Source organism: Rhinopithecus roxellana, unplaced genomic scaffold, assembly GCF_007565055.1.
Source record: "Rhinopithecus roxellana isolate Shanxi Qingling unplaced genomic scaffold, ASM756505v1 contig2860, whole genome shotgun sequence".
NCBI lineage: Eukaryota > Metazoa > Chordata > Mammalia > Primates > Cercopithecidae > Rhinopithecus > Rhinopithecus roxellana.
The window spans coordinates 196,815-268,903 of NW_022142253.1; the positions used below are offsets into that span (position 1 = coordinate 196,815).

Below are 72,089 nucleotides of genomic sequence, written 5' to 3' on the forward strand. Positions count from 1 at the left end.
TTGTTTTCTGCCCACAGCAGAAGTCAGATGTTCACTGTCTCAGTCCATGTTCAGACAGACTCTTATGCATAGCTATGGCACGTGCATGAAAGCAAGCTCACCAATCAGATGCTTCTGCATGAGATTTTGATTAGGAAGAGAGCAGGATGAGGAAGCTGGATCAATGTTTCTTACCAGGATGGCAGCAGAGGTCCAATCATTTATTTGTTAAGCAGATTGGGCCCATCCCACATAAAATTCAGTCAGCATGACCCTTGACACACATCACTACAAAACTAGGATCTCTATAGTTTCTTCTATTTCTACCCCACCTATTTCAAACTCGGAGATATGTGAGGGTTGGAATGACCCTGTTTCTGAAAGCTGTGTCTGGTAGAAGGTCTGATAGACCTTATTTCTGAGAGCAGTGTCTAGAAGACCTAGGTCAGTTAGAGGAAGCCCACGGGTGCAAGGGGCTTCCATAGCTCTTCCTTTTAAGTATTTTGCATGGAATTTACAGTTTCGCATAAGAAAGTTATATGTCAAATGGTATCGTGGAAGAACACTGGGGGAAAGGGAGATGTTACTTTATTAATTTTAAATAAACCAATGTGGTTGGAGGGTAGAGAGTTGAGGCAAGAGTATGGTTAAACAAGAGGGACAGGACATGTTATGGTTTTTTAATTTGTTTGTTTTAGAGAGAGGGTCTTGCTTTGCTGCCCAGGCTGGAGGGCGGTGGTGCTATCATAGCTCACTGTCACCTGGAATTCCTAGGCTCAAGCAATCCTCCCACCTCAGCCTCCCAAGTAGCTAGTACTACAGCCGTGCGCCACCACCCCTGGATCGCTTTTACATTTATTTATTTATTTTTTGAGATGGAGTCTTGCTCTGTCACCCAGGCTGGAGTGCAGTGGTTTAATCTCGGCTCACTGCAACCTCTACCTCCCGGGTTCAAGTGATTTTTCTGCCTCAGTCTCCTGAGTAGCTAGGACTACAGGCGTGCACCACCACGCCAGGCTAATTTTTTGTATTTTTAGTAGGAATGGGGCTTCACCATGTTGACCAAGCTGGTCTCAAACTCTTGATCTCAAGAAATCCGCCTGCCTCAGACTCCCAAAGTGCTGGGGTTGCAGGCGTGAGTCACTGCACCCGGCCATTTAAAAATATTTTATAGAAAGGGAGTCTTGGCATCTTACCCAGGTTAGTCTCAAACTCCTGGGCTCAAGTGATCTTCTCACCTCGGCCTCCCAAAGTGTTAGGATTACAAGCATGAGCCAGCACACCTGGCCTCATATTAGATTTTATAAGTCACATACCTCATCCAAGTTTATGAGTTGGGCACCTAGAGGTGAGTACTGGGTTTACTGCGATGGGGAGCCCTGGAGGCAGAGGATTTCAGGAAAGATGTTACTGACTTTGAGGTGCCTTTGAGATATCCTATCAGTGAGGCAGTTGGATATGTGGATCTAGGAGCTCAGGAGACATAGAGTCATAGGCAAATTGTTAACTTGGAAAGGCATAGGGTGGGAGTTTCCTGGGGACTTACCCTGGCTTGGTTCATACATGCTGTATGAGAAGTGCATTGCAAATTTTTCTTTGTAATAGGCAGACCTATTGGTTACAAGAGACAGAAACTGTTTAACCAGCTTGGGTCAAGGAAGAATTGATGAACCAAATCACAGGAAGGACAGAAATGCAGCTGGCCCCAAGGAACAATTGGAAAGACAGACTTTCTATAGCCCCTGTCTTGTCTTCTTTTTTCCTCATGTACCGTTATAAAGCTTCCTATCTTCCTCCTTATGGAAATAAGGAGACACAATTATAGACAGACACAATTGCCAGCTGATTGTGCAGGTAACCAGAGAGAGACTGACTGTCTTTACCGTCCCAGTTCGAAAGTTGTGGGCAAGGAATGATTGGCCTGGCCTGGGTCAGGCCTCCCCTTGAAATAATTACCTGTGGTGGTGATATTAGAGTGGTGGTCATGTTTGCACATGGCAGAGTAGAAATTAAGCATTCTGTATCATGATATTGGCCTGGCTGCCTTGATGGAGATCCAAAATAACAATGGGTTGGCTGGGCATGGTGGCTCATGTTTGTAATCTCAGCACTTGGGAGGCTGAGGTGGGGGGATCACTTGAGGCCAGGAACCAGCCTGAGTAAACATAGCATGACCCTGTCTCCACAAAAAATTAAAAATTTAGCTGGGCATTGTGGCATGTGCCTGCAGTCCCAGCTACTCTGGAGGCTGAGGTAGGAGGATCACTTGAGCTTGGAAGTTCAAGACTCTAGTGAACTGTGATTGCACCACTGCACTCTAGCCTGGGCAACAGAGTGAGACCCTATCACAAACAAACAAAAAACGAAAAAACGAAAAAAGCAAATCAAAATAAAAACCACAGTAGGTTAAACAAGACAGGGGTTCATTTTTCTCAAGTAAATGCCTAGACATAAATACAATACTGAAAATACACTTAACAGGACTGCTACGGGTCAAACCAGGAGTGGATCCAGATTTTGTGGGGCTGAATACAATTTTTGGAACCCTCTTTAAGGAAAACAGTACAAAGTTTCCAGTACAAAATTGGTACAAAAGTAAATGCTTGCTAAAGATGAGAAAAGAAATCAGAACAAATTACTGGAGATTTGGAGTTTCAGGTCCCTTTCTTCTGAGATCTCTTCAGCCACTTTACCAGACACATTTCCTAAACACAATCTGTTTCTCTCCATCTAGAACACTCTGCAATTTCCAGTGATTGGGGGCTCTGAAGCTTTATTAGCTTCACGGTACACCTGCCTTCATGCTGCATAAAAATGACTACGTAAAGAGAGAGAACAGATACACAAGTGGTTAGCCCCTTTCACCTTCTCATTACACATAACCCCAAAGGATATTCTTAGGATTTGTAAGTAAGGGTTTCAGAAGAAATATGTCAGCTTAATATGGAGAGAAACTTTTAAATGCCCTCAATAGATACGATGGACTGCATTAAAATATGTTGAATTCCTTATCCCTGGAGGGGACTGGACTGATAACGATGGATGAAGCTGTCTTAATGAAGACTTGAGCAACAGGTTGGGCAGGGCTTATTTAGAGAGAAGAACTCTGAGATAGAGTGAAATGTAAAGAACCTGGACTTCCAAGTAGAAAAGATCTGGGTTTTAGTTCCCACTCCACATCTAACTGGAAGGATGACATTGGGCAAGAGGTTTTATCTCTCTGAACTTGGACTTCCTCATCTGGAAAATGGGGATAACAAGACAATTTAGGTTTCTGTGCAAATTAAATGTGGATGAATTTCAAACACCCAGGTATGTAATAATACAAGTTATTTGCCTCTTTCCAGATCCTTTGCAGTACCGAGATTCTATGATTTTATGTGGGATCTGAGATAGGTCTTAAAATCTAAATAGGACTTAGGTGGGCACATAGGGAGATGTGCATTCTAGACAAAGGACTTTGATTTTGTCTGCCTCACATCCCCTCTCTTTTTCCAACGACAGTCAAGTAATTTGGAGACATTTTATAAATCACAAAACAATCCTCTTATTACCCAACTTCTCATTGTGTGGCTATATAATCCATATCTTGAATGGCAGAAGTAAGTATTCAAGTAATTCCTTTTAAAAGAGTGGTAGGTATTCTATTTACTGAGCTCTTACATATCTGAGAATACTTTTCTGTCGTCTTCACCCAGGCATGTTCGTTTGGTCAGATATAAAAAACTTTTTTGTAAATCCATTTTATGTCTGGCTTAATAGAAGACAGATGAATTCTCATACGTTTCTGCATTCAATCTGTTATAACACATTGCCTTGGTTGAAACATATGAAGAAAATCTGGCTTCACATGGATGTATACTTGGGAAAGGGAGAAATACTTTAATACTCTTTTCAGATAATTCTGGATATTCTCCTTTGATACTATATCAAAATTCAACAACTGGTAGTTTTTCCTAAAGTTTAGTTGCAATGTGGACTCTAAAAGCGATTCAGTTAGAATCCATTAGTCTATCTTTCACACTGAATGGATCTTTTACCCTAATTTTGTAACATCATGCATTTGGTTATTTGGAAAATAATAGTTCACTGAATTATGCATGTCTTCCAGATGTCAACACATTTCATTAAACAATATTAAAAAAAAGTTATATTCAGCCGGGCGCCGTGGCTCATGCCTGTAATCCCAGCATTCTGGGAGGCCGAGGCGGGCAGATCACAAGATCAGGAGATGGAGACCATCCTGCCTAACACCGTGAAACCCCGTCTCTACTAAAAAATACAAAAATTAGCTGGGTGTGGTGGCGAGCACCTGTGGTCCCAGCTACTGGGGAGGCCGAGGCAGGAGAATGGCATGAACCGGGAGTTGGAGGTTGCAGTGAGCCAAGATCACGCCACTGTACTCCAGACTGGGTGACAGAGCGAGAGATTCCGTCTCAAAAAAAAAAAAAAAAAAAAAAAAGACACATTCATTTGCATTCCCATTAATCTCATCAGAAAAGTCTTTAAGCAACAGAGAACTGAGCTCAAAGGTGGCAGATATGACTTTCCCAATATTGTAATCTTCACTTGAAATCTGACATTTTTTCATTGGCAACAAACACCAGCAATTGCTTCCTTTGAAGTAACAGATTCACTTTGTTCATTTTCAAGTAAAAATGATGATACATGAAAACAACAGCTAGATCAGCTTGCAACTCAGTCACACACGTGCTTTTCCTTGAGACCATCATCACGCTCCACTATGTACCAGAAGGGCTTTATATATACTTCCTATTTGTCACACAGAATATTAAAAAGATGTGTACTTAAGATTCAGGACAACGAAAATTAGTATTTTTTATTGTTTCATCAAGGATACTTTTTTCTTCCTGCAAGTGTGTGGTGGTGAAGAATGTAATAATTTCCAGTATAGTTGGCACCATGGCATTGATTTGTGCTAAACTGCGGTTTTATCCAGCATTGTTTTTGTATCAACAGTGCAAATATCTATGCGGTGAAAAAGGCCGGTAACATCTTAGTATTATTATAAAAATAACTTCGACCTTGCAGACTCTCTGATAAGTTTTCAAAGACCCTGAAGGGTTCATGGACTACCCTTTGAGGACATCTGTTTTAGGACATGTCTTCTGCTGATTAATGACTAACTTATATAAAATTTCCCTAAAAGTTCTGTATCTATTGTTCCCTTGGTTTCTTTATTTAGTATTACAAAAAAAGATTAAAATCAAACATAATTTGTTTTCTTTATAGCTAACCTGTTTAGGTACTTAGGTCAATTTCTTTATTTTTTGTAATTTTTTGCCAGAGTATGTCTATATGGGTCTATTTGACTTTTCTTCAATATGATGATCACTTTTGGTTTTAATGCTTTTACCCAGCTCTAAAAACTTTCAATTTTGACTTTTTTTTTTTTTTTTTTTTTTTGAGACAGCATCTCACTCTGTCGCCCAGGCTGGAGTTCAGTGGCGCGATCTCAACTGATTGCAACCTCCGCCTCTCGGGTTCAAGCGATTCTCCCACCTCAACCTCCTGAGTAGCTGGGATTACAGGTGCATGCCACCACGCCTGGCTAATTTTTGTATTTTTAGTACAGACAGGGTTTCATCATGTTGACCAGGCTGATCTGGAATTCCTGGTCTCAAGTGATCCACCCACCTTAGCCTCCCAAAGTGCTAGGATTACAGGTGTGAGCCACTATGCCTGGCCTCAATTTTGATTTTTTTCCCCCATTTTTCCTCCCTCTCTTAGGAACAGCTGTAATTCTTGAGTTATTGATGAATTTGTTTTGTCTACTATTGCTACCATCTTTTTCTCTTTATTTCATCCTTCCTCATTTTTTTTCCCCACAGTTTAGGAGATTTCCTCATTTTGCCGCCTACATCATTCATTGATTGCATTTTCTATGATGTCCGTGCTCTGCTTTACGGTCTTTGCATCTTTTGGTTGTAATGGTTATTTTGATTTCCTTGCAGTTCTCCCATATCATACCTAACTCCCTTTTTGTTTCTCTCGTGCTGTTTGTATTTCATTCTGCTGTCCTTTTATCTCTCCTATTCCCTCTTTATGCCTTTTGTTGTTGTTGTTGTTGTTGTTGTTGTTGTTGTTGTTGTTGTTGTTGTTGTTGAGACGGAGTCTTGCTCTGTCGCCCGGGCTGGAGTGCAGTGGCCGGATCTCAGCTCACTGCCTCCCGGGTTTACGCCATTCTCCTGCCTCAGCCTCCAGAGTAGCTGGGACTACAGGCGCCCGCCACCTCGCCCGGCTAGTTTTTTTTGTATTTTTAGTAGAGACGGGGTTTCACCGTGTTAGCCAGGATGGTCTCGATCTCCTGACCTCGTGATCCGCCCGTCTCAGCCTCCCAAAGTGCTGGGATTACAGGCTTGAGCCACCGCGCCCGGCTTCTTTATGCCTTTTTATTCCCTGTTTGTGGAGGACATGACATCTTACATCCTAGTGATTATCAAACCCAGTAGAAAAATATAGATTTTCTTTGACTCGATCACTGCTAGTTTTGGGACTACCTGAGCACCTTGTTGGAGCGCTAGCTGTTTGACAAGTTGTGTACAGAGCTTCTAACCCTGTTCTCTAGGTCTGTTACATATTCCCCTAGAGCAGTTTTGACACACTAAGATGAGATCTTCTAACTTCCAATGCATGGTTTTCTGAACCAATAGGTTTGGGGAGAATGTATCTTTCTATCACTTGCTGAATTGGGGAGAGCTTCATTAGCACAACTTTCCTGGTTTCTCTCTACTTCCCCACTCTTAGCTTCCTGGGGAGAGGAGTAAGGGTTACCTGAGTGGTGAGTTTAAGAAAATGGGCCTGGGTAACTTAATCTCTTTCTCCAGGAAGCTGGTATGCCTGTAGAAAGTAGAATCTTCTGATAGTTACCCTCTGTGATTTAAGATATCCAGAGGCAAGCATCGCCTCTATAGTAAGGAGGCTTGCATTTCAGATGTGTAACCTCAAAATCCCAACACCTGAAATGTTGGGCTGTGAACCCTGGTAAGTAAATAGGGGGTTAAATTTTGGATGGCGAAATACACACACAAAAGGGAATTGGGTTACGTAAGGCGTGTAGCTTTGAGCTTTAGACTTCAGAGTGTGTATAACGTGTTTTGACTTTGGCATCTTAAAGAAGTTATATTAAGCCAAGTGGGTTTTTACTGTTTTGTAGATAGCTTTTAACTTCTCAGGAGCCTTTAAGTCTTAAGCCACCTCATATTTTGACCTTAGCAGACAGCAATAGTTTATGTAAGGACATTGCTGCTTGTTCTTTTACAAAAAGGCAAAGCTACACACACTGGACCTTAGTGAAGATGTGGTCCCTAGCAAAACAGCACACCCCTCAACAAGCCTCTTCATAGGCCTCAAGTGGCTTTGTAGTGCACACCGTGATTATATGCTGAAACTTTATGGCACTGGCCTTATTTCACATGTGTGAGCTTCTTGGAAACTTCAGCAGACACTGGTGGATATAGAGGACTTAGTGGGCAGGCAGAGTTAAAGCAAGAATTCAAATTTTCGGGGAAAACAAACAACTATTTCAATATGTAATTATTTTAGGAACTGGTGGCAAAAAATTGTTTACTGCTCTTAAAATCCAAGCCAGTTGAATCCATGTGAGCTACAAAGCATTTGTAAGAATTAAGTTTTAAATTATTACTGCCACAAGGAAGCTTCTCTTTTATGGTAATGTTCTTTATCTTGATCTATGTGCTGGTGACTTGGACGCATTCACTTTGTAAAAGTGTGTTGAGCTGTGCACTTGATTTGTATACCTGCCCATTTGAATGTTTTGCTTCTAAAAAATTTGTATAAAAAACAATTAGCGGCAATCCTATGTAAATAGCATTAGATTCCCTGACCAAAATCCATTCTATATTTTAATTAAGGCTGGACACAATGGCTCATGCCTGTAATCCCAGCACTTTGGGTGGCTGACATGGATGGATCACTTGAGCACAGGAGTTGGAAACCAGCCTGGGCAACATAGCCAGACTCTGTCTCTAAAAAGAAAAATTAGCCCGGCATGGTGGTATGCACCTGTGGTCCCAGCTACTCAGGTAAGGTAGGAGGATTGCTTGAGCCTGGGAGGTTGAGGCTGTGGTAAGCAGTAATAGCACTATGGCACTCCAGCCTGGGAGACAGAGTAAGAGTCCTGTCTCAAAAACAAAAAACAGGCCGGGCGCGGTGGCTCAAGCCTGTAATCCCAGCACTTTGGGAGGCCGAGATGGGCGGATCACGAGGTCAGGAGATCGAGACCATCCTGGCTAACACGGTGAAACCCCGTCTCTACTAAAAATACAAAAACTAGCCGGGCGAGGTGGCGGGCGCCTGTAGTCCCAGCTACTCGGGAGGCTGAGGCAGGAGAATGGCGTAAACCCGGGAGGCGGAGCTTGCAGTGAGCTGAGATCTGGCCACTGCACTCCAGTCCGGGCGACAGAGCGAGACTCCGCCTCAAAAAAAAAAAAAAAAAAAAAAAAAAAAAAAAAAAAAAAAAAAAAACAATTAAAAAAAAAAAACCTCCAAAATTTAAAAATTAATTTAAAAAGTATATTTTAACTAAATGTTTTATTGCAGGCTGGGCATGGTGGCTCACACCTGTAATCCCAGCACTTTGAGAGGCTGAGGCAGCCAGATCACTTGAGGGCAGGAGTTCCAGACCAGCCTGGCCAACATGGTGAAACACCGTCTCTACTAAAAATACAAAAATTAGCTGGGTGTGGTGGTGCGCACCTGTAATCCCAGCTACTTGGGAGGCTGAGGCAGGAGAATTGCTTGAGCCTGGGAGGTGGAGGTTGCAGTGGGCCAAGATCATACCACTGCACTCCAGCCTGGGTGACAGAGCAAGACCCCCTATCAAAAAAAAAAAAAAAAAAGTCTTATTGCTCAACAACTGTTAATCGGATATTCTCTTACATGAAGGCAAATATATCCTAATGCATTGTTCATTTCATCTAAGCTTACTAACATAAAGTTCTTCATAATAGTTTCCTATACTTTAAAACTCTATGCCCCCCTTTCCACTCATTATTTTTATATGTAACTTAATTATTAAGCATTTATTTATTATCAAGCTTGCCATACGTTTGCCTATTTTAATGCCTGTTTTGTTGTTATGCACCCCTCTATGATGTCATTTCTTCTCTATTTCATCAATTTATGTTTTTACTTTTATTATTTCCTTTGTTATGCTTACTGTTAATTTGTTCTGTTTTTTAAGATCGTCTCTTTTCTCATTTGTTGTTAAATTGTGATATGTCTCTGTTGGATTTACTTTTATTCATCCTCTCTAAAGTTTGTTAGGCTTTCTGGATATGAGGATTGGTATCTCTCAACAACCCTGGAAGATTCTCAGCCATTTTATCTTCAAATGTTGCTTCATCTTCGTTCTTTTTTTTTTTTTTTTTTGAGACGGAGTCTCGCTCTGTCGCCCAGGCTGGAGTGCAGTGGCCGGATCTCAGCTCACTGCAAGCTCCGCCTCCCGGGTTCACGCCATTCTCCTGCCTCAGCCTCCCGAGTAGCTGGGACTACAGGCGCCCGCCAGGTCGCCCGGCTAGTTTTTTGTATTTTTAGTAGAGACGGGGTTTCACCATGTTAGCCAGGATGGTCTTGATCTCCTCCTGACCTCGTGATCCGCCCGTCTTGGCCTCCCAAAGCCTGGGATTACAGGCTTGAGCCACCGCGCCCGGCCTTCATCTTCGTTCTTAATGTTATCTCCTTCTGGAGCTCCACTGAGTTATGTTAGACCTTTTAATCCTGTCTTCCATATCTCGTAACCACCTTTCGTTTATATTTTCCATCTTTGAATCCATAGACTGAATCCTGGTAAATTCTTCTTCTTTTTTTTTTTTTAACCCAAATAAAAAATGGTCAATATCTAATAAATTATTTGGGCCTGTTTTTTAGTACACTGGGTCTTTTTTCCACTGTGTCTGATCTACTCTTTAGTCAGTTCGTTGACTAATTTAAAATGATATATTTTTCATTTCTAGAAGTTCTGCTTTGTTCTTTTTAAAATCTACTTGGCTCTTCTTTATAGTTTCTTATTTCCTGCTCATAATTTCTTTTCTCTGCCTTTATTTCCTGAAATACATTAAACATATTCCTTTTAGATTCTATGACTGGGAAAATCTGGCAGAAGGAGCCCTTACATTTCTGCTTCTCCTGTCTATCGGTTCACTGGATCTGACTCATGGTATCTTGCCTTTAGGGATTTTGTGATTCTTCTTTTTTTGAGACGGAGTCTTGCTCTGTCGCCCAGGCCGGAGTGTAGTGGTGCAATCTCGGCTCACTGCAACCTCTGCCTCCTGGGTTAAAGTGATTCTCCTGCCTCAGCGTCCCGAAGAGCTGGGATTACAGGAGCCTGCCACCACGCCCGGCTAATTTTTGTATTTTTAGTAGAGACAGGGTTTTGCCATGTTGGCCAGGCTGGTCTTGAACTCCTGACCTCAGGTGATCCGCTCACCTCGGCCTCCCAAAGTGCTGGGATTACAGACGTGAGCCACCATACCTGGCTGGTATTTTGTGATTCTTAATGTAAACTATTATTTTCCTTGAAATTTATCCTTAGCAATTCATTGAGGCCTGGGCTGAAAATAAGCTCTTCCTAAGACATTTTGTATTTGTTTCTACAGGATGTTAAATTTCCACTTGAATTTTTTCTGATCATGCAGGCAGCATAAGTTCAGACCAAAAACCTTTAGGAGGTCTAGTATATTAAGTTATTCATTACGTAACAAATTACATAAAATTTAGTAGCTTAAAACACAGCTTAGTTATCTTTACACAATCTTTGTAGAAAATGGGTGTAGCTTAGCTGGGTGGTTCTGGCTCAGGGTCTCACCTGAGGTTACATTAAAGATGTCAGTTGGGACTGCAGTCATCTAAAGGCTTACCTTAGGGGCTGGAGGGTACACGTTCAAGGGGGCTCAGTCCCAGGCCTGGCGAGGTAATGCTGGTTGCTAGAAAAAGGCCTCTGTTCCTTGTCTGTCTACAGACCAGCTTGAATGTCTTCATGACATGGCAGCTGATCTCCCCCAGAGAGAGTGTTCCAACAGAGTAAAACCTAGAAGTCTCAATATTTTATATCCTAGCCCTTGGAAGTCACATCTAGTAATTTCTGCAATATTTTATTAGTTGCACAGATCAGCCTTGATCAATGTACAAGGAGAGTGTATGCAAGAAGTGAATGCCAGCAGGCAGAGGTCACTGAAACCATCTTAGATCCTGGGTACCACAGATGGCTTATTGTTGTAAATTACCCATGGAGATTTTCTCCTCATTCTCTCTAGTACTAAGGTCAAATCAGTTGTTACCCGACTTTTTTACAATAGGATTTTATTTTTGTTTACTTTTATACTGGGGTATATTCATTTGGATCCTGACTGTAAGTAGCTATCTCCCATTAAATTCTCCACTGGGGGCGGGGGCGGTGGCTCACACGTGTAATCCCAGCACTTTGGGAGGCCAAGGTGGGTGGATCACCTGAGCTCAGGAGTTCGAGACCAGCCTGACCAACATGGTGAAACTCCGTCTCTACTAAAAATACTAAAAAGTAGATGGGCGTGGTGGCAGGCACCTGTAATCCCAGCTACTCATGAGGCTGAGGTGGGAGAATCACTTGAACCCGGGAGGCGGAGGCTGCAGTGAGCCGAGATCAAGCCATTGCACTTCAGCATGGGCAACAAGAGTGAAACTCAGTCTCAAAAACAAACAAACAAACAACAACAACAAAAAAAAACAGATTCTCCACTGGGGAAGGTCCCTAGGCCTATGTCCTGAAACCCTGTAATCCATGGAAATCAAGACCTCAGAGTTGTTTAGACAACCTCAGAGCGATGTAAGAGCGTTTAGCTTCCAGAACCCCTGCTTGCAACTCATGGTGGGAATTTGGAGATTGATGTCAGCCCATCAATACATTTTAAAATGTTATTTTTATTGAAAAAAAAGTGTTTACTGAGAATTTTAATTGTTTTATTATTTTATTTTTTGAGACAGGGGCTCACTCTGTCACCCAGGCTGGAGTGCAGTGGCACCATTTTGGCTCACTGCAACTTCTTCCTCCCAGGCTCAGGCAATTCTCCCACCTCAGCCTCCTGAGTAGCTGGGACTAGTAGTACCTATAGGTGCACCACCACCATGCCCGGTCAATTTTTGTATTTTTTGTAGAGACGGAGTTTCACCATGTTACCCAGGCTAGTCTTGAACTCCTGGGCTCAAGTACTCCTCTGGCCTCAGCCTCCCAAAGGGCTGGGACTACAGGCATGAGCCACCACACCCGGCCAGAATTTTAATTGTTTTAATCAGATTTGCTCAAATAAATTATCCATCATATGACAGAAAGAGAATTCAATTAAAATGTTTTCCTTGAATTTGCACGATTTGCACTATTATAGGGTCTGCACTATTATGACAGTATTTCTAACTTTTAGAAGGGAATTCTTACCACTTTAACTCCAATCTAGCCTCTGCTGTACTATAAACATTTAAGACTAAGACTATTAAGACTATTAAAACATTAAGACTATGTTCCTTTTGGTACTGTTTCAGCGACTTCTTACAAATTTTGGAATGTAAGTATTTTATTATTACATTTAGTTCTAAATGTATTATAATTCCCCATTATGTTTCCTTCTTTGGTTTATAAATTGTTAAAAAATACGTTTTATAGGCTAGGCACGGTGGCTCACAGCTGTAATTCCAGCACTTTGGGAAGCCGAGATGGGTGGATCATGAGGGGTTCAAGACCAGCCTGGCCAAGATGCTGAAACCCCATCTCTACTAAAAAGTACAAAAAATTAGCCGGGCATGGTGGCACACCCCTGTAATCCCAGCTACTCGGAAGGCTGAGGCAGGAGAATCTCTTGAACTGGGGCAACAGAGGTTGCAGTGAGCTGAGATGGAGCCACTGCACTCCAACCTGGGTGACAGAGCAAGACTCCATCTCAAAAAATGTATGTGTATATATATTTTATAAATAATTTTGAACACTTCATTTTTGGTTAGTTGATATATTCATAGTATTGAAAAACGAAAAATGTAAGATGGTATTCAGTGAAAAGTTTCACCACTACTACTGATCCCATCCACATGGTTTCATATACTTTCCCCAATAAAGTGCCCATTGTTAAATTTTTTGTGTATATTTCCAGATTATTTATATATATATGGAAATATAAACATATACTTCCCCCCTTTACAGAAATGGTGCCCTATGTTAAACAATATTCAATACTTTGAATTATTTACTTCAACTGTATATCTTGGAGCTCTTTCCATGAGTTCATAGAGAGACTTGTATTTATGTTTTCCAAATATCTGCATTTGACAATTACCTTTTTGTTATTGATTTCTCCTTTATCTCATTAGGGTCAGAAAGTGTGGCCTGCACTACAGTAAGTTTTTGATATTTGTTTCTTCTTGCTTCCTAGCTTGGTGTGTGCAGGGATGATTACTGTTCAAGTGTCCCTATTGAACTCACTTGTTTAATTTGTGGATTTTGAAGAATGATGGTAGGTTATAAAATTTATCAGGTAAGCACTCCTATTATTAAAATTACTCTTCCAGATGTAGTATTTCTTTCTCTCTAACATTATATAATATCATCCAAAGAAATTTTGATGATCCTGACATCTTGTGATCATCATAGTAGTCTCAATATAGGCTGGGAGTGGTAGCTCGTGGCTGTAATCCCAGCACTTTGGGAGGCCGAGGTGGGAGGATCGCTTGAGCAGGAGTTCAAGACCAGCTTGAGCACAGGAGTTTGAGACCAGACTAGGCAACACAGGGAGACCCTGTCTCTACAAAAAAAAAAAAAAAAAAGTAAAAAATTAGCCAAGCACAGCGTCCTGTGCCTGTGGTCCCAGCTACTTGGGCAGCTGAGGTGAGAGGATCACCTGAGCCTAGTAGGTCCAGGCTGCAGTAAGCCATGATGGCACCACTGCACTCCAGCCCGGGTGACAGAATGATACCTTGTCTCTAAAAAATAAATAAACAAAATAAATAGATAGATATAGTGTGCTGTTCGCACCTATTCAGCTGGAAGTACCAAGTACTTAAATGCTTTTAGAGACTTTCACTTCTGAACATGGAAGTATAACAAAGACCACATTTACCCTCCCACCTTCAACAACTAAAAACACAGACAAAAGACAAGAAACAATAGTTTTTCTAAAACTGGCCATGCAGAAAAATGATGGTCCTTTAAGTGAAAAAATGTGAAAAGTGGCTCACTCAGCCTCATAGCTGGAGGTGTTTTCTAGACCTCCGCACAATGAGGAGGAGCCCACACGGAGCTCAGAGTGTCCTTGAGTTGAGAAGCTACAGCTGAGAATTTGAAGAGGTGAAGGCATCTAGAACTTGCAAGGCAAACTATTGGAGAGCGCTGCAGAGACCTACAAAGGGTTTCCTTTTAGTCTTCAGTTGAGTACTGATTAGCATGTGGGTGTGAAAAAACTGACAGGGACGGGCCGGGCGCGGTGGCTCAAGCCTGCGCGGTGGCTCAAGCCTGTAATCCCAGCACTTTGGGAGGCCGAGACGGGTGGATCACGAGGTCAGGAGATCGAGACTATCCTGGCTAACACGGTGAAACCCCGTCTCTACTAAAAAATACAAAAAACTAGCCGGGCGTGGTGGCGGACGCCTGTAGTCCCAGCTACTCGGGAGGCTGAGGCAGGAGAATGGCGTGAACCCGGGAGGCGGAGCTTGCAGTGAGCTGAAGTGAGCTGAGATCCGGCCACTGCACTCCAGCCCGGGCGGCAGAGCGAGACTCCATCTCAAAAAAAAAAAAAAAAAAAAAAAAAAAAACTGACAGGGACCAAAGATAGAACCACTGGACAGAATTGGGCAGAACGATTATCAGAAATTACACAAGGTTGAGAATAGTCCATATTCCCCATAATCAAAGTGGAGCAACTTTACAATACACAGAGCTGGGGTAGAGTACTAAGAAGGACCATCTCAGTAGTGAAGGCAATTTCACTGCAGAGTAAAGGCTGCTGTAATTTCACTTAAATAGCTAAAAACTGGCCAGGCATGATGGCTCATGCCTGTAATCCCAGCAGTTTGGGAAGCCGAGGTTGGAGGGTCACTTGAGCTTAGGAGTTCAAGACCAGTCTTGGCAATATAGTGAGACCCCATTTCATAAAAACAAAACAAAAAACAAACAAAAAAACCTGAAAAGCGATCATTGAAATGACCAATATGTTTACAAATAATAGCATCCCAAAATGAATACAATAACATTTTAAAAGTACAAAAAAATTCAGCACCCATGAATATAAAATTCAGTTTGTCATCCAATAAAAAATTATCAAGCATGCAAAAACAGCCCATAATGAGGAGAAAAATAAGTCAGCAGGAATAGACCCAGAAATGACACAAATGATTGGCATTAAAATAGCTATCATAGGCCAGGTGTGGTGGCTCACATCTGCAATCCCAATGCTTGGGGAGGCTGAGGATGAAGAATTGTTTAAGATCAGGGGTTCAAGACCAGCCTGGGCAACATAGCAAGACCCCATCTCTAAAAAAAATTTTTTTTCATTGGCTAGGCATGATTGGCATGCACCTGTAATCTTAGTTGCTTAGCTAAGCAGGAGGATCATGTGAGCCCAGGAGTTTGAGGCTGCAGCGAGCTATGATTACATCACTGCATTCAAGTCTGTACAACAGAGTGAGACTCTGTCTCCAAAAAAATAAAATAACTATCATAAATATATTCCATGTTTTCAAGAAGAAAGGACATGTTTTCGGCCAGGCGCAGTGGCTCATGCCTGTAATCCCAGCACTTTGGGAGGCCGAGGCGGGCGGATCACGAGGTCAGGAGATCGAGACCATCCTGGCTAACACGGTGAAACCCAGTGTCTACTAAAAATATAAAAAATTGGCCGGGCATGGTGGCAGGTGCCTGTAGTCCCAGCTACTCAGGAGGCTGAGGCAGGAGAATGGTGTGAACCCGAGAGGCAGAACCTGCAGTGAGCCAAGATCACACCACTGCACTCCAGCCTGGGCGACAGAGCAAGACTCCATCTAAAAAAAAAAAGAAAGGACATGTTTTCAAGAAGGAATTAAGAGCATGCTGAAAGACATGGAAGGTTTTTTTTGTTTGTTTGTTTGTTTTTAAATATCCATATAGAACGTATAGCAATATGCTGGATGGAATTTGTATTATTAGTCTACTAGGGGTGGCATAACATACTACAATGGACTGGGTGGCCTAAACAAAAGAAGTTTATATTTATTTATTTATTTTTTCTTGAGACAGGATCTCACTCTGTCATTCAGGCTGGAGTGCAGTGGTACAATCATGGCTCATGGCAACCTTGACTTCCTGGGCTCCAGCGATCCTAGCATCTCAGCCTCCTGAGTAGCTGAGACCACAAGCATGTGCCATCATGCCTGGCTAATTTTTGTATTTTTGGTAGAGATGGGGTTTTGGCATGTTGCCCAAGCTGGTCTTGAACTCTTGAGCTCAAGTGATCCACCCACCTCAGCCTCCCAAAGTGCTGGGATTACAGGCATGAGCCATTGCACCTGGCCAGAAGTTTATTTTCTTACAGTTTTGGATGTTGGAAGTTCAAGATCAAGGTGCCAGAGTTAGTTTATTGTGAGACTTCTATCCTGGGCTTGTAGACAACCAACTTCTTGCTGTGTTCTCACATGGTTGTTTATCTGGGTGCACACACACAGAAGTGTCTCCTTCTCTTCTCATAAGGACACCAGTCCTATTTGATTAGGATGTGCCCTTCTGACTTCTTGCAACCTTCATAGCCTCTATAAAGATCCTTTCTCCAAATACGGTCACATGGGGAGTTAGAGCTTCAATATATGGACTTTTGGAGCCACAGTTCAGCCTGTAACAGGATTAATAGCTGATTAGACACTACAGGAAAAAAATGATTACAGAATTTGAAGGCATGGGAACTATACAAATAAACATGCAGAAGGAAATAGATCACGGAAAAAGGTACGCAGAACATTGATGAGATGTGTGAAAACTTCAAGTGACCTAATATGCAGTCCCAGAAAAAGTGAGGGGTAGGCAGAAAAAATATTTGAAAGACTAATAGATAAAAATTTTCTAAATAGGCCCGGAATGGTGGCTCATGCCTGTAATCCCAACACTTTGGAAGGCTGAGGGAGGCAGATCACTTGAGGCCAGGAGTTCGAGACTAGCCTGGCCAACATGGCAAAACCCTGTCTCTACTAAAAATACAAAAAATTAGTCAGGCATGGTGGCGTGCACCTGTAGTCCCAGCTACTTGGGAGGCTGAGACAGGGGAATTGCTTGAACCTGGGAGGTGGAGGCTGCAGTAAGCTGCGATCATACCAGTGTACTCCAGCCTGAATGACAATGAGACTCTGTCTCAAAAAAAGAGAAAAATTCTAAATTGATGAAAAGTATAAACCCATGGATCTAAGAAGGTCAATGAACCCCCAGCCCAAGTAACAGCAACAAAAGTAGTATGCCAGTATGCCATATTCAAATTGCTTAGAACTACTTATGAGAAGAAAAATTTTAATTTTAAAATCAGCCAAAGGAAAAAAGAGAACTTACGTACAGAATATAAAAAATAGCAAAAGATTTTTGCTGCAAGTGATGCAAGCCTAGAAGAGAGTGAAGCAATATACTTAAAGGACTAGAAGACAATTGTCAACCTAGAATTATATTCCCGGAGAAAAATTTTCAAAAACGTAGGACACAAGTTTTTCAGCATACAAAAGCTGAAAGAATTAACCAACACACTTGAACAAAAAGAATGTTGAAAGAGGGTGGGAGGTGGGCAGTGCAGAGTGAGAGGTTCTTTTGTTTGGCTAAGTGAAGGGCCCTTGGCCAGGACCTGCAGTAGGCCACTTCAGGGAGGGGCTCCACTGCGGCCATCTGGCTTGCTGCTTTCCTGGGCGCCACTGCCTCTGCCGACACACTGTGATGTGCCAGTAGTGTGGCACCAATTCCTCTTGGACTCTTGGGCACTGCTCTAAGTAGTGTCACCCTTTACACCAGAAAGCTAGCGGGCACTATGAGGAAAAAACAAAACAAGAAGAAAGTGGAGGAGGTGCTAGAAGTGGAGGAAGAGGAATTTGTGGTGGAAAAAGTTCTCAACTGTGGAGTGGTAAAGGGAAAAGTAGAGTAGCTCCTAAAGTGGAAGGGGCTCTCAATGAGGACCACACATGGGAACCAGAAGAGAACCTGGATTGCCCTGACCTCACTGCTGAGTTTCTGCAGTCACAGAAAACAACACATGAGACAGATAAATCAGAGGGATGCCAAGCGCAAAGCTGATGATTTTGAAGATAAGGTGTTGCGGGAATTAAAGAGACAGGAGTTACCAATGGGTGACTCAGGAGGATTTATTTAGGTGCACCAGCCCAGCGGATTAACATCCAAAGAGTGAACCCCAAACAAAGACAGGGCTTGACTTTTATACATGCATCCGAAGGGGGTTGGTCAGCTAGTAGTGTGAAACCTGCAGGGTGGGCAAGCAAGCTTACAGAAGCAGAACAAAGGCAGTTTATCAAACAGTGACAGATGTTGAAACTCAGGCATGTCTTGCGACCTTTGCCATACTGCACAGATGGGAAAACAGGTACTTACAAAATCCTTACCAACTTCCAGAAATAGTTACAAAAATAGTTAGGCGAGCAGAACAAAGAATAATGGTATGGGGAGAGAATTTTAAAAAGGGGAAACTGATAAGAAGAACTTGTTTTTCTCATCCCTGCTCCTGGAGCCCATTCCTTCTGGGCTCTGGCTCTGCTGATAGCACTATAAGAGCCCTGACAGAGCCTTGCTTATTACTGGGCCTTGGAGTGAGTCAGCCCATACAGAAAACTTGTGTTTTTTTGTTTTGTTTTGTTTTGTTTTTTTACATCTCCTGCTTTAAAGGGAGAGGAGAGCAAACCAAAGAAGAAGAAAGAAGGGTCAGAAAAGCCATGAGGCGGCCGGGCGCGGTGGCTCAAGCCTGTAATCCCAGCACTTTGGGAGGCCGAGACGGGTGGATCACGAGGTCAGGAGATCGAGACCATCCTGGCTAACACGGTGAAACCCCGTCTCTACTAAAAAATGCTAAAAAACTAGCTGGGCGAGGTGGTGGGCGCCTGTAGTCCCAGCTACTCTGGAGGCTGAGGCAGGAGAATGGCGTAAACCCGGGAGGCGGAGCTTGCAGTGAGCTGAGATCTGGCCACTTCACTCCAGCCTGGGCGACAGAGCAAGACTCCGTCTCAAAAAAAAAAAAGAAAAGCCATGAGGCTTTGCTGGGGGTTTGATGCCAGAGCAGATTATTGGAACTACAGACTTCAGCGGAGAGCTCATGTTCCCAGTGGAATGGAAAAACTCTGATGAGGCTAACCTGTTTCCTGGCAAGGAAGCCAATGTCAAGTGCCCACAGGTTGTCATATCTTTCTATGAGGAAAGGCATTCCTACCCCAAGAAGGAGGATGACAAAAAAAGATGACAAGAATTGACTCTCCTGAGTACCAGCCCCTGTCACATCTGAATGTGGGTTTCCAGTGGGAAGGGAAGGAAGGAGTTCTACTTGTCTTGACAGCATAGAGGTGGCTTGAGAAGATGTCCTTTGAAGAGCCAGTATAGTTTCTGTGCCCTGTAGCAGCCCAAGTGCTTTACAGTCATTCCAAGCTGTAGAGTTTGCAGGCCCATCCCAGTGAAAGGGAAGGGTGATAAGTGTTTCAAGGCAGCCTCTTCTTCCTTTTGCTGAGAAAAGCAAAGGGCCTTCTGTGAAGGACAACACTTGCAGAGTTGGGTGTGTGGGAGAGCAAATAAAAATACTGTAGATCTTCAAAGAGCATCTCCACAGCCCACAGCCTACTTCCCAATAGTGTTAATGGCATTGTTACAGCATAGCATGTGTGTAGTTTTTGGCTATTACTGATGTATTATTTGGGGGAGGGAGGGATGGGGAGAAGAGAAAGGCAGATGGGTAGCATCATTTTGATAAAAACTTGGTGCTTGATAGGGGAAATGGTGAAGCAATGGAAAGAACAGACAACTAATGATTTGCTTCTATGTCCAGAATATTTTACCTATGAAAGAAATGTCATTGGCATCATAAATAAGGACTATGATTAAAAGCTGTGAATCCCTAGGCCCAGGGCGGGTCACTAGGCAGGGGGCTGGAGTGTGAGGGCCCCGCTGCCTGCAGGACCTCATGCCACTCGGAGGGCTGAGCCTGACCCCACAAGGGTGTCCGTCCCCTGACAGGGCCAGTGCAGTTTGGTGTGTTCCTCCACCTCACCAGAAGACCCTATAGAACTATTTTTCATTATTGATTTTCCAATCATTTGACTAATAGTCTCCATTTAAATAAAGTTTTTAAAATGCAAAAGAAAAAAAAAAAAAAAAAAGGCTGTGAATGTCTGAAACCTATATAAGCCAAGATGTTCCCTGCCTAAACCTGATGCTGTTCACCACAAAGGGTACGCTAGTTGATAAATTACCAAAATTGCCACTTTGGAGATGGAAATTGACTGAGGAGGGAAGGTCTTTTATTGGAGAGTATACAGCATGAGCAGATCATTCTGTCTCAGAGGGGCTAATTCCCACAATTAGACAGAAGACCCTTTTCTTTCCAATAATGAAGTTATAAATATCACCTTGTTGAAGCCACTGGCTGAGGTGTTGGGGAAGGGGAAGAGGGTGGTAGAGGAGATAAGACAGGAGGGAAAGCAAGGGCCCATACTCTTAGTGGGGAGAACTCTTGGAGCAGTTCTCCTTTTTGACCTTTGAACTCTGAAACCATTGGTGGCAGGGTTCAGTCACTGACAGCACAAGTTCCACTGAATTGATTCGAGTTGAGTGATTTCAAAAGCGTTGGTCCTAGGAGAAGATTAAACTTTCATACTGGGCAGTGGTTCACTTTAAAACACACACAAAAAAACAAACAAAACCTTTTTTAAAAATTATTTTTACTTTTTAGATGGAGTCTTGCTCTGTCACCAGGCTGGAGTGCTGTGGCATGATCTTGGCTCACTGCAACCTCTGCCTCCTGGGTTCAAGCAATTCTCCTGCCTCAGCCTCCTGAGTAGCTGGGACTACAGGCACCCGCTGCCATGCCCAGCTAATTTTTGTATTTTTAGTAGAGATGAGATTTCACCATTGTTGGCCAAGATGGTCTCGATCTCTTGACCTCGTGACCCACCTGCTTCAGCCTCCCAAAGTGCTGGGATTACAGGCATGAGCCACCGTGCCCAGCCAACAAAACCATTTTTTAAAAACTCCTAAGAAGTAACTGATACCCAAAATGCTCTGTCCTGAGTCATGAGATCCATCAGTTCTTGATATTGCCTAGACTTGCATCTAGAACTACATTGTAAAATCTTTTTAGGCATGTGTTAGATTTCTGTGAAAACTTTTTTTAAATATAAACTTCATACCACACTGTCAGTTTTTGTCTTAATAAAACTATAAGTTTATAAAAAGAAAAAAAAAAAAAAGAATGTGAAAGAGCCTGGGTGTGGTGGCTCACACCTGTAATCTCAGAGCTTTGGGAGGCTAAGGTGGGTGGATCACTTGGGCCCAGAAATTCAAGACCAGCCTGGGCAACATGGTGAAACCTCGTCTCTACATAAAATACAAAGATTATCCAGGCAAGGCATGGTGTTGCACATGTGTAGTCCCAGCTACTTTGCAGGCTGAGGTAGGAGGATCATCCGAGCCCAGGAAGGTCAAGGCTGAAGTGAGCTATGATCACACCACTGCACTCCAGCCTGGGTGACAGAGTGAGACCCTGTCTCAAAAAAAAAAAAAAAAGAATTTGAAGAAAGTCACCAGGTAGAAGGAACATATTATGAGATGAAAATCTGAATCTGGCCAGGCGCAGTGGCTCATGCCTGTAATCCCAGCACTTTGGGAGGCCAAGGTGGGCAGATCACAAAGTCAGAAGTTCGAAACCAAGCTGGCCAACAGGGTAAAACCCCGCCTCTACTAAAAACACAAAAATTAGCTGGGCATGGTGGTGCACACCTGTAATCCCAGGTACTCGGGAGGCTGAGGCAGGGGAATTGCTTGAACGCGGGAGGTGGAGGTTGCAGTGAGCCGAGATCACACCACTGCACTCCAGCCTGGGTGAGAGTGCAAGATTCTGTCAAAAAAAAATCTGAATCTACCCCCAAAACATGAAGAGCACTGGAAATGGTAAATATGTGGGCAAATATAAAAGAACTTTTAAAATTATTTTTACAATTTTTAAAAAAGGTGGGGTGGGGCATGGTGGCTCACACCTGTAATCCCAGCACTTTGGGATGCCGAGGTGGGTGAATCACGCAACAGGACTTCGAGACCAGCCAGCCTGGCCAACATGGTGAAACCCCGTCTCTACTAAAAATACAAAAATTAGCTGGGTGTGGTGGCACGTGCCTGTAATCATAGCTACTAGAGAGGCTGAGGCAGGAGAATCACTTGAACCCAGGAGGTGGAAGTTGCAGTGAGCCAAGATGGTGCAACTGTACTCCAGCCTGGGTGACAGAGCAAGACTCCATCTCAAAAAAAAAAAAAAAAAAAAGGTAACAGAGTATGAAAATGAAAATAACAAACTGAAATATGGAGCTTATAACATGTATAGACATTATATGACAGCAATAGGGCAAAAGCCAAGAGAGGAGAAATAGAAAAGTACACTGCCATGTGTTCTAATACTATTTGTGAAATAGTATAATTTTACTTCAAAGTAGACAATGATAAGTAGAAGGTGTATATTAAAGACCGTAAGGCAGCCACTAAAAACAAAACAAAAAACCAAGGAGAAAACTCAAAGTAGTATAGCTTATAAGGCAATGAAAAAGATAAAATGGAAATATAAAAACACTCAATCTAAAAGAAGACAAAAAGAAGAGAGAGAGAGAACAAAGAATAGATAGAACAAATGGAAAGAAAATAGAGCGAGTACCTTTATATTTTACAATATTAATAAACAATTTCAAATTAAATCTTCTAAAAAACAAAACTAAGTCAGCTGGATGTGGTGGCTCACACCTGTAATCCCAGCACTTTGGGAGGCTGAGGCAGGTGGATCACCTGAGGTTGGGAGTTCAAGGCCAGCCTGACCAACATGGAGAAACCCCATCTCTACTAAAGATACAAAATGAGTGAGGCATGGTGGTGCATGCCTGTAATCCCAGCTATTCGGGACTAAGGCAGGAGAATCGCTTGAAGCCAGGAGGCGGAGGTTGCAGTGAGTCGAGATCACACTATTGCACTCCAGCCTAGGCAACAAGAGCAAAACTCCATCTTGAAAAACAAATAAAATAAAATAAAATAAAAAGTAAGTCAAATTGAATCCTCTAAACATCCAATCAAAAGCAAAGATTATCAAATTGGATTAAAAAAGGATGATCCAATTACATACTATCTACTTTCAAGAAACTCTATTTATTTATTCATTTATTTTAATAACATCAACAGGGAAGAAGGAAACTCATTGTAAAATAAAGACACAATCAAAGCTATGTGTGAAAACTCAAAAAAATAAAATAAAATAAAGGCACACATAGAATAACAGTAAAAGAATATAAAATAATACAACATAGTAACAAAAAACAAATGAAAGCTGGAGATCTTTCCAACTTTCAGAATGGTAGAATAAGGATTTCCAAAAATTTGCTACACTATAAAAGCAATATGATCTCCATAACCCATCAGAATTAATTTTTTTAATTTTTTAGACTCTAGAAATTAAACACAAGTTTGCAGCAATGTGAGCAGTGTTTAGTCAAGAAAAATGGCTGAATCTTGGTAAGAACAATGAGATTTGGTTTTTAAGCTTTTCCTAATTCTAACTCCTCTTCAAAGTAGTATTAAAAACCAATAGCCATGCTATTACAATAGCTATGAAAAGCAGCAGACTAGCAACTACTGGAGGGGGAAGAATGGACTTGGAGCTCCAGGAAAGCCTCAATCCCAGAGGACTGTCATTATTTGACTTGTCTGGCAGCTCGATGAAAAGTTCCATTCTCAGAGCTTGTCTTTATTGGTCTGAATATTGGTCACAGCTCAGTCTCTGTGAATAGTCCTATCCATGTGACATTTGTTGAAAACAATCATCGGCAGTTGTTTAACATCAAAACTGCCAGAGGTGTTGCTAACAGTTGGGGATAACAAGATGCTGATGAAAAACTTAAAGGAAAAAAACTGAAGAATAAGATGTTCACTGGGAGATTTGGAAAGCTCTGATGCAATCCTAGGAATCTATAAGGCCATGCACATGATGTGTGCACACCCAGAAAAGACCTGAGAAGACCCCAATGTCTTCTTACCTTTGGCTGATATTAAGGCTTTTCCTAAGCAAGAAATGAAGGCTAAAGAGAGATGTAAACTGCCTGAGAGAGAATTGAAACTATACCCCAATACCAAGTGAATCAACAAAATTTGGAAGACTTATTCATTCAAGATAGTTGAGGAAATCTGTGTTCAATCATTAACTGGCCATTAAGCTAATTGAACAGAGACTTTACATTACAAAGAATACAGATTTTACAGAATTAGTCCAGGAAAGTCACTAAACAAAACAATAGCTACAACTAGCAACAATAACAAACCCTGCTCCAGAGATCTATTATACAACATGGTGACTGTGGTTAATAACAATGCACTGTATTCTTGAAAATTGCTGAGAATATACTTTCAATGTTCTTACCACAAAAAAAATCAGTATGTGAGGTAATGCATATGTGAATGAGCTCAGTTTAGTCATTCCACAGTGTGTACATATTTCAAAACATTTTATACACTATATATAATTTTTGTCAACTTTTTAAAAATTAATTAATTAAAAAAGGAACAAATAGAAGTTCTGAAGTTGAAAAGTAAAATAACTAGGCCGGGCGCAGTGGCTCAAGCCTGTAATCCCAGCACTTTGGGAGGCCGAGGCGGGTGGATCACGAGGTCAGGAGATCGAGACCATCCTGGCTAACATGGTGAAACCCCGTCTCTACTAAAAAACAAAATACAAAAAACTAGCTGGGCGAGGTGGCGGGTGCCTGTAGTCCCAGCTACTCGGGAGGCTGAGGCAGGAGAATGGCATAAACCCGGGAGGCGGAGCTTGCAGTAGCTGAGATCCGGCCACTGCACTCCAGCCCGGGCGACAGAGGGAGACTCCGTCTCAAAAAAAAAAAAAAAAAAAAGAAAAGTAAAATAACTCAAATGAAAAATCACTGGATAGACTTAACAGCAGATTTCAGCAGAATATGAAAGAATCCAAGAACTCAGTCAGGCACAGTGGCGCACACCTCTAGTCCCAACTACCTGGTAGGCTTTAGCAGGAGGATCACTTGAGCCAAGGAGTTTTAGTCCAGCCTGGGCCCTTTGGCAAGACTCTATTGCTCTAAAACAAACAAACAAAAATAAGCCAAACAAAGAACCTGAGAACTTGAAGACAGAATAATTGAGGAGATTACTCATTCTGAGGAACTGAAGGAAAAAAACACAAGGGCCTCAGAGATGTATGGAAAACCATAAAGTGTGTCAACATCCACATAATGGAATCTCAGAAGGAAAAGACAGAAAAAATGGTCAGAGAGAATATTCAAACAAATAATGGCCAAAAACCTTTCAAATTAGAAAGAAACAAAACAACAACAAACAAAAGTCAGCACATCCAAGAAAACAAACTCCCAGTAGGATAAACTAAAAGGGATCCACACCTTGACGTGTCATACAAAAACTGTTAAAAGAGACTAAGCATGTTGTCTCACACCTATAATCTCAGCATGTTGGGAGACCAAGGCAAAAGGATCACTTGAGGCCAGTAGTTTGGAACCAACCTGGCCAACATAGCAAGACCTCCAACTCTACAAAAAATATAAATATAAATAAATTAGCTGAGTATGGTGGCATGTGCCAGTAGTCCTAGCTACTTGGGAGGCTTAAGCATGAGGATCAATTCCAGACTACAGTGAGCTATGATAGAGACACTGCACTCGGGCCTGAGCAACAGAGCAAACCCTTATCTCTATTTAAACAAACAAACAAACAAACAAACCAAAATTATCAAAAGACAAAGAGAGTCTTGAAAGCAGCAAGAGAAAAGCAACTCATTACTACAAGTGCTCTTAAGTAAAATTAACAACTGATTTCTCATCAGAAACCCTGGAAGCCAAGCCCAGGTATGGAGGCTCATACCTGTAATCCCAGCACTTTTGGAGGCAGAGGTGGGTGGATCACCTGAGGTCGGGAGTTCAAGACCAGCCTGACCAACATGGAGAAACCCTGACTCTACTAAAAATGCAAAATTAGTCAGGCGTGGTGGCGCATGCCTGTAATCGCAGCTACTTGGGAGGTTGAGGCAGGAGAATCGCTTGAACCCGGGAGGCAGAGGTTGCAGTGAGCCAAGATTGCGCCATTGCACTCTAGCCAGGGCAATAAGAGCGAAACTCCATCTCAAAAAAAAGTAAAAAGAAAAAAGAAACCCTGGAAGCCAGAAAGTCCTGGGATAACATATTCAGTGCTGAAAGAAAGACTATCAATCAAGAGTTCTATATTCAGCAAAACTATCCTGCAAAAATAAAGGAGAAATTAAGACATTTTCAGTTAAACAAAAACTGAGAGATTTCATCACCAAATATCTGCCCTACAAGAAATACTAAAGTTCCCTTTAGGCAAAATGGCAGACATATTCTACCTCGTTGGTAATTACACTGAATGTAAACTGACTAAATATTTCAATGAAGGCCGGGCACGGTGGTTCACACCTGTAATCCCAGAACTTTGGGAGGCTGAGGTGGGTGGATCACCTGAAGTCAGGGATTCGAAACCAGCCTGGCCAACATGGTGAAACCATGTCTCTACTAAAAATACAAAACTAGCCAGGTGTGGTGGAACATGCCTGTAATCCCAGCTACTTGGGAATCTGAGGCAGGAGAATCACTTGAACCTGGGAGGTTGCAGTGAGCTGAAATTGCACCATTGCACTCCAGCCTGGGCAACAAGAACAACCCTCTATCTAAAAAAAAAAAAAAAAAAAAAAAAAAAATTCACCAAAGAGGAAGATATTGCTGGAAGGGATAAAGGAAGATGTGATCCAACTATACATGGTCTACAAAAGATCTACTTTAGTTCTCCTTTTTTTTGCTGTTATTTCTTTTAAATGAGACATACTTTAGATTAAAAAACACATAGAGTTTAAAGGTAAAAGGAGGGAAAGACATATACCATGCAATAGTAACTAAAAGATAGTTGGAGTGGCTATGCTAATATCAGACAAAATAGATTTCAAGACGAAAATTGTTACTGAAGACAAAGAAGGACATTTTATTCTTCTTTTTTTTTTTTTTTTTTTTTTGAGATGGAGTCTTGCTCTGTCGCCCGGGCTGGAGTGCAGTGGCCGGATCTCAGCTCACTGCAAGCTCCGCCTCCCGGGTTTACGCCATTCTCCTGCCTCAGCCTCCCGAGTAGCTGGGACTACAGGCGCCCGCCACCATGCCTGGCTAGTTTTTTGTATTTTTTGTATTTTTTTATTTTTTTTTAGTAGAGGCGGGGTTTCCCCATGTTAGCCAGGATGGTCTCGATCTCCTGACCTCGTGATCCGCCCGTCTCAGCCTCCCAAAGTGCTGGGATTACAGGCTTGAGCCACCGCGCCCGGCAAAGAAGGACATTTTAGAGTGATAAGGGTCAATCAGAAATACATAACAATTGTAAACATATATACATTTAACAATTGAGCCTCGAAATACATAAAGCAAAAATTGACATAATTGAATCAAGATATAGACAATTCAACAATAACAGTTGGAGACTTCAATACCCCATTTTCAATAATAGAACAACAAAGCCAAAGATCAATAAGCAAACAGGAGAACAGCACTATAAACCAAGTAGACTCAACAGACATCTATGGAACACTTCACTGAACATGTTGTGTCAATAGCACATGAGACATACGTCAGGATAGAATATGTATTAGGCCTAAAACCAGCCTCAATATGTTTAAAAGGACTGAAATTGTGCAAAGCATATTCTCCAATCACAATGGAATGAAATTAGAAATCAATAACAGAAGGAAATTTGGGACTCCCGCAAATATGTGAAAATTAAACAACACACTACTGAATAACCAAAGGGTGAGGAACAAGACAAGAATGTCTGCTCTCACTGTTGCTGTTAATATTTAACATCGGGCCAGGTGTGGTGGCTCACACCTGTAATCCCAGCACTTTGGGAGGCTGAGGTGTGTGAATCACCTGATATCAGGAGTTTGAGATCAGCCTGGCCAACATGGCCAAACCCTGTCTCTGCTAAAAATACAAAAATTAACTGGGTGTGGTGGCAGGTACCTGTAATCCCAGCTACTGGGGAGGTTGAGGCAGCAGAATTGCTTGAACCTGGGAAGCAGACACTGCAGTGAGCCGAGATTGCACCATTGCACTCCAGCCTGTGTGACAAGAGCAAAACTCCATCTCAAAAAATATAAATAAATAAAAATAAAAACACAAAAATTAGCCGGGCATGGTGGCACATGCCTGTAATCCCAGCTACTCGAGAGACTGAGGCAGGAGAATTGCTTGAACCCAGGAGGCAGGGGTTGCAGTAAGCCAACATTGTACCACCACTGCACTCCAGCCTGGGCAACAGAGTGAGTCTCCATCTCAAAAAATAATAATAATAATAACATCATATTTTGAGATCCAGCTAAGGCAAATAGGCAAGAAAAGGAAATAAACATATCTGTATTGAAAAGTAAAATAAAAATATTTTTATTCAGAGATGATAAGATCTTGTATATACAAAATACTAAGAAATACCACCCCCCCCCCCACACACACACAACAATTCAAACTCATAAACAAGTTTAGTAAGAGTGTGTATTGACACAAGGTCAATATATAAAAATCAGTTGTATTTCTAGACCCTATCAATGAACAATCCAAAAACGTGACTAAGTAAACACTTCCATTTATAATAGCATCAAAAAGAATAAAATACTTAAGAATAAATTTGGCTGGGAGCAGTGGCTCTTGCCTGTAATCCCAATCCGTTAGGAAGCTGAAGTGGGAGGATCACACGAGGCCAAGAGGTTGAGACTGGTCTGAGCAACACAGTGAGACCCTTTCTCTTCAAAAAATTTAAAAATTAATCAGGCACAGTGGCACATGCCTGTAGTCCTAGCTACTCAGGAGGCTGAGGAGAGAGGATCACTTGAGCCCATAGGAGTGAGCTCTGATGACACCACTGCACTCCAGCCTGAGCAACAGAGCCAGACCCTGCCTGAAAAAAACAAAAAACAAATAAACTTAACAAAAGAGAGGGGTAATGCTTGTACACTGAAAACTGCATAATGTCAATATAAAAAATTAAAGATGTAAAGATAAATGTAAAGATATCCTATGTCAATAGATGGACAGATTTAATATTGTTAAAACGGCACAAAAATTAGAATAAAATAAATGGCAATATTTTAATATTAATATTTTAAAATAGCATTAGAATGGCAACAAATTTATCTACTGATTTAATGTAATTTTTATCAAAATTCTGGCTGCCTTTTGTGCCAAAATTGACAAAGTGATCCTGAAATGTGTGTGAAAATGCAAGGGACCCAGAACAGCTAAAACAATCTTGAAAAAGAAGAACAAAGTTGGAGGACTCACACTTCAGTTTAAAACTTGCTACATGGCCGGGCGTGGTGGCTCAGGCCTATAATCCCAACACTTTGGGAGGCCAAGGCAGGTGGATCACCTGAGGCCAGGAGTTCACAACCAGACTGGCCAACATGGTGAAACCCCAGCTTTACTGAAAACACAAAAAATTAGCCGGGCATGGTGGTGGGCACCTGTAATCCTAGCTACTCAGGAGGTTGAGGCAGAAGAATCGCTTGAACCTGGGAGGCGGAGGTTGCAGTGAGCCAAGATCATGTCGTTGCACTCCAGCCTGGGCAACAAGAGCTAAACTCTGTCTCAAAAAATAAAAAAATTAAAAAACTTTATGAAGCTAATTAAGATAATGTGTTCTGTGGTAGAAGGGCAAAAGAGAAATACATACTTCTCAATGAAAGAAATTATATACATTGTAACATATAAAAAAATAAACTATATATAATATGGAATATATACAATTATTGTTATATATTAATATATTATATAATATATAATAGTACATATATAAAATACAATAATGTAAAATAGTGTATGTTATATATTAATAATATATAACAGTATATATTATACATATAATATAGTTAAAAGAAAAACTTCAGCCAATTTAAATTTAAAAGAGTTTAATTTAGCAATGAACAGTTTGTGAATCTGGCAGCCCTCAGAATCACAGCAGATTCAGAGAAACCTAGGGATGCCTCGTCCGGGGAAATTACCTACAGAAACCGGAAGTGAGGTACAGAAACAGCTGGGTCGAGATGGACGAGAACCTCATGCACATCAGCTATGAGGCTGGAATCCTGGAGAACCCCAAGAACCAAGCGCCTCCGGTCTCTACACAAAGACCCAGGACCCTGCCAAAGCCCCCAACACCCCTGACATTCTTGAGATTGAGTTCAAAAAAGGGGTCCCTGTGAAGGTGACCAACATCAAGGATGGCACCACCCGCCAGACCTCCTTGGAGCTCTTCATGTACCTGAACGAAGTTGCGGGCACGCACAGCATGGGCCATATTGCCATCGTGGAGAACTGCTTCATTGGAATGAAGTCCCAAGGTATCTATGAGACTCCAGCAGGCACCATTCCTTTCCACGCTCATTTAGACATGGAGGCCTTCACCATGGACCAGGAAGTGCACAAAATCAAACAAGGCCTGGGCTTAAAATTTGCTGAGCTGATGTACACTGGTTTCTGGCACAGCCCTGGGTGTGAACCTGTCCGCCACTGCATCGCCAAGTCCCAGAAGTGAGTGGAAGGGAAAGTGCAGGTGTCCATCCTCAAGGGCCAGGTGTACATCCTCGGCTGGGAGTCCCCACTGTCTCTCTACAATGAGGAGCTGATGAGCATGAATGTGCAGGGTGATTATGAGCCAATTGATGCCACCGGGTTCATCAACATCAATTCCCTCAGGCTGAAGGAATATCATAGTCTCCAGAGCAAGGTCACTGCCAAATAGACCCCTGTACAATGAGGAGCAGGGGTCTCCTCAATTTGCAGATCCCCCAAGTACAGGCGCTAATTGTGATAATTTGTAATTTTGACTTGTTCTCCTTGGCTGGCAGTGTGGTGGGGCTGCCAGGCCCCAGCTTTGTTCCTTGGTACCCTGAAGCCTGCAAACATCATCATTGAAGGGAAGGGTGGGGGGCAGCTGTGGTGGGAAACTATAAAATGACAATTAAGAGATTAAAAAAATAACAAAAAACAAAACTTAAAGCCTTAGTGCCACTCTCAGTTACCATCATTTTGAGTTTCCAGTCTCAGCATGTCATTCATAGGTTATATTGTCCTTATGGTTGCACATTTCTTTCAGCTCTTGTCATTCTAGTTGAAGAGAGACCATTTGACATTCTGCATGCAAACATTTAAAAATCTTTGAGAGAACACAGTGCACCAAGGAAACTACTATTTTGACCATTGGGAGGATAATACCAAGAGTTTGAAGTATGCTCCTTCCCCAAGGTCCCCATAAACCAAACCTCCTAAAATCAAATAGATCAAAGAATGAGCTACATGAAGAGTGTACTCGCTTAACTAAGTGGTCTTTTCATGAATCCTCTAAAACTGAATTTTTATAATCTACATTTAATGTATCTCTCCATAGGCCACAAGTGCCAGCAGCTGCACAGCTACTTTTCAGTTTAGCCAGTTCTATAATTTAACATAACTTTCACAAAAGAATTTAAAGTCTGTTGTGTAACTATAGCCTTTACAATAGAATCTGCTATAGAGCCTATCATGAGGGATACATTTCTAACCATTGCCTCTTTTATTCCAAACCATGGGAAAAGGGCCTAACAATTGATGCACTTCTAGAAGACTGAAGGCCTCCTGGCAATTTATCTTTAACCCATGATGTGGGATAAGAGGAGTGAATCAATGTTCTGTTTCTGACTGACCATGAGGCAAGGTATATACCATTAAAGTTTCTCACCAATATTGGGCCTTCATCTTTTATCTATCAAAGTATAAGTTTATCCATGTATACAGCTGGCTGCAAAATCCTTCACAAATGAAAGTATACACCATAAGTGCAAGTGCAAGCAACAGACCCCTTTTTCATTTCTGTTGTTAGTAGAGGCATAAACAAGGAAAAATATTCAAAGATAAGAGTCTCATGACAGTAGAAGTCTTGATCTATGATCTTAGGAAGAGCTGTTCACATCAAAGATGCCATTTTCTTCTGGGGAGACACCTCCTTGGTTAGCTTTACCTTAAGGATTCCAATGAGTGTACAGTTCCAAGAGTGTGGAGAGATCCTTCTCAGTTGTGATATTATGAAACCAAGGTTCAGGACCCCCAAATTTCGTTGCAATGTGGATGGCAAGGGCAGTCTTCCTCTTATGCTCTCAGAAGATCCAATCTTTGGGTTCTACATTGTGAAGGGGTTGACTGTCTCAGTGAACCATAAAAAGCTTCTTTTACCTGGTGAAAATACACTGTACCATAATAATCTACTGTTATAACATCAGCGCTCTTGCATGGGAGAGCTTTCATACAACTAGAAGACATGCATTAAAAATGATAATTGAATGAAATCCCATTATAAAATGTGTAAATGGCCCATCCAGTAACCAAATTAACCTTGATTGTTCTCCCAGGAATTTGGGTTTGACAAACCAAACATTAGTTAGAAATGATTTTAGCAATTTATAAATTGCCACACCAATATATTTAATTTGGATTATTTTGTCTTTTCCATGATGAGTCATGGAATGCAGAATACCAGTTATTTCTCCAAATTACATGCGAAGCACTAACTGATGGGTTATCATAGGTAATTTGACTTAGACCATGAATTTTGTTCAAATTGTACATCTAAACAATTTCATTATCAGCTGATTTAACATTAAAATTTGGCAAGGTGTTTTCTAGGTATTCAGTTAATTTTTGTTCTACTTGGGTTAGCAGTTTTATAAACCAGTCAGTCTTTTCATTAAACTTCCAGGAATTCTTACCCAGTTCAAATGATATAATTCTAAAATTACTAGAAACCTGTATTCAAGAGTGCTTTTTAGGGTCCTTTCCACCCCTTCATGAATCTCCTAAAACACACCATATTCTAGGATTTTGCATGCTTATGAAGTTTTCAGAAACTACATCAGCATTAAGCAATGAACTGTGAAAATAACTTTAAGTAGTTGTAGGTAAAGGCACAAAGGACAATGAAATTTGGTTATTTCTGTGGTTTACAATTACTTAACATTATAACCATAATTATGATTGATAGCATATACTCAGACATATTAGAATTTTATAAATCCCCTTCAATTTTGGAACATATATTAATGTCATTCACTAAAATATAACCTGAAGAAGATTAAACATTATTTTTATTTTCATAGTGCTTCCTATGTAACTTAAAATGTCAAATAGTCCTGTTTACCTCTCCTTTGGATGTTTCAGGGGCCTTCTGTTGCATCCCAAAGTTGGAGGTCAGAAAAGGCAATTTTGAAGTTGAAATTTAATTTTGGGAAACCTATCAAATATGCTAAAGGTTTAAAACACCTTATGCTTAACCAGTTTGACTATGAGGTGAGATTCTTATAAATCTTTTGTAGCCCTTTACAATTTTTGTGAAAGAGGAGATCAATGCTTTAAGAAAAGCCTGTTGTGCTTTTATTTTTATGTCAATTTACAGAAAAACTGAATAATACTCCTTTAAATTTAGTCAACATTTTCACACACAGAATTTTTTTTACAAGATTAATTTTTACAAACCTCCCACAACTTACTCAAACCTTTAGCTTTATCTTATCTAGTTAAAAAATCCTTTAACCCCCTAAACTAGACAAAAATTTACATTCCAGGACCGGATGTGGTGGCTCACTCCTGTAATCCTAGTACTTTGGGAGTCTGAGGCAGCCAGATGCCTGAACTCAGGACTTTGAGACCAGCCTGGCCAACATGGCAAAACACTGTCTCTACTAAAAATACAACAAATTAGCTGAGTGTGGTGGCATGTGCCTATAGTCCCAGCTACTCAGGAGGCCGAGGCAGGAGAATTGCTTGAACCCAGGAGACAGACGTTGCAGTGAGCTGAGATCATGCTACTGCACTCCAGCCTGGATGACAGAGCAAGACTCTGTCAAAACAAACAAACGAACAAACAAACAAACACCATTTACATTACCATGCCTTCTCATAATCTTTTACCAAAAACACATTTCACTCTCCTCACACACCTTACACATAAATCTGTTTTTTTAAGTAGTTTCAATTACATGCTATAATGGTAACTTTTAGCAAGTTTTACTTTTGGTTTATAAATTTCCTAATTTCCTCTCACAACTTACACAGACCATCTACAACATGCTTGGACTTTCTGACTTGTCCTAAAAATCCTTTTTTTTTTTTTTTTTTTTTTAAAGATGGCGTCTTGCTCTGTCGCCCAGGCTGGAGTGCAGTGGATCTTGGCTCACTGCAAGCTCCACCTTCCACGTTCACACCATTCTCCCACCTCAGCCTCCCAAGTAGCTGGGACTACAGGTACCCACCACCATGCCCAGCTAATTTTCTTTATGTATTTTTAGTAGAGATGAGGTTTCACCATGTTAGCCAGGATGGTCTCAATCTCCTGACCTCGTGATCCGCCCACCTCAGCCTACAAAAGTGCTGGAATTACAGGCGTGAGCCACCATACCCGGCCAATATCCTTTTTTTTTTTTTTTTTTTTTTTTTTTTTGAGGCGGAGTCTTGCTCTGTCGCCCAGGCTGGAGTGCAGTGGCCGGATCTCAGCTCACTGCAAGCCCCGCCTCCCGGATTTACGCCATTCTCCTGCCTCAGCCTCCTGAGTAGCTGGGACTACAGGCGCCCGCCACCTCGCCCGGCTAGTTTTTTTGTATTTTTTTAGTAGAGACCAGGTTTCACCGTGTCAGCCAGGATGGTCTCAATCTCCTGACCTCCTGATCCGCCCGTCTCGGCCTCCCAAAGTGCTGGGATTACAGGCTTGAGCCACCGCGCCCGGCCCAATATCCTTCTTTTTAAACAACACGTTATTTTACTTTAGAACAAGAATTTACCATACAATATTCTTTTTTTTTTTTTTTTTTTTTTTTTTTTTTTGAGGTGGAGTTTCACTCTTGTTGCCCAAGCTGGAGTGCAATGGCATGATTTCAGCTCACTGCAACCTCTGCCTCCTGGGTTCAAGTGATTCTCCTGCCTCAGCCTCCTGAGTAGCTGGAATGACAGGTGCATGCCACCAAGTTTGGCTAAGTTTTTGTATTTTTAGTAGAAACGGGGTTTCGCCATGTTAGCTAGGCTGGTCTCGAACTCCTGACCGCAGGTGATCCACCTGCCTCAGTCTCCCAAAGTGCTGGGATTACAGGTGTGAGCCACTGCACCTGGCCACAAGATTTTTTCTTTTTCTTTTCTTTTCTTTTCTTTTCTTTTTTTTTTTGAGACAGAGTCTCACTGTGTTGCCAGGCTGGAGTGTAGTGGCGTGGTCTTGGCTCACTGCAACCTTCATCTCCTGGGTTCAAGCAGTTCTCCTGCCTCAGCCTCCCAAGTAGCTGGGATTACAGGCACGTGCCACAATGCCAGGCTAATTTTTATATTTTTAGTGGAGATGGGGTTTCACCATGTTGGCCAGGCTGGTCTTGAACTCCTGACCTCGTGATCTGCCCACCTCGGCCTCCCAAAGTGCTGGGATTACAGGCATGAGCCACCATGCCCAGTCACAAGATTCTTTCTTATATAAAATATGTTTTCTTTATAACTTTCTTTGCATAGCTAGGGGGCATAGCTAATTCCACATGCCCTAGGCCTTATCTAGAATCTAATGTCTCCAAGCTAAGCAAATTGAACAATTTTGAAAAGTCATAGCAGTTTATGACCTTAAAACATTTAGCAAACCTAATATCTAACCTCCCTAATTTAGACCAAATGTCTTTATTTTTGCCAATAATCTTCAAAACTTTTTATTTCCCTATGATTACTAACGTTACATGAACTAAAAGGCATTGCTGTTTTTATTTTTCTTTCAAAATATTTGATTTAAGTGCTTATTTTTCTTAAAGCCAATTAGTTAGAGCTTTTATATAAACATTACACACGCAACACATACATAACCAGACAGACAGACAGAAGAAGATCCAGTAGTTGCAGTAGTTGTAAGATTTTTCATTTACCAGTTTCTAAGTTTCTTTCTTTTTTTTTTTTTTTTTTTTTTTTTTGGATGGATTCTCACTCTGTCGCCAAGGTTGGAGTACAGTGGCGCAATCTCAGCTCACTGCAACCTCTGCCTCCTGGGTTCAAGTGATTCTCCTGCCTCAGCCTCCTGAGTAGCTGGGATTACAGGTGCATGCACAACACCCAGCTAATTTTTGTGTATTTAGTAGAGATAAGGTTTCACCATGTTGGTCAGGCTGATCTCGAACTCCTGACCTCAGGTGATCCATCCACCTTGGCCTCCCAAAATGCTGGGATTACAGGCATGATCTACCACACCCAGCACCAGTTTCTTGGTTTCTTAATTGGATTACTGGCTTTACAGTGGAGTCCTTGGAAGAACAGGGCCAGGATAGCATACAGTTTCTAGGGCCTAATATGAAAAGCAGGCACAGCTAGAAAGCAAAACATCTCAAAAAATTAAGTCCCATTTTTATACCAGATCCTGGATCCCCCCCCCAAAAAAGGGAGTCAGCCCATCCCCATGGGAGTCTTATCTCTCAGTGGGGGGTGGAGACATCTCCATACTTCTATGTGGCCAAGAGCATGCTTCTCTCGTCCAAATGTGCAGAGCTGAGTATTTCCCCATAACTGTCACTAGACATCCCTAAAAGTATATTTCCTACTTAGTTATTACACACCAGAGCTCTCTCATAATGTGAAGTAATTTCTGATACTCCCAAAGTAAAAAATGTCAAATAATGCAATGCAAAACAGAACACAGCCTTAGATTTTGAAAGAATCTATCCACTTTCAATTCCTAGGATTTCATGAGGAAAACAGAGGTTTTTCCCAAAACAGAATCTCTTGTATCTGTTGTTTTTCCCAAGGAGTCCCAGGTTGTTAGAGCTTGAATATCCACTTTTAATTAAGCTGACTTTAAAAGTCCTTTTAAATTTCTTTTTACCTGACTTTAGCCAGACCAAATGGCTGATATTTCTGGCTTTTAAACTTTACTGAAGTAACCTCACAGGTGCTATGAGAAAGGAAAATTCAAGACAATTTGTGGAGGGGAAGAGAATAAAAAAATGGCAAATATTACCCAAATACCAACCAGAAAGTACTCACTTCCTAAGCTGGGAATTGAACCTGGGCATTTTTAAATGGCAGAGACCCAAAGAAAGTCCAGCCACGTAGTTACCAGGTCAAGCACCAAGGACATACAAGACAAGATGGAGACTTCATCCAGTTTTTTTTTTTTTTTTTTTCAAGAAACTGCAGCAAAGTTTATTACTGACCAATTTTGCTGAGCCCTCCTGAACAACAGGCTTATGGGGTCCTAAGCCTGCATTCTCTCCTAAGGTACCCCTCGTTATGACAACAATACAGAAAGACACAAAAAGCACAATACAGCTTACGATGAGCCTCATGAATCATTTTCTCCATTAATCAAAACTTTACAGAGGAGATAAACAATGATTTTTACCATTCATTCAGCCAGTCTGCACAGAGAGAGAGAGGAAGAGAGGGGCCAGAAGTCTGACTAGTAAGAAATTCTTACCCTTTGGCCTGCATGCCAAGCTTCTGGGTTCCCTTTCCCTGTGTGGTCCTAGTGACCAAGATCTCCACACTATAGCCCTGGGGGCCAAGCCACATCATAAAGGAAAATCATATTTTTCTGTTTCATGGAACCACGGGCAACAGCCTCTGAATTTTGCAAGATGCCACTCAACTGGCTGCATGGGGCACCAAATATCAAACTGGCAAGGTTCAAATTTGACGCTGATTGGGCCCTGTCATCTTTAACTAATTTTTAACCAAGAGGAACTTTACTGAGGGGAGGGTCTCTAACTCAATCCCATCCATTAGTCAGGTAAATGTGGCCCATTATTTATCCAAAGTCAGCCAGTTGGTGCTGCAGCAGTCTATTTCCTTTGGATCGGGATAGTAACTAAGCTAAAAGTTTATAAGATTTAATATTTGAGTCTTCATTTTAAAACGCACTTCAACGCATTGTTGTTCATTCAGAACATTCCATTGTAAGTCATCTTTAGTAAGATTTTGCCATTTCTGTAAGACTTTGCTCCTTTCTGTGCCTGATGTATAAACCAGAAGGAACTCAGTTTTCCAGAAATTAAGGATCCCATTTTTACCTAAAATATTGGCTTTACTCTCCAGTTCCCTTGTTTGAGACTCCGTCTCAAAAAAAAAAAAAGAAGAAAACATATGTATAAATAGTCTTGACTTTGGATTAGACAATAGTTTTTTGGAGATGACACCAAAAGTACAAGAGACAAAGAAATAATAGATAAATTGAAATTCATCATACTGGAAACTTTTCAACTGGGTGCGGTGGCTCACACCTGTAATCCCAACACTTTGGGAGGCTGAGGCAGGCAGATTACCTGATGTCAGGAGTTCAAGACCGGCCTGGTTAACATGGTGAAACCCTGTCTCTACTAAAAATACAAAAATTATCCAGGCATGGTGACATGTGCGTGTAATCCCAGCTACTTGGGAGAGTGAGGCAGGAGAATCACTTGAGCCCAGGAGGTGGAGCTTGCAGTGAACTGAGATCATGCCACTGCATTCCAGGCTGGGCAACAGAGTGAGCCTCCATCTGGAAGGAAGGAAGGAAGGAAGGAAGGAAGGAAGGAAGGAAGGAAGGAAGGAAGGAAGGAAGGAAGGAAGGAAGGAAGAAAGAAGGAAGGAAAGATAGAAAGAAAGAGCAGCTTTCATGGTTTGACGAATATCATCAAGAAAGTGAAAAAGCCCACAGCACTTTGGGAGGCTGTGGCCAGAGGACTACTTGATCCCAGGAGTTCAAGACTAGCCTGGGTAACACAGGGAGACCCTCATCTCTACAAAAAAATAAAAAATAGCTAGGCATAGTGGCATGCATCTATGTTCCCAGCTACTTAGGAGGCTGAGGTGGGAGGATTGCTTGAGACCAGGAAGTTGAAGCTGCCATGAGCTGTGATAACACCGCTGCACTTCAGCCTGAGTGACAGAGTGAGACCTATCTCAAGAAAGAAAGAGCAATGAATTATTAGAGAAAAGAAAGAGAAAAAAAAATGACTCCTGGAATGTGAGAAAATATTTTCAAGTCATATATCAGATAGAGGAGTTATATCCAGAATATTTGAAAAATGCTTGTAACTCTGTAATAAAAAGAAAAATAAGCTGGGTGTGGTGGCTTTGACCTGTAATCCCAGCACTTTGGGAGGCCAAGACAGGCAGATCACTTGAGCTCATGTGTTCAAGACCAGTCTGGACAACATGGTGACTTCCCATCTCTGAAAAATACGACAATTGGCTGGGCATGGCAGTGTGTGCCTGTGGTATCAGCTACTTGGGAAGCTAAAGTGGGAGGATAGCTTGAGCCTGGGAGGTGGAGATTGCAGTCACCAAGATGGCACCACTGCACTCCAGACTGGGCAACAGAGCCAGACATTATCTAAAAAAAAGAAAAAGAAAAAAGACAAATAAGCCAATTTAAAAATAGTCAAAGGAATTGAACAGACATTTTTTCAAAGAAGATACACAAATGGTTGATGGGCTCATGACAAGGTCCCCAATGTCACTATATGTCAATACAGAAATATAAAGCAAAACCAGAAAGAAATATAATATCACTACACACCCACTAGAATAGCTATAATGAAAAAGAAGAATAATAACAAGTATTGGTGAGGCTGTGGGTAATTGGAGCTCTTTTAAATTGTTATTAGGAATGCAAAATGGCGTATTCTGGAAAACCACTGGACAGCCCCTCAAAAAGTTAACCATAGAGTTACTATATGACACTGCATTTCCACTCCTAGGTATATACTCAAGGTATGTACCAAGAGAATTGAAAGCATGTGTCACACAAACAATTATGAACACATGAATGTTCATAGCATCATTATTTATAATCAGCAAAAACTGCAAGTAATCCAAATGTCTATCAACAGATAAATGTAATATTCATACAATAGAACATTATTTGGCCATAAAAAGAAAAGAAGTTCTGATACATACTATTACATAAATGAACCTTGAATACATTATGCTAGCTAACTGAAAGAAGCTAGACACAAAGCATCACATATTATGTGATCCTATGTATATGAAATGTCCGGAAGGGTCAATTCATGAAGAGAAAAGGTAGATTAGTGGTAGCCAGGCTGTTAGTTAGGGAAAATGGGGAGTAGCGGCTGATGTGGCTTCTTTTTAAGTTGATTAAAATGTTCTGGATGGCAGTGCAGTGGCCCATGTCTGTAATCCCAGTATCTCGGGAAACCAAGGCAGGAAGATCACTTGAGGCCAGGAGTTTGAGACCAGTCTGGTCAACACAGCAAGATCCTGTCTCCACAAATATATATCTATATCTATATATCAGATAGAGGAGTTATATCCAGAATATTTGAAAAACGCTTGTAACTCTGTAATAAAAAGAAAAGTAAGCTGTAATAAAAATAAGCTGTAATAAAAAAGAAAAATATAATATAGATATAGATTCATATATATGTTCATATATATGCTTATATTTATGTTCTAGAATTATCACAAATTTATGTGATGGATGTGGTGATGGATGTGAACTCTGTGAATATACTAAAAGTCACTAAATTGTACACTTCAAAGAGAGGTATGTGTGAATTTTATTTCAGTAACGCTGTTACAAAAAAGGAAAAGTAAACTGGAGTATCTATGTTAATATCCAACAAAACGTATTTCAGATAAAACAATATGATAAGGGATAAAGAGGATCCTTTCATGATAAAGATGTCAATTTATCAAAAGGGCATAATAATCTTAAATGTTTATGTACCTGATAGCACAGCATACATTAAGAAAATACTGAGGTAACTAAAATTAGACAAATCCACAATTATAGTTGAAGATTGCAATGCCTGTCTCTCAATGATGGATGTAACAAATAAACAGAAAATGGGTAAGGATATAAAAGATGTGGCATAAGCTATCAACCAATTTTACTTAATTGACATTTCTAGAACACTTTATAGAACCACAAAATTGTTTAGTAAAAAATTTGGCCTTTCCCAAAGAGAGGTCTGGCCTTTGCCCTCAGCTTCTGGCAGATAATCTGTGTCATACTGTATAGAAATGTCTTTGTTTAAAGCAGGGGCTGGCCACATCTTATGGGGTGGGGCTGGCCACAGCTAATAGTCTGAGAGTAGGGGCTTTGGGTTATCTGGTAGAAGCCAACCTGGAGACTGAATTCAACCATATGGGCAATCAATCATGCCTTTATGATGAGGCCCCAATAAAAACTGGACACTGAAGCTCAGGTGAGCTTTCCTGGATGGTAATACTTCTTGCATATTGTCATAAACCAATGATGAGTCCTGATGCCACAGAAAAAGGAAAACAGGAACTTCATGTTGGATACTTCTCCTAGACTCTGTTTAACGTGCTTGTATGGTGGCTGATTTTAATTGTACCTTTTCCCAATAATCACAGCTATAGCCATGAGTATACTTTCAGTGGGTTATATGAGTTCTAGCAAGTTATCAAAACTTAGAGTGGGCCAGGGGCGGTGGCTCACACCTGTAATCTCAGCACTTTCGGAGGCTGAGGTGGGCAGATCACGAGGTCAGGAGATTGAGACCACGGTGAAACCCTGTCTCTACTAAAAATACAAAAAATTAGCTGGGCATGGTGGTGGGCGCCTATAGTCCCAGCTACTCGGGAGGCTGAGGCAGGAGAAAGGCGTGAACCTGGGAGGCAGGAGAGTGGTGTGAACCCGGGAGGCGGAGCTTGCAGTGAGTCGAGATCGCACCACTGCACTCCAGCCTGGGTGACAGAGTGAGACTCTGTCTCAAAAAAAAAATAAAAAAAACTTAGAGTGGTTTTGGGAACATCCTGAGCTTTTACTTAGTGTCAGAGGTGAGGACAGTCTTGAAGACTATGACCTCTAACTTTATAGTTAACCCAAACCCTTGCAAGAATATTCTTTTTTATTTATTTACTTTGTAAAGGCAGGATCTCACTATGTTGCTGATGCTGGTCTTGAACGCCTGGTCTCAAGTGATGCCTCTTCCATAGCCTCCCAAAGTGCTGGGATTACAGTGTGAGCCACTGTGCCCAGCCTTATTTTTTATTTCATTCTTTTATTTTTGAAAATTCTTTTTTTGTTTGTTTGTTTTTTTGTTTTGTTTTGAGACAGAGTTTCACTCTGTCACCCAGGCTGAAGTGCAGTGGCACGATCTCAGCTCACTGCAACATTCACCTCCTAGGTTCAAGCAATTCTCCTGCCTCAGCCTCCTGAGTAGCTGGGATTACAGGTGTGCACCACCATGTCCAGCTAATTTTTGTATTTTTAGTAGAGATTGGGTTTCACCATGTTGGTCAGACTGGTCTTGAACTCCTGACCTCATGATCCGCCCATCTCAGCCTCCCAAAGTGCTGGGAGACAAAGAAAGTACAAAGCCACCACACCTGGTCTGAAAATTCTTTATTAGCACACATGGAACCATATACCACAAACCATATTCTGGGACATAAAACAAGTCTTAATACATTTAAAATAAATCAAATTATATTAAGTGTGTTATTTTACTTCAGTGGAATTAAATTAGAAATCAAGATCAGAGTAAGGCAAAGAATCCTCCCAAACTCATGCATGACAGTCATGAGGTTCGCCTTCCTCTGGAAGGGAAAGAAAGGTGGTGAGGTTTAGGGTATTGCAGTACTGAAAATATATGCATGTTAGAGTGGAAGGATTCCATAGGAGGTCGATCTAGAAGCACAAAAATATTGGGTAGCTTTTAGTTGAATATAAGGCTTGAACAGCATGAGGGACCATGAGGTTAAGTGGAAATCCTAAGACTAAATCATCAAAGGCTTCAGTTAACTTTGCAGCTGCTGTGACTACACACAAACAAGAAGGGTAGGCTTTTGCTACAGGGTCAAGTGAGAGGCCAAAATAAGCTACTGGACTATGATGTCCATTGAGCTTTTGATTTAGAAGCCCCCAAGATTTGTACTGATCTTTCATGTATACATAGAAAGGTTTATAGTAATTGGGAAATTCAAGGATAGGAATGTTTTGAAGGGAGTCCTTCAAGTTATAGAAAATAGTCTCAAGTGAACCCGTCCAGGGCAAGGGCTCAGGTATTTCTGCTGTTATCAGAACATTTAAAGGGACAGCAAATTCTGAAAATTAGGAATCCAATGTCTATGGTTTTCTACGAGGCTGAGAAATCCTTGATGTTGTCTTTTAGTAATTGGATGGGGGCAAGTCCCTAAAGTTTTTCAACAAAGAGGCTTTCCATCTTGTGTGATGTCATGGCCTAGATAATGGACTTGGATGTGATAAACTTGGGAGTTTATTCTTAGAGACATTGTGTGCCTTGTATGTAAACACTCTCTGCAAATGGAGAAAATCAATTTTGCAAGCCTCTTCATCTGGACAGCATAACAGAGAGGCATCATATTTTACAAGAATAGATTCCTAGGAGAATTGGATGTCTCCAGGGTTATTGTTGAGGACTTGGGTGAAATAAGAGGATGCTTCTGTAAGCCCTTTGGGCATCATTGTCCACAAGTAGTGTTGGTTTTCCCAAATAAAAAAACACATGAGTATGTTTGCAAGGACATTCTAAAGCATGTAAGGAATAGACCTATGACTATAAAGTAAGTAGCTGTTTCAGGGATTGAGGATAGGATGTAATTGGCATTGGCAATTATAGGGAAGCAAGAAAGCAAATTATTAATAGCCCTAGCTCTTGTACGATGTGGCTGCTGAACCTACAGGCCTTTTTGACAGGCAGAATGCAGGTAATACAAGAGCTAGTGCAAGGAAGTTTTTTTTTTTTTTTTTTTTTTTTTTTTTTTTCTGGCAGAATACAGGATAAGACAGCCTAAAGGGCTTCGACATCCTCCTTTGTGCAGCAGTTTTGGGAGGTCATAACTAGATCAGTTGAGATCTTTAAGGATCCAGCCTTTGTTGTTTGTCCCACATCTGAATTGTATTTGACTCAGAGTCTATCACAGCTAGGTCCAAGGTTTGAGATGTTTATAGGGGAGGCATCAGGCAGTGATTAGTCAGTCTCTGCCATCATCAAACTATTGGTCAAATTATGGTACTCCACTTATAACAAATTCACTGGAGTGAAATTACTAAGCAGAACAGTATACTGGCTAGTGAGAAAGCCCAAACAGACAGGAAACAGCTGAGACAAAGACAGAGACTGAGGTGTATTTGAGATTTCTACCACTGAAAACTTTTTGTTACTCCAAGGAAGAGAATGATAGAATGGTGGTAGGGTTCACGGTAGAAAGAAAGTATTCTGTTTTTGCAATTGTGTGGAAATTTCTCCCTTTTGTGTTAAGGGCAGTTGTGGACAGACCAGAGCAGCTACTCGTGCAGAGCTGTCATTTGGCAACCAAACTTTGTTCTTTGTCTTTTCAGATCCTATCTTTTGAGCTAGGGTAGAGCAACTGTTCTTTCAGTGTTTCTTTTCCTTATACTATGAACAGGTGTCTTTGTCTAGACTAGACATAGAGGTGTCCTTGTTCTAGTTATTTCCAGTTGCCTAATCTAAAAAGTTTATTTATATATTTTTTCTAAGTCAAAATATCACAGTATTCTGAAAGGTCTTGTAATTTAGAGAAGGAGACATAGTATCTTCTGATTTTAAACTAAACCTGCCACCTTGGTTTAGGACCATCCAGAAAAAATTAAATAAGACAACTGTGATATCTTTGCCCTTAGCAAGACTAGAGAGCTCCTGGAAAGTGGTAGTTAAGTGATCTCTGAAACTAGGATGACTTTATTCTTTCTTTGTTTACAAATTTGACTTTTTTTTTTTTTTTGAGATGGAGTCTCTCTCTGTCGCCCAGGCTGGAGTGCAACGGCAGGATCTCGGCTCACTGCAACCCCCACCTTCTGGATTCAAGCGATTCTCATGACTCAGCCTCCCAAATAGCTGGGATTACAGGTGCCCACCACCACACCCAACTAATTTTTGTATTTTTAGTAGAGATGGGGTTTCACCGTGTTGGCCAGGCTAGTCTTGAATTCCTGACCTCCAGTGATCCACCTGCTTTAGCCTCCCAAAGTGCAGGGATTACAGCTGTGAGCCACCACTCCCGGCCATGTAGGTGTTGTATTTTTACCTCAGTATCTGTTCCTGCCCAGCAGGACCTGGGTACCTCATTTGCTATCAAAATGTTGGAGCTGCACTGGAAGTTTCCTTTATTCCCCCTTTCTAAGAGGAAATCTTTATTTTAGCTATACTGATTTTCCCCCATTTTTGTAAAGTAGGGCTTTTTTTTTTTTTTTTGAGATGGAGTCTCAGTCTATCGCCCAGGCTGGAGTACAGTGGTGCAATCTCGGCTCACTGCAACCTCCGCCTCCCAGGTTCAAGTGATTCTCCTGCCTCAGCCTCCCGAGTAGCTGGGATTACAGGTGCCCACCATCACGCCCGGCTAAGTTTTGTATTTTTAGTAGAGACAGGGTTTCTCCATGTTGGTCAGGCTGGTCTTGAACTCCCGACCTCAGGTGATCCGCCTACCTCGGCCTCCCAAAGTGCTGAGATTACAGGTGTGAGCCACTGCACTTGGCCATAAAGTAGGGCTACTGCAAGTGGTTAACTCAATCACTTAGTCCATGTGGAGCTAGAGTACCAGGGCTGGAATCCTGGCTGTGCTAACTCTAACTGTGTGACCCACCTTATGGTTATGTTTGACCCATAGTTGAAATTTTAGAATTGGAGCCCTAAGAGTTCTTTCTCAGTCTGTCTGTGTGTTCATGTATCCATAACTCATGAAAGTCTTTATGCTCGTTGTGTGAATGTGTAGTATTATCCTACCTCCAGATGGTATTAATAATTTAGATTACAAAGCCTCTTAGAAGAATTATATTTTGATTGGCTTAGAGATAAATAAGCACTTATATAAGTGAAATATTCCTAAAATTCCCAGAAATTAAGGAAATCTAACCTCTATTTTTTTTTTTTTTTTTTTTCTGACACAGGGTCTCACCCTGTCACCTAGGCTGGAGTGCAGTGGCACTATCATGACTCACTGCAGCTTAGACCTCCTGGGCTCAAGTGATCCTCTTGCTTCAGCCTCGCAAATAGCTGGGACTACCTACAGGCACATGTCATCACAACTGGCTAATTTTTGTATTTTTTGTAGTCATGGGGTTTCTCCAAGTTGCCCAGGCTTGTCTTAAACTCCTGGGTTTAAGTGATCTGCCTCCCTTAGCCTCCAAAAGTTCCGGGATTACAGGCATAAGCCACTGCACCCGGCCTTCTAATATTTTTAATGTGAAAAAAGAAGTGTTCTTATAGAAACTAACTCAGAAACATTTTTAGAACTCAAGTTAACATAATTTAGATAAATCTCTAGCAAGCAAAACTAGCTTAATACTTTTGGTTATATTTTCTCTGAATTGCAGACATTAAGTATAAGTGTACATTTTTATTCTACTTAGGTATGCCCTTTAACTCCTACAGATCTACTGATTGAATAAGTTAGCATTAGTTCTACGTAATGTTTAAGATTATAAAACATATAAATTTATGTTTAATCAAATAGAAAAATCATTCCGATAAGCTTTATTTTGACAATAATTAGCTTGTAGTTTCCAAGATCTTTGGTAACTTAAAATTTTAGAGTGATTCTAAATTGCAACAATTAATGGATATTAATTAGGTACCTAGACCATTTCCAGGAAACACTGATTACTAAGCATAATTTTAAGTTACGTGCTTCTTATTTTTATATGCAACAGAGAGACTATATCTTTAGGTTTTTTTAATGAGCATGTTCATTTCTACCACTTTGAGAGTATATAAATGCTGTTGTGTGACAGATAGTGCACAATTATCCACGGTAGGGGAGGAAAAAACCTTTTTGTCTACCCTTCTAAGTTCTGCAGCTGGGGCCCCAGAAATTAAACTGAGGTAAGACAGATAAACACGAGAAAAACAAACAGAGCTTATTAACAAAAGCAACATGGATACATGCAAGAAGAACTCAGTGATGAGTAACTCAAAGGGATGTTTAGAACTTGGGGCTTTTATAGCATGTTAGCAAAGAACAATACATTTGTAGAGAAGTGACAAGATAAAGGAAAAGCAATTTAGGGCTGAGTGTGGTGGCTCATACCAACAATTCCAGCACTCTGGGAGGTCAGGGCAAGAGAATCACTTGAGCCTAGGAGTTTGAGATCAGCCTGGACAACATAGGGAGACCCTGTCTCTACAAAATAAAAAAGTTAGACAAGCATAGTGGTGCATGCCTGTGATCCCAGCTACTCAGGATCACTTGAGCCCAGGAGGTTGAGGCTGCAGTGTACCTTGATTGTGCCACTGCACTCCAGCCTGGGCAACAGAGTGAGGCCTTATTTCAAATAAAAAAAAGGAAAGGGACCGGGCATGGTGACTTACACCTGTAATCCCAGCACTTTGGGAGGCCGAGGAGGGCAGAGTTTGAGACCAGCCTGGCCAACATGGTGAAACCCCATCTCTACTAAAAATACAAAAATTAGCTGGGTGTGGTGGTGGGTGCTATAATCCCAGTTACTTGGGAGACTGAGGCAGGAGAATCGTTTGAACCCAGGAGGCGGAGTTTGCAGTGAGCCGAGGTCATGCCATTGCACTCCAGCCTGGGCATCAGAGTGAGACTCCGTCTCACAAAAAAAAAAAAAAAAGAAAAAGAAAAAGAAAAGGAAAAGCAATTTAGGCCTTTTAGGGATGGCAAACTGTGTCAAGGTAGATATGTGAAGGAAACTAATGGATGATAAGGGCTATTTTATAAGGTTTCTATGTAGATTCCTCTCTGTGCCATTTCTGGGCTGTTAAGGTCTCGAGTTGTCTCTGGTAATTAAGAGTTTCATAGTTGTCCTTCTATTGCTGGTGTGGGAGAGAGAGCCATCTCTACAAATGAAAATTCATGTCAGACTTTTAGGCAAATGAGGGGGACGGCAGAGAATTTTTTTCAGTGTCTGCTGTTTCTCAATTGCTTTCAGCTCAAAATAATCCTTATGCCAAAGTGGCATATCATGGGGTGGCATATTCTGATCCCCTACATCACCCCTTCGTTTTCACTGTTGAATACAAGTTACTATGGTTAATTGTCTGGTGCATTCGGTTTTTCACACTCTAAAATATCTAGTATCTCTGAATTCATTCGTGTCTTTTTATTTCCATTACAAACACCATCCTCCTTGTCCAAGCCATAAGTCTTTTCACCTGGTATATTGAATTAGCTTTTTAACCATCCCTACAGTTTAGAGAAATATTTATAAAATTAAAGTCAGAATATGATACTCACTTTGTAACTGTCAGTGTCCCACTGCATAGTCTAACCCCACGCGACTTCTCCAGCTTCATCTTCTATCCCTTCTCTTCTCACTCACTTCTCTAGAGCCACACATGTTTCCTTGGTGCTCCATGAACATCCTCCCCAGCCCAGAGCCTCGGTGCTTGTTCTTCTCTCTACCTGAATGTTCTTTGCATGGCTGGATCCTTTTCATCATCTGGTCTTAGAGGAAATATTACCCTCTGTGGTATGATATGACATATCCCAGTTCCTGTCACAGGGCTCTTAAAACCCTTAGAATATCCTGAGTGATAGGGGTGCCTTTTGTTATTCATAATGAGCCCCCTTTGATCACACCTGGGTTCATGCTAATGAGTGATTTGGGGTGAAGCCCCTAGATAGCCCAGGATGTGGTCAGTCACCAAAAAGACCCAGTGATTAGAGGATTAGAGGGTTGGAACTTTCAGCCCATCCACCAGCCTCCAGGAAAGGGGGCTGGAAGCTGGAAGTTAAGCTCTATAAAAACTCCTTAACAAGATCTGATGAGCTTTCAAGTTGCTGAACACATGGAGGTGCCTCTTCCCCCGTGCCTTTCCCTATGCACTTCTGCATCTGGCTTTTCATCTCTACCCTTTATAATAAATAGGCTTTGCAATAAACCAGTAAACATAAGTAAGTGTTTCCCTGGATTCTATGGGCTGTCCTAGCAAATTATCAAACCCGAGGAGGGGGATTGTGGGAACCTGGATTTATGGCTGATAGGTCAGAATCACAGGTCATAACCTGGGACTTGCAATTGGTACCTGAAGTGGGGCAGTCTTGGGGGACTGAGCCCTCACCCTGTGGGATTTGATGCTGTGTCCAGGTATCTAGTGTTAGAATTGAATTGAATTATAGGATATGCAGTTACTGTACTCTGGAGAATTGGTAGGGAGAAATGCCAACACGATTTGGTGATCACAAGTTAAGTGTTCTGAGCTGCTTTGAGTGTGAGAGCAAGAAAATCATTAGTTTGGCTTTTTGTATCTAATAGACCTCAGAGACCTTCCCTGACCACCCTATCTAAACTAGTTTCTCTCACATCATATTCCGTTTTTAATTTTCTTCTTAATGTCTACCAAGTGCCGTCATCTGAAACTACCTAAATTCCTTTTTACTTGATTATTTTCTGTCTTCCCAACCGGGATATAAGCTCCATGAAACCAGGGACCTTATATTAAAAACTCTCATCACTGTTTCATCAAGGCCAAGAATGTGTCTGACCATAATAGAAGCTCAAGAAATGTTTGTTGCCAGGCACGGTGGTTTATGCTTGTAATCCCAGCACTTTGGGAGGCTGAGGTGGGCAGATCACAAGGTCAGGAATTTGAGACCAACCTGGCCAATACAGAGAACCCCATCTCTACTAAAAACACAAAAATTAGCCCGGTGTGGTGGCGCATGCCTATAGTCCCAGCTACTTGGGAGGCTGAGGCAGAAGAATCACTTAAACCTGGGAGGTGGAGGTTGCATTGAGCCAAGATTGCTCCACTGCACTCCAGCCTGGGCAACAGAGTGAGACTCCATCTCAAAAAAAAATAAAGAAAGAAAAAAGAAAAAAGAAATGTTTGTTTATGGGTGAAAGAATATCAGCAACACTGCTGGGTCTTACCATGTGTATTTCCAACCCTACTGAGGTGAAAAGCCAGGCCTGGGCAAGGACTGTGTGTCTTCCATTTCTTAGCAACACCAGTTGTTTTCTGCTTAATGGCCTTAGCCTTCGGGCACAGACCCAGAACAAGAGGGTATCAAGGGAGTTGCAAGCAACCTATCTTCTTTAATCTCCCTAGGAATGTTGCCCCTGCCCCCAAACTGCATTCCAGTCTTAGCCTTGGAATGAGAGCCCTCTTTCAGCAAAAGGGTGCATGACAAGAGGCTGTTTCAGAGGGTCCAAGACCAGGATTTCCACAATTGTGAGTGTCTTCTCCATGTTCCCAATAAATGTTTTAGGATTCCACATTTTTCCAGTCAAGTGTATCAACCATTTTTACACAAAAATTGAGCAAATTAGAGCACTTGGTTAACTGTATTTGGGCCTTGCAAGTTGTTGATTGATTCATCTGGATTTCAGAATCTGGTTTGTAGTTCAGTTTTTTTTCCCCTGCTTTCAGCTTTGCACATTTGAACTGGAATTTGCCTTATTGTCCCTTGTCAAAATCATTGAACTGTTCCGATTAGCCTAAATCTCACTCAACAGATTTGTTTTCTGTTGCTATAATGGAATACCATAGACTGGGTAATTTACAAAGAACAGAGATTAATTTCTTGTCGTTCTGGAGGCTGGGAAGTCCAAGGTGGAGGGGCCCGCATCTGCCTGGGACCTTCTTGCTGCATCCATCCCATGGTGGAAGGCAGAAGGGCAAAAGAGTAGATATGAGCCAGCTAGAGCAGACAGGCCCCAACTTGCTTTTTATCAGGAACCCACTCTGGAGATAACAGCATTAATCCATTCATGAGGGCAGAGACCTCATGGCCTAATTGTCTCTTAACAATCCCACTTCTTAATATCATCACTATGGCAATTAAATTTCAACATGAGTTTTGGAGGGGGCATTCAAACAATAGCAGTACTGAGTGCCTCTTACATGCCAGACACAGTTGTGAGCACTTGAAATGCACCAGGAAGCAAGAGACACAAGTTCCTTGCCCAAGAGGACCTTCCATTCTAGGGGTATGGGGTAGGTGGGTGGGATAACAACAAACATAATAACTAAGTAAATTGTACAGGATGTTGGGGGGTGATAAGTAAGTTCTTTGGACAAAAGAAAAAGTAAATGGGGGTAAAGAGATCTGTGGGAGGTAGCAATTTTAAACAGAGGAGCCCAGTTTAGATTGTGACATTTGAACAAAGACTTGAAGGAAGTAAGAAAATCAGATCTGAACGTTTAAGAGCAGAGCATCCCAGGCAGAGAGAGCAACTAATACTGAGGCCTCAAGGCAGGAGCATGCCTGGTACTTTAAGAAACAGCAGTATGGCTGGACTGGGTGAATGAGAATGGCAGGAGACAAGGCCAGAGAACTGATAGGGGTTGAACTGTGTAGGGCCTTGCAGCCACTGTAAGACAAGGCCAGAGAATTGATGGGGGTTGAACCATGTAGGGCCTTGTAGCCACTGTAGGACTTGGGTTTTTACTCTCAGAGACATGGGGAGTTGTGGCTGGATTTTGAACAGAGGAGTGACAGGAGCCACTCTGTTTTCAAAGGATCACTCAGGCAGCTGTGTTGAGAACAGACTATGGAAGTGCAAGGGTAGAAGCTAGAAGACCTGTTACTATTCCAGCAATGCAGGCAAGAAATGGTGGTAGTAGCAGGGAAAATAATGAAAATTGGTTAGATTTCAGATATACTCTGAAGAGAAACCCACAGGAAGAAATGGGTATGGTGTTTGAGAGAAAGAAAGGAGTCGAAGCTGACTTCAAGGTTCTCTCTTGAGCAATGAGAAGGAGAGAGTTGCCATGAACTGAGATGGGGAAGGCTTAGGGAAGCATCAGCTTGAGGTGTGTATTTCCTATGGAGAAGTTGAGCAGGCAGTTGCATAGACAAGTCAGGAGCTCAGAGGAGAGGTCTGGGCTAGAAATTTAGATTTGGGAGTTCTTGGCATATATTAAGTATTTAAAGCCATAAAATTGGATAAGAGAATAACAGTAGAGAAAGAACAGAGGGTCAAAGATTGAGCCCTGGGGTATTGCAACTTTTAGAACAGTACTGAAGAATAAACACATAATGTGAGCCACATTGATTTAAAATTTTCCACTAGCTGCACTTTTGGTTTGTTTGTTTTTTGAGACAGAGCCTTGCTCTGTCACTCATGCCAGAGTGTAGGGGCATGATCACAGCTAACTGTAGCCTCTACTTCTTGGGCTCAAGCAGTCCCCCAACCTCAGCCTGCCCAGTAGTTGAGACCACAGGCACATGCCACCATGCCTGGCCAATTTTCGTATTTCATTTTGAGATGGGATTTTGCCATGTTACCCAGGCTAGTATTGAACTCCTAGGCTTAAGTCAACCTCCTGCCTCCACCTCCCGAAGTACTGGGATTACAGGATGAGCCACCACACCTGGCCTGGAAGCTGAATTTTTAAAGGAAAAGGAAAATTAGTTGTGCATGATGGTCATGCACCTGTAGTCCCAGATACCCGGGAGGCTAAGACAGGAGGATCACATGAGCCCAGGAGCTGGGGGCTGTAGTGAGCCATGATCACACCATTGTACTCCAGCCTGGGTGTAAGGCTATGTCTCAAAAAAATAGATAAATAATATAAAATTTAAAAATAAAGAAAAAAGAAACAGGCAAAATTAATTTTAAACTATATTTTATTTAACCCAAGATATCCAAAGTTTTACCATTTAATCACGTAAGCAGCATAAAAATTCACAATGAAATATTTTACATCCCTTTTACTCCTAGTAAGTCTTTGCAATCCTTTTTTTTTTTTTTTTTTTTTTTTTTTTTTTTTTTTTGAGACAGAGTCTGGCTCTGTCTCCCAGGCTGGAGTACAGTGGCGCAATCTTGGCTTACTGCAAGCTCCACCTCCCAGGTTCACGCCATTCTCCTGCCTCAGCCTCCCAAGTAGCTGGGACTACAGGTGTCCGCCACCACGCCCAGCTAATTTTTTGTATTTTCAGTAGAGATGGGTTTCACCGTGTTAGCCAGCATGGTCTCTATCTCCTGACCTCGTGATCCGCCCGCCTCAGCCTCCCAAAATGTTGAGATTACAGGTGTGAGCCACCTCGCCCGGCCAAGTCTTTGCAATCCTATGTGTCCGGAACACTTACAGCAATCTCAATTCTGGCTAACCACATTTCTAATGCTCTGTAGCGATGTGAGGCCAGTGGCTAACTTGTTGGACAGCTTAGATTGAGAGGTTTAGGAGAAGATAAGCTAGCAAAGGAGATTGAGAAGGAGGAACCTGTGAAGTAGAAAGAAAACCGAGACACCACTGCGTTCCAGAAGCCATGTGGGTAGAAGTGGTGATAATCTCTAGAAGGTCTCTTCTGATGGTTTCCATTTTCTTAGTGAAGGAGCAAGGAAGGTTTCCTGCCCAGGGTGAGGACGTGGGAGGAGGTATTGGAGGTTTGAGGAGAGAGGACAGGGTGTGAAATAGGAGAGTGGGGTGGGAGAGTAAATACACCAGGGAAGTAAGGGATGATTGCTGGGCAGCAGGAAAACTCACTGAGATTGAGATGCATAAATTTAAAGGGAAAACAAGGCAGTGAGGCTGAGTGTTTTTCTCCAGCCACAAAGATCCAGGAGGTAGAGATGGAGACTTGGATTTCACCAGGGTAATGGTTTTATGGCCTACTTCTTGATGCCACTTTGTTTTGGTTAAACTTGTTCTGATTGCAGATAACAGAAATCAGCTCATACAAAAAAGGAAATTTAGAGAAAAAAATTTAGAATTTTTAAAGAAAGGAAATTTGCTGGAAAAATTCTGGATGATTTTCAGAAATAGGTACCCAGAAAGTCAGGAAGCAGGAGGCAGTGGTCTGCACTGAGCTGCAGGTGCCCTCTCAGTGTGCCTGCCTCCACCTCCTCTTTTTTTTTTTTTTTTTTTTTTTTTTTTTGAGACGGAGTCTCGCTCTGTCGCCCAGGCTGGAGTGCAGTGGCCGGATCTCAGCTCACTGCAAGTTCCGCCTCCCGGGTTTACGCCATTCTCCTGCCTCAGCCTCCAGAGTAGCTAGGACTACAGGCGCCCGCCACCTCGCCCGGCTAGTTTTTTGTATCTTTTAGTAGAGACGGGGTTTCACCGTGTTAGCCAGGATGGTCTCGATCTCCTGACCTTGTGATCCGCCCGTCTCGGCCTCCCAAAGTGCTGGGATTACAGGCTTGAGCCACCGCGCCCGGCCTCCACCTCCTCTTTTGCATTTCTAGCCACTACCCCGCGCAAGATGACCCTGCCATTGCCAATAAGATATCACCTCACCCCCAGCCTCAGAACTCACAGTTGTCTTTGAATTTATATTATGCCATGGGCTGAATTGTGTCACCCCAAAACTCATACGTCAAAGCCTTAACCCTAGGGTGATGGTATTTGTTGGCAGAGCATTTGGGAGATAACTAGGGTTAGATGAGGTCACGAGAGTGGGGCCTACATGACGGCATTAGTACCCTTATAAGAAGAGACCAGAGAGCTCGCTTTCTCTCCACCAAGGAAAGGCCATGGCAAGAAAGCAACCATCTTGCAAGCCAGGCAGAGTGGCTTCTCCAGGAGCCAAGCTGGCTGGCACCGTGATAGTGGACTTCCAGTCTCCAGAACTGTAAGAAATACATTTTTGTTTAAGCCATCAAGTCTATGGTATTTTGTTACAGCAACCCACACTCAGTAAGACACATTACTAAGAGAGAGAATCTGATGGAATAACCTTGGGTCAAATGGGGTGTAAGTCAAGGAAGAAGTCATAAGGGAAAGGCAATGGTTAACACTTCAAAAGATTGTTTTATATATTTGCAAAAACAGCTTCAAAGGCTGACTCCTAATAAGTGTTCAAATGAAGTTTCGTAGAATATTCAGTATTAAAGGGTAATTAATATATATAGTCTCTCTCTATATATAAAACCACAACTCAAATATAAAGCGAACGCATATCAAAGATTTTATTTAACTCATTAATGAAGGGATCAGTAAGATGTTTCAACCAGTTCAAAAGAGAATTCAAAGGTCACACATATAAATAGGGCAAAAAATGAATTTATAAATAGATGCAAAACTGGCTTTTTGTGGGGATGGGAAAAGAAAAAAATCAATTGCCCCTCCACTAGACAAGATTCATTTTCATGTGTATAAAGCAGAATTATTTGCATTGCTATCAGTTGTTTACAATTTCTAGTGTTGTAAAATAGCTTAGAGACAATGAAAGGTGCAAGTCCCATAGAATCAGGTAACCTAGAAGGGTGAGCTCTACATAAAGCATGGTTTTCACTGAAGACATTTAGTAATTCTTTGATCCATTTCACAGCCTTTCACAATTTTTTTCTGACAACTAAAAATACCTGAATTATTGGTAAGCACCATTTCTTCATGATTCTCTCACTGTCCATTATCTTTATGTGCTCAATATTAGTTGGCACCTTTTCATTTTTAAAAATGAAGTTTTCTATTAATTATTTAAAGTTATATGGCACTCAGAGTCATAATCACATACAATAAAATATCAGATATCCAAATTCCTCGCAAATGTGCATAATTTTATCCTGTTAAGCCCCAAAGCTGTATTATCTCATACATTTTGGTCTTTCTAAACCATATTAGATCTCTGCCTCATATAACAAAAAATGGAAAACACTATTAATGATATGAGCAAATGCTGACAAGGTTAATATTAAACTTTAAAAAGCAGGATAAAATTGTGTTCTAGTGGATCTAAATTTTCTTCTGTGTCTTTTTTGTTTTGAGAAATTTGAAAATACAAAACATAATTACCTGTATTTTTCCACTCGAGAATAAACAGCTATTAGCAGTCACAATGTCCCAGCCTTTTTTCCTGTTGCATTACTATTTTCAAATTATTTATGCCCTTTCCTGAGAGGATCTTATGCACCCCTCTCATTGCCATGTGACTTCGTGACTTGCAGGACACATCCCATTTATGGTGAGCGTGGCCATCTGACTTAGTTTTGTGGGCGACTGGCTCTGTGCTACTTCCTAGCTGATGCTTTGGTTCTGCCACTTTTCATTTCTCTCTGCTGTGAAAACAGCATCTTTGTAGTAGAAGCGTTTGCTTCCACTTAAATCCTAGAATAAAGAAGACACATCGAGCAGAACCCTGGCCATCTGCAAATGGATTGACCAGAGCAGTAAATACACCTGTGTGCATGTAAGCCCTTGGGGTGTGTGGAGGCTGTTTGTTACTGTGACACCACCTACCCACGTATTTGGTTTTTAAAATTAAAGATGTGGCCAGGTGTGGTGACTCATGCTTGTAATCACAGCACTTTGAGAGGCTGAGGCAGGAGGATCACTTCTGCCTAGGAGTTCAAGACCAGCCTAGGCAACATAGTAAGACCCTGTCTCTACAAAAAATAAAATAATTAGCCAGGTGTGGTGATGGATGCCTGTAATTCCAGTTACTTGGGAGACTGAGGTGGGAGGATCTAAGAATTTGAGGCTGCAGTGAGATATAATTGCACCACAGCACTCCAGCCTGGGTGAGAAGAGCAAGGCTCTGTCTCTAAAAAAAAATTACAGATGTGTATGTGTTGCATTTTGATTCCTACATTTTCTCCTTCAGAATTCACTTTTCTTCTTGTTCAAGCAGTTCTTTCAGTGAGAGTCTGTGATTAGTAACATTTCAGAGTTCGTGTATCTTACTGGGCATAGAATTTTACATTTAACATTATTTTATTTCAGCATTTTCAGGATTTTATTCCATTGCCTTTTGGCATCTGCTTACATATGAGAAAGTCTGGAATCAATCTGATTTATTTTATTTTATTTTATTTTATTTTATTTTATTTTATTTTTTTGAGAAAGGGTCTCACTCTGTCGCCTAGGCTGGAGTGCAGTGGCACAGTCACAGGTCACTGCAAGTCTCGATCTCCTGGGTTCAAGTGATCCTCCCACCTCAGCCTCCCCAGTAGCTGGGACTACAGGCACACACCACCACACCGGGCTAATTTTTAAATTTTCTGTGGGCCAGGCATTGTAATCCCATCACTTTGGGAAGCTGAGGCGGGTGGATCACCTGAGGTCAGGACTTCGAGACCAGCCTAGTCAACATGATGAAACCTCGTCTCCACTAAAAATACAAAAATTAGCTGGGCATGATGGTGGACGCCTGTAATCCCAGCTACTTGGGAGGCTGAGGCAGGAGAATCGCTTGAACCTAGTAGGCGGAGGTTGCAGTGAGCTGAGATTGAGCCATTGCGCTCCAGCCTGGTCAACAAGAATGACACTCTGTCTCAAAAAAAAAAAAAAAAAAATTTTTTTTTTTTTGTAGAGACAAGATCTCGCCATGTTGCCCAGAACTCCTGGGCTCAAGTCATCCCACCTCCTCAGCCTCTCAAAGTGCTGGGATTACAGGCCTGAGCCACCTCACCCAGCCCAATCTGATTCTTGTTTCTTGGTAAATAATCTGTCTTCCCTCTTTAGTAGCTTTTAAGATTTCCTTTTCTTGTTTTCAAGTGTGGCTATGAGTTTTTAAACCTATTCCCTCTATCATTTTATGTGTTTGGAGAAGGAGGAGGTTTCAACTTTGCTCCACCTGCTGTCTTGACCCAGAACTTGGTTCCTGCATGACTAAATGGAGCAGACTTGCTTTGATGGCATATACTCATTATTTTGAATCATCCACTTTTGTATAGTGTTGCAAAAACCTCATGCCCTCAGGCCCTGATGAAGTTTATACACCTATTTGGATTTAAGTGTCATTAACATTGATGAACTTTTAAAAAAACATTGTGTTTTTTTAGTTCTTGTGTCTTCTTCTTTTTTTAAACAGAGTCTTGCTCTGTTGCCCAGGCTGGAGTACAGTGGTGCGATCTTGGCTTACTGCAACCTCCTCCCGGGTTCAAGTGATTCTCCTGCCTCAGCCTCCCGAGTAGCTGGGATAACAGGCACCCACCACAGGGCCTGGGTAATTTTTGTATTTTTAGTAGAGATGTAGAGATGGGGTTTTGCCATGTTGGCCAGGCTGGTCTTGAACTCCTGACCTAAAGCAACCCACCTGCCTCAGCCTCCCAAATTGCTGGTATTACAGGCGTGAGCCACCACACCTGGCCACTTGTGTCTTCTTTTAGAGTTTTTCCCCTTCTTCTCTTCTTTCTGGCTGTAAGCTGCCATTTGATTCCAATGTCCATATACACATCTATAGCAATCTTTTGCCTGTTGCTTGGGCTCTACACTGCTCCCCAGTCACCTCAGAATGATTCCTCCTGCTTTACTGCACAGAACAAATGTACTGTCTCTATGTCTCTAGCTCCTGCCTCCAAACTCAGCTTGTGACTTCGTTTTCAAAACCCACAGGATTACTCACGTGCTCTAGCAAACAAGAGAATATCTTTTATGATTCCTTTTCTTTTTCCTATTAGTTCAGCAAAGAAATGATCTAGAAATGTATTTCTTTATTGATAGAACTCATGTACTTTATTAGTGAGGCATTGTACCTGACTTCTAATAATAAAGGCCTGAATTAAAGGACTTAATCCAATAAAAGCTTTTTTCGCTCTGTATAAAAAACTTCAGAGGTATGCAATTTGAAGCTTGTATTGTGGGCTCCTCAGTCATCTGGGCTCAAGCACTTTCTGTTTTTCTGTTTGGCCTTCCTTAACACAAAAGTTTCAAACTCAGTGACCCTTTGTGGTCACAAGATGGCTGCTGGAGATCCAGTGACCATGACCAGGTTCTATTTATTTATTTATTTATTTATTTTTATTTTTTTGAGATGAAGTATCACTCTGTCACCCAGGCTGGAGTGCATTGGTGCAATCTCAGCTCACTGCAACCTCTGCCTCCCAGATTCAAGCAATTCTTCTGCCTGAGCCTCCTGAGTAGCTGGGATTACAGGTGCGCACCACCACGCCTGACTAATTTTTGTTTTTTTAGTACAGACAGGGCTTCACCACGTTGGTCAGGCTGGTCTCGAACTCCTGACCTCATGATCCACCCACCTCGGCCTCCCAAAGTGCTGAGATTACAGACATGAGCCACCCCATCAGTTCTTTTTATTTTTTAAGAGATGGGGTCTTGCTATGTTGCCCAGGCTGGACTCAAACTCCTAGGCTCAAGCAGTGATCCTCTTAGGACAAAGAGGAAAGTGAAAAGGGTGAAAAGATATAACGACCACCAGAGTTAGCTCCTTTTAAAGTTTCCAGGTGCTCAACCTCTTCCACATATATTTCTTTGGCCATCTCTAGCTGCAAGGGAGGTACTTTGTTATTTCACATAAATGGAATATATTTCTTTATGCCATTGCTTTTGATTAGTCTGCAGCCTACATTAACTTACATCCTTGTTCTCAGCCATATTCTAGTTAGATGAGATATGACTCAATTTTTTTTCTTTTTTTCTTTTGAGTTGGAGTCTTATTCTGTTCCCCAGGCTGGAGTGCAGTGGCATGATCATGGTTCACTGCAACTTGGAACTCGTGGGCTCAAGCAGTCCTTCCACCTCAGCTTCCTGTGTAGCTGGGATTGTAGGTACATGCTACCATGCCTGGCTAATTTTTAAGTTTTTTGTAGAGGTAAAGTCTTGCTATGTTGCCCTGGCTGGTCTTGAACTTCTGCCTCAAGTGATCCTCCCACCTTTGGCCTCCCAAGTGCTGCACCAATTTTAAAAATAAATGTGAATGTTTTTATTTTCATTGCCCTTGGCTGTTTTCAAAGATAAAATCAATAACTGTAGAATGGATAAAACACTCACCATCAAAATCATTGAATGTAGCTAACTTGAAATGCCATCCAGGAAACACTGTAGAATTGGCAACATTGACTCACACACTTGTCAGTTAGTTCAGTTCCACATTTACTGGGTGCCTATAGCGCTGGCCAGGCACCAGTTACCTGTGGTGAATACAGAAACAATCAAGATTGCCCTGTCCTTGAAGAGTTCCATTTTAGTGCCTCACAAGTAACTGAAGCAGAGGAAAGCCGCCAGTGGTTTTAAGCAGAGCCAAAAAGTGATCACCTCTGTGACTTTGAAAGACAGCTCAGACTACGTAGAGTGAGTGGGAAGAGTACAGAGGATTGAGGCGGGGGATTTTGTTCTAGAGGCCAAATACTGTCCTGCATTGCTGTGTCATTGCTGTCTATTAATTGCACCCTACGTTCCACACCACTTGCCTGATCTATCCCAGAATCTTATCCTTCACCTTTAGATTTTTCTCACCTCAAACCTTCAGTTCCATACTTACCCTACCGGAAGTTCCGGGATAGTCAAAGTGACTCTCTAAGATCAAGAGTCCACAATGTCTTCATGAATCCATTATTTGCTCATTTACCAAGCTCTGCATATGCTCTGGGCTCTGCACTATGGGCTAGAGTTGCAAAGGTGGATCAGACTAAATTCTTGCCTCCAAGGCAGGGACAAAGTTTTCTGCTGCTCTTTCTACTTGAAGAGTATTAAGAATCTAAACTGATCTTGGCTAGAGAAGGGAGATAAAAGAAACGGTGGAGCAAGAATCAGAACATAAAATGGGCAGCCTGGGATTGATAGCCATGAAATCAGGAGGGCAGATTTGTCCTCAGGGCCCAGTAGTACTTTTCTCTGAACCCAGAGACGGCCTCTTTCCCTTCCTCTTTCCCTTCCTCCTCCTCTGGTCTCCTCACAGCCAAGCCTGGCTTCCATTCAAACTTTCCGGAAATCCCCTGCCCAATTTCCAGCTTTTCATAGAATGACTCTCTGGAGAATATTCCCATTGTCCTTGGAATTAGAACAATGAGAGAGTAGAGCCTCCTCTCTGGCTTCAGATTATATCCCTGCTCCCAGCCTGCCTCCCACCAAAGTAAAAGCTTCCTCGACTCTCCAATCTCTGTTCCCATCTGTAGTGAGGCAGGAAGATAGGGGAGGTAGAAGAAAAAGCATTTTCTACAAGTCAACGCAGCACCTTAAGCACTACCTGGTGCCTTTCGTCTCCTGGCTAGAACTGAGAAGAATCTCTATGCAGGACTGGGATTGGACACCTGCCTATGCTCTAGGTTGGCAAGCAAGCTCCGGGTTTGATTGCTGTGTTTTCTAAATTTCTCTCTCTATATATATCTCTCTCTCTCTCTCTCTTTTTTTTTTTTCTGAGACATAGTCTTGTTCCGTCGCCCAGGCTGGAGTACAGCGGCGCCATCTTGGCTCACTGCTGCAACCTCCATCTCCTGGGTTCAAGCGATTCTCCCGCCGCAGCCACCTAAGTAGCTGGGATTACAGGCACCCACCACCATGCTGGGCTGAGTTTTGTATTTTTAGTAGAGACAGGGATTCATCATGTTGGCCAGGCTGTTCTTGAATTCCTGACCTCAAGTGATCTGCCTGTCTTGGCCTCCCAAAGTGCTGGGATTACAGGCATGAGCCACCATGCCAGCCTCTAAATCTCTTTTGATGCCTCAGTTTCCCCCCGTCACTGAAGTGAGAGGACCCAGAGGCCATTCTGAAGGGACTGGCAGTCTAATTTTCCTCACTGCCCACTCCTCTTCCACTCCCTACTCTGACCCTAGGAGACTCCTGCCCCCTTTCTACCCAGTTCAGCCAAAAGGGCTGCTGGATGGGGAGGGTGCAGGCGGGGCTTTTCTTGCACCATCCTGGCGCCTGACTGGGTCGAGTTACTGGAGGCAGTCTGGATTTGAATGTGCAAATAAACAGAGGTCGCTTTGATCCTTGAGACTCACAGGGAGGGGGAAGAAAACGGAGTGCCCTGGTCAGAGAAATGCATGCTGGGCACTTGAAAGAGGGTTTGGGAGAATGTGGAGCATGAGCTTGTCCTTATTCCTTTGACTGGACCCAAAACCTAATTTGTTAAAAAATAAAAAAATAAAGAGAGAGAGAGATCCAGAAAGAGGCAGGGACCCACATCAGACTTTTCAGACCTCCTCTGGGAACCAAATATTCCAATGGCCTTTCTGCCTTGTCACCAGGAGGGGAGTGGGTTGCTTGAAGCCCACCCTCCCTCAAGGCTCTCTTGCCTTTGGGACATCTTGGGTGCCACTTGGGAGAAGGAGAAGCAGGATGGAACTATGGGGTGTGTGTGGTTCAGGGTGGGGCTGTAGGTTGGGAGGGGGTAGGGCCTATTGTCTCCCTGGGCACCAATCCACAGCCACAGGCAGGCTTAGAGAGGGAGAGACAAAGGAGGGAATGGGAAAGCACAAAGGGAGCGGGAATGAAATGGTAAGTAAAGGCAAACAAAAGTGAGCCGGGGGAGACAAAAGCTGGGAACAATATTCCCCAGGCAATAGGCTCGGGAACAATAGGGACACTGACAGCCCCACAAAGACACCAGTGTCTCCAAGTAGACGTTATCTCAGGCAGTGGTTGGCAGCCCCGCTCTGGGTGCAGCTATTTTCAGTGCCGCTTTTGTGCCATGCTGAACAATATTCCTTGCATGGCTGCTGATAGAAAGATGAGAAGGTTTCTGTTTGATTCTTCTCTTTCTTCCCTCCCTCCTCCCCTTTTTCCAACCCCCACCAGCTCCAGGCAGTCTGAGCTCAAGTCTCTGGCCTGGTTAGGGGGTGTGTGTGTGTGTGTGTGTGTGTGTGTGTGTGTGTGTGTTGGGAACAGACCAAGTGGGGAGGGTCTGTATCTGGGCTTCCAGTTGCCCTCAATCTTATCAGGGTCTCCATGGAGGGAAACTAGTGGAATGGAGATTAGGGCTTGGCAAACGGGGCTGAGAACTGGGGTGTGTGAGGAGGGTCATCAGGGCAGTGGATCCTGCCCTTGCCCCAAATCACAAGAGCAGCCTGAGTGAGTGACTATAAAAAGCCCTGCTTAGCAAGGGTTTTGGCTGTTGCTGGCTTTTCACATACCTAATAGCCAAGGCCATAAGGGGTCTACCCTGTCATTCCACCCCTTTCTCCTTTGTGCCCACAAGTGTTCCCCACTCTACCCCCATAGCCACTGCTTTCTCCCATTCTTGTTTGTAGTTTTACCAGCCCCTTGACTAGCTCCCAACTTCCCTCCCCATCTCCGCCACTGCCAGATGAACCTAAGAGATCAGGGAAACTAGTCCTAGCTTGGGAAAAGACTGGTATGCACTGGCCCTTCCTTAGGCCTGATGGCTGCTCCCACAGGGGTGTCCATGACTTTCATCCACAGTGCTGGCTATTCCCCACCAAGTATCTCCCCTGTGTTCCTCCCTAGAGGAACTCTGACCCTAGAACATTGAGTCAGAGGTGTCCTTTCCCAGGGCCCCCTTGTGCATACAGCTGGTGTTTTGTCAGTGTCTTAGCCCACTATGGCTGCCCCTATGGGCTTAGATAGAATCTTACAGTTTTTCATCTAGCTGATCTTCTCTTCTGTATTACTATTCTATTCAGGTTATTTTTCTAGGTGGCTAAACCACTAAATTTCAGTTCTCTGACTTCCTCAAAAAAAATGAGACCAAATTTCTTAGGAAGGCTTTTATATAAAAATTTCTGCTGGGTGCTGTGGCTCACGCCTGTATCCCAGCACTTTGGGAGGCTGAGGCAGGCAGATCACGAGCTCAAGATATCAATACCGTCCTGGCCAACATGGTGAAACCTCATCTCCACTAAAAATACAAAAATTAGGCCAGGCATGGTGGCTCACACCTGTAATCCCAGCACTTTGGGAGGCTGAGGCGGCTAGATCACGAGGTCAAGAGATTGAAACCATTCTGGCCAACATGATGAAACCCCTTCTCTACTAAAAATACAAAAATTAGCTGGGTGTGGCAGCATGTGCCTGTAGTCCTAGCTACTGGGGAGGCTGAGGCAGGAGAATCGCTTGAACCTGGGAGGCAGAAGTTGCAGTGAGCTGAGCTCATTGCACTCCAGCCTGGGTGACAGAGCCAGATTCCATCTCAAAAAAAAAATAAAAATAAAAATAAATAATAAATAAAAATACAAAAATTGGCTGGGCGTGGTGGTGCATACTTGTAGAACCAGCTACTCAGGAGGCTGAGGAAGGAGAATCACTTTAACCTGGGAGGCAGAAGTTGCAATGAGCCAAGATCACACCACTGTACTCCAGCCTGGTGACAGAGTGCGACTCTATCTCAAAAAAAAAAAAAAAAAAAAAAAAAAAAAAAAAAAAATTCAAGCACAATGCTGTCCTGAGTCTAGACACTCAGGTTGACCCAGAAGGTTGAGTCATTGTGTAATCTGTGGGACTTGTGGCTATTTGTCCAGGTTTTTTTTTTTTTTTTTTTTTTTTTGAGATGGAGTCTCGTTCTTGTTGCCCAGGCTGGAGTGCAATGGCATGATCTCAACTTGCTGCAACCTCTGACTCCCAGGTTCAAGTTATTCTCCCACCTCAGCCTCCCAGGTAGCTGGGATTACAGGCATCCACCACCATGCCCAGCTAATTTTTGTATTTTTAGTAGAGACAGGGTTTCACCATGTTGGCCAGGCTGGATATTTGTCCAGCTTTCTAAATATAAGTTTGCTTTTTGAAGGCAGAAAACACTTTCATACCTCTGTTGGCTACTTCATGGCATCATGGTACACAGTTCTTAATGAACACTTGCTGAATTGGACTGAATTTAGAGAATCAGAAGGGACCTTAAAGCTCATCTAATACCTTATTACTCAAAATGTTGTCTCTGGCCCAGCAGCATCAGCATCACCTGAGAACTTGATAGAAATGCAGAATTTCAGACTTCCTGAATCAGCGTCTGCATTTTAACAAGCTCCCAAGGTAATCCATATGCTCCTGAAGACACACACAACTGGTCTAGTACAGCTTTTCCCTCCCTGCCTTCCCCAAACTACTACTTGTTTTATAACATTATCACCATCCATCACCTAGAATCTTAGAAACCGTGAGCTAGACTAGGCCGTCCAGCTGGCGACTACAGAAAGACCTCAGTGGACATGAACTTACTATCTGTGGTAACAGTCAGTTCCATGGTTGGAATAAAATCCAATGGAACAGAATTAAATTTGCATGAAACAGCCTTAGGAATGGGACTTTGCACTTAGTATATACTCAATCAAAGCCTGTTGGAGGAAAGGTCTAAATAATCTATTATTACCTCTCTTGAATGATTCCTATGGTAGTTCATGTTATATGTCAACTTGACTGGGACATGAGGTGCCCAGACATTTGGTCAAACATTCTTCCGGGCATGCCTGTGGAAGCATTCCTGGATGAGATAAACATATGAATCAGAAGACTGAGTGAAGCAGATTCTGTTCCTTAATATGGGTGGGCCTTATTCAATCAGTCAAAAGCCTGAATAGAACAAAAATGCTCAGTAAAAGGGAATTTTGTCTGTCTTACTCCTTGAGCTAGGATATTGGTCTTCTGCCTTTGGACTTTAATGGAAACATCAGCTCTTTGTGGGTCTCAATCTTGGTGGCTTTTGGACTTGAATTTATACCACTTGCTGTCTGGTTCTCAGACCTTCAGACTTGGACTAGAACTACACCATTGCTCTCTTGGGTCTCTAGATTGCTGACTGCAGACCTTGCAACTTCTTAGCCTCGGTAATCACATTAACCAATTCCCCTAATACCTCTTTCTTGCTGTCTTTCTCTCTCGTATCACACACACACACACACACACACACACACACATGCTGTTTGTACTGCTTCCCTGGGGAACTCTGGCTAATACATTTTTTTTGGTAAGTGAGACATGAGGTGGTGCTGTAACAAATATCTAAACATGTAAAAGTGGCTTTGGAACTGGATAATGGGTAGAGGCTGCAAGATTTTTGAGGTACATGCAAGAAACATGGATATTAAGGGTAATTCTGGTGAAATGTCAGACAGAAATGAGGATCATGTTATTGGAAACTGGAGGAAAGGAAACCTGTTACAAAATGGTGAAGACAGGGCATGGTGGCTCACTCCTGTAATCCTAGCACTTTGGGAGGCTGAGGCGGGTAGATGACTTGAGGCCAGGATTTCAAGACCAAACTGGCCAACATGGTGAAAATTCATCCATCTCTACTAAAAACACAAAAATTAGTGGAGTGTGGTACCACATGCCTGTAGTCCCAGCTACTTGGGAGGCTGAGGCATGAGAATTGCTTGAACCCAGGAGGCAGAGGTTGCAGTGAGCCAAGATGATACCACTGCACTCCAGCATGAGTGACAGAGCAAGACTCTGTCTCAAAAATAACTAAATAACTAAATAAATAAATAAATAAAGTGGTGAATAACTTGGTTAAAGAGTGTTTTGTGGAAAGTAGAACTTGTGAGCAATATAACTGGATATTTAGCTGAGGAGATTTCTAAGCAGAGTGCTGAAGGAGCAACTTTGTTCCTCCTGACTGCTTACAGCAAAATGGGAAAGGAGAGAAATTGGTTCAAGAAGGAATTGTTAAGCATAAAGGAACCAGAAATAGAGGATTTGGGAAAGTCTATCCATATTGGAAAAAAAAGAAAGAAAGAAAAAAGAAAAAACTTATTATGAAAAAAGGACTAAAACTAAAACTATTTGATAAAGAGGTCATGACTAAGACTCATAAACTTCATTAACCATCTTAGCAAAAGCCAGGAATAGAGATGGGATTATACTACCAAAGACACTGCCAGTTTGAACTAAACAAAGTGGAAAGAGAAAACAAAATGAAATGAAAGAAGGCTATTTAACTTCTTAAATCTTTATTCTGCAAGTAAAAGTGAAGAATGACCTCAAAGGTGATTCAGATACCATCAGGGCTGCCTCCTTGGTTTCAAAGGGTGGGGTGATTGCCTCAGTTTCAAGTGGCCAGACAGCCTCTGACTAAAGCCTTGTAGGTGGGGCTACACTGTGGAGCCCTGAGGGTGTAAATCCCTGTGGGGGCAGAGCTGTGGAGGCAAGACTGCTTCCCCAGTAGGTCCTAAATATGGGACAGACTCCCCGGTGGGCCTGAATGGTGGAGTATTGAGCCAAAGAGTGGTATTCTTGAGGCTTAAAATTGAATAGAATTTCCCTTGCTAAATTTTGGACTTGCTTGGGATCATCATCTCTTTCTTCCTTCCAATTTCTCTCTTTTGGAATGGGAATGTCTATTCTATGGCTGTTCACCATTGTATCTGGAAGTACGTAACTTGTCTGGTTTCACAGGTTCATAGCTGGAGAGGAATTTTGCCTAAGGGTGAATGTACTGCAAGTCTTACCCATATCTGATTTAGATGATATTTAGATGAGACTATGGGCTTTAGAATTGATGCTGGAATGTGTTGAGTTTAGGGAAGAAGTTGTAAATATAATAAAAGTTTAAAAAAGAAGATGTAAATATAATAATTTAAAAAAATTTTAATTGGTATACAAGCCAGGTGCAGTGGCTCACACCTATAATCCCAACACTTTGGGAGGCCAAGGCAGGTGGATCACTTGACGTCAGGAGTTTGAGACCAGCCTGGTTCAACATGGTAAAACACTGTCTCTACTAAAAACACAAAAATTAGTTGGATGTGGTGGTGGGCACCTGTAATACCAGCTACTTAGGAGGCTGAGACACAAGAATCACTTGAACCTGGGAGGTGAAGGTTTCAGTGAGCCGAGATCTCACCACTGCACTCCAGCCTGGGTGAGAGGGTGAGACTTCATCTCAAAAATATTTTTATTGTTGCTTTTTTGTTTGGTTTTGTTTTTTGAGATGGAGTCTTGCTCTGTTGCCAGGCTGTAGTGCAATGGCACAATCTTGGCTCACTGCAAACTCTGCCTCCCAGGTTCAAGTGATTCTCCTGCCTCAGCCTCCCCAGTAGCTGGGACTACAGGCATGCACCACCATACCAAGCTCATTTTTGTATTTTTAGTAGAGACAGGGTTTTACCACGTTGGCCAGATGGTCTCGATCTCTTGACCTCGTGATCCACCTGTCTCGGCCTCCCAAAGCGCTGGAATTACAGGTGTGAGCCACCGTGCCCAGCCAAAAAAAATTGTTTTAATACAAATTAAAAATTGGTGTCCAAGAAGATGTAAATCTAATACAATTTAAAAATAAGTTTAAAAATTTTTAAAAAGATTTTTTGAGGCTGGTGGGGTGGAATAAATATATTCTGCATGCAATAAGAACATGATTTTTTTTGTGGGAGTCAGGGCAGAATGCTATAGACTGAATTGCAAATATTGGAATCCTAACCTTCAGTGTGACTGCATTTGGAGTAAGGAAATAATCAAGATTAAATGAGGTCATGAGGGTGGAGCCCTGATAGGATTAGGATCCTTGTAAGAAGAGGCACCAGAGAGCTCACTCTTTCTTTCCCTGCCGTGTGAGGACATAGTGAGAAGGTGGCCATCTATAAGCCTGAAAGAGAACCCTCACCAGAAACTGATCCTGCAAGACCTTGGTCTGGGACTCCCGGCCTCTAGAACTTCAAGCAATTAAACATCTGTTGATGAAACCACCCAGTCTGTGGTATTTTGTTATGGCAGCCCTAGCAGACTGATATACTCCATAATGACAGAAAGAAGGAGAGGATACTAGGCCTGAAGCAGGCTTGCACAGGGTGGACTGAGGGCTCTGAAGGGCCTCACAGTAGAGTACACACAGAATCTCATTATTCTTCCAAAGTAGAGGTGGTAGCATTTCCTCTTTTCCTTTGATGTCCTTGGCGCAAACCAAGACAACAGTGGAGTGAGCCATGTGGAGCTGCTATGTGTCCCACACTCAAAGCAATTCCCAGGCAGGGATAGGTACCCAAGACCATCACGATTATCCCAGTTCAAAACTCTTTTCTTAGATTTTGGTGCCATTGTTCCGATAATGGTGGTATTTTCCCCACTTGCGGAGGTGGGGGGCAGGAACTTACTAATGAATAGAATCAAATTTTTACAATTAGAAATTAAATTTTTTTTCTCCCATAGATTAGCAAAAAACAAAACACCTCTATTGGTGCTTACTTATAACAAGCATTATTCACATGGTTGTTTTAATCCTGATGTGTTAAATTGTATCAGGGCCTGTAAAGATAATCATGACTACTATATACTCAACCAATCTAAACAGATTTATGAACCATTGCAGAGTGTTTATTTGACTGTCTTTCTCTATCAAACCAGTCAATTCCCTCCAATAAAATAAAGAGCAGTGGTAATTTCTGATCTACGGACAGTCATGTTTTGGGAGGAGAGGAGAGTGGTTGGGGCTGATAATCTATTTTCTAGCCAAACTGGAAAATCAGCTTTTCAGAAGTTTCTTCCTGACTCCTCCCACCCCTACTCCCCACATCAAGGGAGGGCAGAGAAGGAAAAAGATACTAAGGTTTGGATTAAACCACCATTGTGCATATTTATAATTCATTCTGAACAACAGAGGACAAGGATAGAGGCTTTAAAAAAATTCAGTAATCAGCAGCAGTGACAGCAGCAACTGTGCTCTTAGCTCTCCTCATCCACATAAGACAGCCGTTGGACAAGCCTGAGATAACAAGAGCCTTGTGTGCTCTATCGCCCCTTCAGCATGTTCGTGTGTGTTTTCCGACATGGACTGAGCATTCCAGACCAGCTGCCTCTGATGCATGGGAAGGTCCATTGGCTGATGCATGCAGGGTGTGGGCACAGAGGAGCACACCATCTTCCAGAGTGAAAATAATCCTGTGGGCCAGTCGCGGTGGTTCACGCCTGTAATCCCAGCACTTTGGGGGGCTGACGCGGGCAGATCACCTGAGGTCGGGAGTTCCAGACTAGCCTTACCAACATGGAGAAACCTCATCTCTACAAAAAATACAAAATTAGCTGGGCGTGGTGGCGCATGCCTGTAATCCCAGCTACTTGGGAGGCTGAGGCAGGAGAATCTCTTGAACCCGGGAGGTGGAGGTTGCAATGAGCTGAGATTGCGCCACTGCACTTCAGCCTTGGCAACAAGAACAAAACTCTGTATCAAAAAAAAAAAAAAGAAAGAAAAAAAACTCCTGTGAAATCCAGGCAGCCAGTGCCACACAATGGCTCAGAGTTCCTGTGGGAAGTTTAACACAGGAGAAATTAAATTACTGCAGAGATGGTCTAGGATGGGGAGGGGGCTGTTTACTCAGAGAATGTGAGGGAAATCCCAAGGCCTCTGGTCTCATTAAGGCTTAGTCCATTCTGGCTGCTATACCAAAATATTATGGACTAGGTGGCTTATAAACAACAAAAATTTATTTCTCACAATTCTGAAGGCTGGGAAGTCCAAGATCAAGTTTCTGGCAGATTCAGTGTCTGGTGAGGCACCGCTTCCTGGTTCATAGACAACTGTCTTTTTCTATAACCTCACATAGCAGAGTGGGGTGACAGAGCTTTCTGAGGCTTCTTTTATAAAGGCACTAATTCCATTCATGAGGGCTCCACCTTCATGACCTAATCACCTCACAAAGACCCCACCTCCTAATAGGATAAACTTGGGGGCTAAGATTTCAACAGTGGCCGGGTACACAATGGAATACACCTATAATCCCAGCCACTCGAGAGGCTGAGGTGGGAGTATTGTTTGAGGCTACAGTGCACAATGATCCTGCCTGTGAATGGCCACTGCACTCCAGCCTGGGCAACATAACAAGACCCCATCTCTAAAAAAAGGAAAAAAAAAAAGTAATGAAGTTTGAGGGAACACAAATATTTAGACAACGGTAGGAGATGAGGAGTGGGTGACCAAGAAAGAAAAAGCCTTTCGAGTTGTGGAAGGCAGAGACGGGATTTCAGTTTGTGCTGGTGAATGTGCAAAGTGCATGTAAAGTAACCATAAGCTTGAGCTCTGATTTTAGAATTAACAATACAGTATGTTTTTGTTTTGCCATAGACTCTAATTAGACCTCTAGAGCTAGTTCTAGCATCGTTGCACCCTCCTTCCCTTTTGATATGGTTTGAATCTGTGTCCTCACCCAAATCTCATGATCAATTGTAATCCCCAATGTTGAAGGTGGGGCCTGGTGGGAAGTGATTGGATCATGGGGGTGGATCCTTCCTAAATGGTTTAGCACCCTCCCTTTTTGGTCCTGTTCTTGTGACAGAGTTCTCATGAGAGCTGGATTTCTCTCTCTTCCTCCTGTGAAGGAGCCTGCTTCCAGCCATGTGAAGATGCCTGCTGCAGCCTTGCCTTCTGCCATGAATAAAAGCTCCCTGAGGCCTCCCTAGAAGAAGATACTGCCATGCTTCCTGTACAGTCTGCAAAACTGTGAGTCGATTTAATCTCTTTTCTTTATGAATTACCCACTTGCAGGCATTTCTCTGCAGCAGTGTAAAAAAAGACTAATACCCCACTCCCTGACCACATATCCTCCCCTCACCCAACGCACAGCTGGAATCAGGTGTGTTGTCATTTCCAGCTGGTGTGCAGGGGGTTCACAGAGACTGACATCTGAATGATGCACCTGGAATGAGCAGTTATGGGGCCCAGTTCATTTCTGCTTCTCAAATTGATGCCCCATCAGTGAGGCACAAAAGTCATCCCCACTCCCTTCCACCAGTTCCAGGCTATACTGTCTAGATGACTCATTGCCTACGTAGTGGCTCTGCCTGCTACCTTTGCGGGAGAAATGTAATGTTAGCCTATCTTCACTCTTAGGAGATACTAATTTAGGGTATGATGGTGGACTAGGTGTTCAATACCAAGGGCTATTCTTCTTCTAGGTAAGAAATTTTAAATTTTGGGTCAAAACTGTCCTTTTCCTTAAAATTCTGTTTAAAACTCAGGCATTCTAGGATTAATTCCCTGATTAAACTGGCCAAGACATGATCATTGAACACTGCCCTATTCTTGGGACTCATTGCTTACTTTTATCTTTGCCATATTTATCTTTACTGTCAGGTTTTTGTTTCCTGTACCCATTCCTGGTCTGAATTTTCTCCACAAGCGATCCTGCTGCTTTCATTTGGCATTGAGCTATGTGATGAAAGAGGCCTTATCTAGTCCTGCCTCAGGAACAAAACCAAGTTAAAAAATAATTTTCAACAGCCATTGTATGCAAGACACAGTCCTAAGATGAGGACTGGAAGATGAGCAAAAGATACAATAATTGGAGGCCACTCCTGTTCTCAAGTAGTTTAGAGCTAGTTGGAGAGACAGACATA

At 42.2% G+C, this 72,089-nt stretch overlaps 2 pseudogenes; both read left to right on the top strand.

The window, feature by feature from the left end:
• The first annotated feature begins 18,005 nt into the window (after positions 1 to 18,005).
• Positions 18,006 to 19,439, top strand: LOC104667402 (annotated as a pseudogene).
• A 10,902-nt stretch (positions 19,440 to 30,341) lies between these two features.
• Positions 30,342 to 31,087, top strand: LOC104667400 (annotated as a pseudogene).
• The last annotated feature ends 41,002 nt before the right edge of the window (positions 31,088 to 72,089 follow it).